The sequence below is a fragment of the Pinus tabuliformis genome, chromosome X (genome assembly GCF_031772625.1).
Source record: "Pinus tabuliformis cultivar Carrire ecotype Pingquan chromosome X, CPIR1, whole genome shotgun sequence".
Lineage (NCBI taxonomy): Eukaryota > Viridiplantae > Streptophyta > Pinopsida > Pinales > Pinaceae > Pinus > Pinus tabuliformis.
In genome coordinates this window covers 754,183,560-754,255,648 of record NC_142308.1, presented here as the reverse complement: position 1 = coordinate 754,255,648, position 72,089 = coordinate 754,183,560, and the positions used below count along the sequence as shown (strand labels likewise).

The 72,089-nt window shown below is 36.9% G+C and overlaps 1 protein-coding gene and 2 pseudogenes across 2 annotated transcripts; all 3 read left to right on the top strand.

Moving 5' to 3' along the window:
- Window positions 1-4,452: 4,452 nt before the first annotated feature.
- LOC149142071 (putative acyl-CoA dehydrogenase IBR3 pseudogene) lies at window positions 4,453-22,214 on the top strand (annotated as a pseudogene).
- Window positions 22,215-42,057: 19,843 nt separating this feature from the next.
- On the top strand, window positions 42,058-44,878 carry LOC149142070 (glutathione S-transferase L3-like; annotated as a pseudogene). Its single transcript, XR_016265091.1, has 9 exons — window positions 42,058-42,140; window positions 42,256-42,314; window positions 42,413-42,498; window positions 43,531-43,629; window positions 43,860-43,971; window positions 44,080-44,156; window positions 44,247-44,354; window positions 44,490-44,567; window positions 44,707-44,878. The product of XR_016265091.1 is annotated as a glutathione S-transferase L3-like (transcript).
- Window positions 44,879-45,038: 160 nt separating this feature from the next.
- Window positions 45,039-47,984, top strand: LOC149142069 (glutathione S-transferase L3-like). Its single transcript, XM_089451394.1, has 10 exons — window positions 45,039-45,090; window positions 45,229-45,391; window positions 45,507-45,567; window positions 45,666-45,749; window positions 46,790-46,888; window positions 47,119-47,230; window positions 47,339-47,415; window positions 47,506-47,611; window positions 47,748-47,827; window positions 47,967-47,984. The coding sequence occupies exons 1-10, from the start codon at window positions 45,039-45,041 to the stop codon at window positions 47,982-47,984; spliced, it is 852 nt and encodes a 283-aa protein (XP_089307520.1).
- The last annotated feature ends 24,105 nt before the right edge of the window (window positions 47,985-72,089 follow it).

Genomic DNA, 72,089 nt, shown 5'->3' with positions numbered 1-72,089 from the left:
GATTTGATATAAAATAGGTGTGCACCAAGGAGCATGAAGGAGGTTCATATTTGATAGATCTGAAAGCATTAGAGTGACTAATGAGCATGATTTCTTGATATTTTATGATTATGACTAATAATGATAGATTTGTGATGTTAATGATACTTTGACATGAACATGTGATAGTAAGGGTTGTGAAGTATGTTTTTTGGTTGCAGCGAAGGCATGATTCAGTGATTATAGAATATGTACACAGGTTTTCTTCAGAGATATCTTGTACATACAAGGATATACTTAAGGGGAGTCATGTATATATTATGAAAAAGTACATAATCTGTACGTTGGTGCCAATTGTTAAAATCATGTACATGGGCGGCTATTCTTTATAAGAGTAGTGTACATTAACTATGGTTTTGTAGTGTGAACTATTAATGATGTTTGATCATTTCTGTTATGTTTGCTGCTATCTGTCAATGATGTCTCTCTCATGATAATCTATGTTTGACAGTACTGGTTGGGTTGAACTGATGAAATGTTGATGATACTGTTGTATTGTGATCTATATTTGGTTTAGTAATCTATGATGGGTTCAACATGTGATTCAGTGATTGATTCAGTGTGACAGTGATTCAGATTTAGGTATCAGTGTTTTGAGATCTATACGTGGGTATTCTTCAGGAGAAGCACGTACATACGTAGGTATGATTAAGAACATTAGAATATACAATCTGATGCATGCTTGATCAGGGTTTTTAGTGGCAACAGTTCATTTTTGTGATGGGTAAAAATGTTTTCCTTGGTATATTGATGACTAGCTATGCATTTTTATGATTTGTTCTAATCTATTTGATCTAGCTGCATTGGTTACATTAGTAGATTTGATGATTCAGTATTTGAGTAGTTGATTTTAGAATTGTTGGGAGTTGGTCCAATTTGAAACGTTCTGAAAGTGATCCATAAAGACTTGAGGATAATAGTCCTCAGAAAGGGGCTTGTAGTTCCTTTCCAGTAGGAGCTGGAAAATGAGAGAAGGTTTTACCCTTCTACAAGTAGGAGCCTGTGTACTGGTTAAAGTTTGTGCCAAGATTGTAAGAAGATTATTTTTAATAAAAGAAGAAGACAAAGATGACAACAATGGTGGTTTTCTCCCACATTGGGTTTCCACATGAAAGTCTTAGTGTTCATATGGTGTGTGTGTGTGTGTGTTAATGTTCTATTTTCTTCTTAACTGCTCATAATTACTATTTAATTGATGAATAATGGAATAATAATGAACTGATGAATACTACACAGGTGATCAGATAATTTATCTCAATATATGCAGGTTTCTATGGCAATAATCGCATACATATGCTAGTTTCCTTTACAACAATCATGTATACAAGTCAGAATAAGTAATTAAATTGAAGTGTGTAAAATACTGATTCACGCCCCAGTATTTTTCCTAATAGTATCATCACCTACTATAGAAGAATAGAGTTATAATCAAAAGAGTGTGATAGAAAAAGTTTGGCTTATTGACAATTAACCTACTTCATCAGAAATAGATTCAAGTAGAAACTATGTATGGCATCCTCTCTTGCAGCAAGCATCCAATATACTATTTTTAAGGTTTGTTAGGAAGATCACTTGAAAGAAACTTTCAAGTGCATTGGAAATTTTGTGATAAGATAAGGAATGGGTTGATGAAGACTAAATGTATAACTAAATGAAGACTTTAGAGGGAGCTATAGAATCCTTGTCAGATCCGTTGGATGACCTTGTCTCAATATGCTCAATGTTCATTTTTTGGAAATATCACTCTCCCTATGTTCAGAAGGAACTATGGACACAATATTGTAAATATGTAGTTATTGGAGGTATCCACGCTCTCATTGATCAAAATAAGAGGATGTTGACTTTCAAGATGGAAGACTTACGATTAATGAGAAATTGAAGTTGTTGGTGTGGATATATATATATGTGTGGATATATATATATATATATATGTGTGTGGATATATATATATATGTGTGTGTGTGTGTGTGTGTGTGTGTGTGTGTGTGTGTGTGTGTGTGTATGTATAGTATGGAACCCTGGTGTTCTTGACAAACACCTATCATATGCCTCACCATAATCCCTCTAAATCTATCTATGGATGAATAGTAGCCTATTGTTGTCTAAGTTGGCAATGTGAATATTTAGGTATTGTATCTCCCAGAATTCCCCTTTTCTTAGTGAATGAATCAAAGACTGAAATATGGGTTCACCATTGAGGATAATTGTATAAAACAACAAGCATGATGTATTATGAAGCCATTCTATTGGAGCTCTTCAGTTGGCCATTTGTGCACATGCAAGAAACCACTATTGTATATTACATAGAACCTCATGTGCCACTATCATTCCAAGCACAATCACATCAAGTACCACTTTATTTGGATATGATACAACAAAGAAAAAATAAGTTCTATCATTTCTGGTTGATTACTGACATCCTTGCATAGCCACTTGTTATGGATAGAATTATCTTCCTTCAAAGAAAGGTTGGGAGTCATGGATAGACCCTACTAGGAGGGTACTAGTTGAACATAGAGATCTGAGAGCTCCTAGGGGCTTGGGGTACTTATTGATGCTATGAGTGACCATAGGGTGAGTGGTTCACCTTACCCTATCAATACGCTAGGTACAAGGTGAGTAGTTTGTTAGTGTGAAAAATCTTGGAATGTTGTTAAAATTGGAAACTAAGGAAAAAATTCATGTGGGTCATCTTATTCATGGTTGATAATATTTTTATTAGATTTCCTATCGTTGAGAGGTGTAGGATTGATATAAATATCATCTGATTCCAATAAGTATTCATGGAGATATGAATTTATTTTGATTATGGAATTATTATCAAGTCGACCTACAACTCATGTAGGCTCAGAAGCCCAACAGTCGCATCTATTCAAACACCAATGTTGTGTATAAATATAAGAGGAATTTTCCTCATTTTCATTCATTCTTCTCATCACATCTCTCTCTCTGTACTGCGCAGAAATGAGTCTCTTCTCTACTGCGCAGAAATGGGTCTCTCTCTCGCACATGTGAAGCCGGAAGCTGTTGAACCTGAAGCTGCAACTATAGATCCAAAGATTGATCTACGTGGCCTAGAAGATCCTCTTTGGAACTGTACTGTAGGTCCATCTAGATCTCCTCTGACATCCACAACGTTTTGTGGTGTAATGAAGTCAATCCGACAAACGGTTTGCAAGATATCGACTGCCCTAGTTTGAAGCCGGAAACTGCTGAAATTGAAGTTGCAACTGCAGAAGTAAAGATTGACCTCTGTGGCCTAGAAGATCTCCTCATATGAAATACGTTGTTGGTTCATCTGAACCTCCTCTGAAGGCCACAAATTTTGGTGGTGGAATGAAGTCAATCCAACGAACAGTTTGCAAGATATCGACTGCCCTAGTTTGAAGCTAGAAACTGCTAAAACTGAAGCTGCAACTACAGAAATAAAGATTGACCTGCTGTGGCCTAGAATATCTCCTCATCTGAAATATGATGTAGGTTCATCTGAACCTCCTCTGGAAGCCGCAACTTTTGGTGGTGGAATGAAGTCAATCCGACAGTCGGTTTGTGAGATATCATCTACCCTAGTTTGATAATGAAGTCGTTAATGCTGACACTGCTAATCTAGGGTTTGCTACTGCTGATATGAATCAGATTTATTGTACTATTTCTCTCTGCTGAATTATTGAAGATAAAATAATATTTGATCAAAGGGTTTCCCCACACACTGTGGGGTTTGTCCCTGGCTAGTCGCCACATCTTGTGTCTCTTGTCTTGGCTTGTTTTCTATCGATCGTTTAATGTTCTATCTGCACTTTACTTTATGTACATGTGATTGCTATTTTGTGGAATATAATAAGAAAAAGAAGTAAACTATCATAAGCATAGAACATACCATAACTTAACATGGTATCAGAGCTGAGGTGAAGACAAAGCCCGAGCAAGAGCAAGAGAAATCACCGAAGAGAAGATTGGCAAGGCTATCCTAAAAGAAATATGGGGTCCTCAACACTCTTTCCTACCGAAGACAAGATCGGTGAGAAAGTTGACTATCATGGATAGAAGATGTCTATCGATTTAAACCTAGAAGATCAAGGAGTGCTAGACTATGTAAGAGGCAATATTGTTGAGCCTCCATCCAATGCATCCTCTGCTACCTGGAACAAATGGAAAAACGAAGAAGTCAAAGCAAAGAAGATCATCTAGGACTCTATCGACAAGAAATTGGTGGCCTACATATTTGAACTGGACACCTCCAAGGAACTGGTGAGTTTATTTAAAGTTAATGAAGCAAATCAAGTTTTGTTTCTTAGAAATAAACTAAGGGAAATCAAGAAGGGTAAAGATGAGAGTATGCAAGCATACTTCTTAATAATCACTGGGATCAAGAATGATATCCTATCTATTGGGGAGACTATTACTGATAGCGAAATGGCGCTCACGACTCTTGGACGATTACCATCCGAATGGTACGTGTTCACGACTACTCTTTTGAACAATCATGTAATTCCTAGTTTCAACGAATTAATGGCTAGATGCATTGAAGAAGAAACAAGGGAAGAAGAGAAAGAAATTCCCATGCCTAAAGGTCCTCCTGCTGCCTTTTCTTCTCATGATAAGAAAATAAATAATTCTGGGACTAAATCAAAAGGAAAGGTTGGACATAAGGGTGGAAGAAAAGGACGATGTTACATCAGCAATAAATCAGGTCACTATGCAAGGGAGTGCCCTGATAGAAAGGACTCACACCAAGACGATGATCAAAATCCCTCTGATATCAAAGGAATGACAAATTCAACAGCAAAGGTAAGAGGAGAGCTGGGGATCGAGGAAGAGGACAACCATTCAAGAAGGCTAGAAAGTCTAGGATGTATTAAATGCACCTGACCTCAAAAAGAACCTAGTGTCCATCTCGGTAATGGAAGACAAAGGCTACAAGGTAACCTTTAGCAATGGCAAGGTATGTATATGGAAAAATAATGTTAAAGATGCCTTTACTCTTCGGTTTAGTGTTGATTCATTATATCATGTCGATGGAAGTCCGCTAGGTGTCATGTCTTGTGACACAACTCTTTTTGTATAAACTTTAGCATCGAAGTTTTGCCCACCTTCATTACAAAGCTCTACCCGATGTAAGATAGATGGTAACAGGGATGCCAGAATTCCAAGTAGAGAAAGAAGGTGTATGTCTGGGATGTGCCAAAGGAAAGCTCAAAAGGGGAACATTCCCCTCAAGCCAAAGCAAGAACTCTGATATATTACAATTGGTTCACTCAGGCATATCTGAGGCTAGCATTAAGAGGGAGACTACTACACCACGTACTTCTGAGCAAAATGGTGTGGCAGGAAGGAAGAACTGCACAATTGTGGAAGTTGTCCAAGCCATGCTACATCATCAAAGACTTCCGAAGTTTCTATGGGTTGAAACTACAAACACTACTGTATATGTACAAAATCGATGCCCTCATCAAGCATTGGGTTCCAAGACTCCTGAAGTAAAGTTCACCGGTAAGAAACCTGATGTTTCTCAATTTAGAATTTTTGGAAGCCTTGTATATTTTCATGTGCCGAAAAGGAAAAGAAATAAATTTGGTGCATCTGGAAAGAAGGGAATTTTTGTGGGCTATGGTGAAAATACTAAAGGCTATAGAATCTATGTAGCTGGTCAAAGGGAAGTCGTAATTAGTCATGATGTCACCTTTGACAAAGATATGGCTCTCAGCAAGGTGAACAATCTTCCGACTTTGAGGAGCTCTCAAGAAGCCAACACCATGGAACCGAAAGGAAAGGATGATGAATCAATGCTTGATGTAGAAGAACCCATGGATCTAATTGATCCTCCTCCACATCAACCTTCCTCTTCTAGGAAGAGGCCTTCATGGCTTAGGGGGCTACTTGATGATGCTGAAGGACATGCTGCACCCTAAGGAACCTTCCATGAAAGTAAGAAACCTAATAGGTATTAGGGATACCTGACCATCATGAGCACGATCATACAAAATGAGCCTCCATCATTCTCAGATATCGTTAAGCATCAAGTATGGAAGGATGATATGAACAAAGAATATGAGTCTATTATGGAGAATGACTTCCCAGACCCCAGGACAAGACAATTGTCACTTCTAAATTTCTTTACAAGATAAAGCATGCAGCAGATGAAAGTACGGAAAAGTATAAGGCTTGTTTTGTTACTCGTGGTTTCTCCCAGAAGGAAGGTATAGACTATGATGTGATATTTGCACCTATTGCCAGATATATGACCATCTGCTCGATCATAGCCCTTGCAGCTTCATAAGGATGGAACCCACATTAGATGGATGTCAAGACCACATTCTTGCACAGTTCAATCAAAGAAGAGGTCTATGTGGAGCAACCCGAAGGATTTGAGAATTATGATTGAAAATCTCATGTATGTAGGTTGAAGAAGGCTCTCTATGCACTGAAGCAAGCACCCCGAGCATGGTATGAGAGGATCGATAGCTACTTGATCAAGCTAGGATTCACTAGGAGTGAAGCCAATCCTAACCTTTACTTTAAGGTTGAGGATGAAAAGCCTCTCATACTAGTGCTGTATGTGGATGACCTCTTTCTAAGAGGTGCACACCCTCTCATTCAAAAATGTAAGAGGGAGTTGGCTTCTGAATTTGAAATGAAGAACCAAGGACTTGAAGTGTGGCAGAAGCCAAGGGAAATTTTCCTATCTCAAGGAAAATATGTGGTGAAGATTCTGAAAAGATTTGGTATGGTGGACTGCAAGCCTGTGACTACCTCGAGGATCTTAACTTTCAGAAGTTATATGGTAGTGATGTCGGACCAGATTTGGGAAATGTCTCTGAGTTTCAAAAACTCATAAGCGTTGATGTTCTTGGTGAACCTCCATCCAAAGATATGTTTTGCAGTTAGCATTGTGAGCTCATATTTGGTTGAGCCTCACTAGATTGGTGCCAAGAATCTTCTGATATGTCTTCAGGACACAATCTCTCATGGATTGAGATACACTGTTGGAAATATGAAACTGCATGATTATTTAAATGCTGATTAGGTAGGTAGTGTGGAGGATCACTAGAGCACTTTTTAGTGTTGTTTCTCTTTGGATTCTACTTCGATATAATGGACGGGCGGGAAGCAGAAGTCAGTTTCCATAAGCACCACTGAGACCGGATACATATCTACGAGTATGATCTCATATGAAGTTTCTTGGTTAGGAAAGCTCTTCAGTGAGTTGTTTGGACACATACCATTGTGATTCTCTGTAATAACCAGAGGCGGTATTCGGTTATTGAGGAATCCCGTATTCGTCGATTGCTCCAGCAGAGAGACATCATCTGGGATATGGTAAGTTAATGAGCAAGGAGACTCCATCGCATTAAGATGATGTACAGGTCAATACACCTTGTCAAACCTCGAGGAAAGATCTAATCTGTGATTTTCCCAAATGACTTGGAGTCGTCAAGAAACCCTTGTACAAGGATCCTGTATGTTGCATACATTAAGCTCTGGGAGCTTTGAGGGCTTGTTGTTCTTACTGGCGCAACATACGACCACAGGGTGACTCACCCTCCCCTAGTGGTGTGCAATGGAACAATATGACTCACTCTCTTTTGGGACAAGATGATTCGCTCTCTTGTGGAACAGGATGATTCGCTCTCCTGTGTAGCAGGATTGATGTGTTCTCCTGTGAGGCCTAGATTGATGTGTTCTCCATGGTGATTGTAGCAGGATTGATGTGTTCTCCTGTGAGGCCTGGATTGATGTGTTCTCCATGGTGGCCTGGATTGATGTGTTCTCCATGGCAATTGTAGTAGGATTGATGTGTTCTCCTGTGAGGGCAGGATTGATTAGTTCTCCTATCGAGGCATCCTACCCATGCAGTCTGGGACTCATGGGAAGTACCTCTCATCTGATCAATGAGCAGGGAAATGAAGTTAGGGACCATAGTAGTACTGATGGATGCATCCTTGTATCTACCATACTCCCTACGCTAGGATGACCTCCATTGATCTAGGATCAATGATACTAGTCTAGGACCAGTGGTAGGAGTTGTACCATACTAAGACACTGACTTCGGGTCGGTTGAGACTGGTTTGGGACTAGTAGCAGGAGTTGTACCATACTAAGACACTGACTTCGAGTCGGTTGAGACTGGTTTGGGACCAGTGCGACATACTTCGAGACTGACTTCGTGTCAATGCAGTACTGGTTTGGGACCAGTGAGAGTGGTACATAGTATGACGCTGACTTCGGGTCGGCTGAGACTAGTCTAGGACCAGTGGTACACTCTCTGAGACTGTGATACTGGTCTGGGACCAGTGGTAGGAGTTGTACCATACTATGACGCTGACTTCAGGTCGGTTGATACTGGTCTGGGTCCAGTGGTACATATTTCGAGACTGACTTGGTGTCAGTGCAGTACTGGTCTAGGACCAATGGGAGTGGTACATACTATGACGCTGACTTCAGGTCGGTTGAGACTGGTATGGGACTAGTGGTATACTCTCTCAGACTGTGATACTGGTTTGGGACTAGTGGTAGGAGTGGTACTTACTATGAAGCTAACTTCGGGTCGACTGAGACTACTCTGGTACCAGTGGTACGCACTCTGAGACTGACTTTGATTCAGTGGAGGATGATACTGGTCTAGGACCAGTGGAGTTATACTCACTATGATGCTAACTTCGGGTTGGTTGAGACTGGTCTGCGACTAGTGGTACATACTCTGAGATTGAATTTGAGTCAGTATGATACATCCTTGATCATTTCTTCTTCTTCATAATTCAGATAAAGCAGAACAGAACAATGCAAGAGCAGAGCAGAATAGATCAAAATAGTATCGATCAGTACAGGGCAGAAGAAGACAAAGCAGAATAGGTAGAATAGAGTAGAACAGGGCAAGGGTCAAGCTGTACAGGGCAGTGCATTTGATGGATGAATAGTAATGACCGATAGACAAATTGCAGATGAAGTTCTCCCTGGTTGAGAGGGAGTGTTAAAATTGGAACCAGGGAAAAACTTCATGTAGGTCATCTTATTCATGTCTAATAATATTTTTATTAGATTCCTCTCGTCGAGAGGTGTACGATTGATATAAATATCATCCGATTCCGATAAGTATTCATGGATATATGAATTTATTTTGATTATGGAATTATTATCAAGCTGACCTACAACTCATGTAGGATCAGAAGCCCAACAGTCACATCTATTCAAACACCAACATTGTGTATAAATATAAGAGGAATTTTCTTCATTTTCACTCACTCTTCTCATCACATCTCTCTCTCTCTACTACGCAGAAATGATTCCTTTCCCTACTACGCAAAAATGGGTGTCTCTCTCACACATGTGAAGCCGGAAGTTGTTGAACCTGAAGCTGCAACTGCAGATCCAAATATTGACCTGCGTGGCCTAGAATATCTCCTCTTTGGAACTGCGCTGTAGGTCCATCTAGATATCCTCTGAAAGCTACAACTTTTGGTGGTGGAATGAAGTCAATCTGACAAATGGTTTGCAAGATATCGACTGCCCTAGTTTGAAGCCAGAAATTGCTGAAACTGAAGCTGCAACTGTAGAAGTAAATATTTACCTATGTGTCCTAGAAGATCTCCTCATATGAACTAACCTGTAGGTTCATCTGAACCTCCTCTGAAAGCCACAACGTTTGGTCGTGGAATGAATTCAATCCAATGAACGGTTTGCAAGATATTGACTACCCTAGTTTGAAGCCAGAAACTGTTGAAACTGAAGCTGCAACTGCAGAAGTAAAGATTGACCTACGTGGCCTAGAATATCTCCTCATCTAAACTGTGATGTAGGTTCATCTGAACCTCCTGTGGAAGCCAAAACTTTTGGTGGTGGAATGAAGTCAATCCGATGGTCGGTTTGTGAGATATCGTCTGCCCTAGTTTGATAATGAAGCTGCTAACGCTGACGCTGCTAATCTAGGGTTTGCTACTGCTGATATGAATCAGTTTATTGTACTATTTCTCTCTGCTGAATTATTGAAGATAAAAGAAGATTTGATCAAAGGTTTCCCCACACATTGTGGGGTTTGTCCCTGGCTAGCCACCACATCTTGTGTCTCTTGTCTTGGCTTGTTTTCTGTCGATCGTTTAATGTTCTATATGCACTTTACTTTATGTACGTGATTGCTAATCTGTGGAATATAATAAGAAAAAGAAGTAAACTGTCATAAGCATAGAACATACCATAACTTAACAAATGTGTACCAGAAATACTTCACGTAAGTCACTAGGTGCAAGTGACCCTAACAACAATTTGATGGTTGTTGTCATCTTAGATCTGAAACACAAATAGAAAACCTACAGTAAAAGAAGATATAACCCAAAATAGAAAGAAACAATGTAAAGTATCCAGTATAATAACCCAATTGGAAAGACAATTTTAAATGAGTTAATATTTTATTGATAACACCTGGTGAAGGATATCTACAGATTGGTCTGTAAGTCCCCTTCCGTGGGATTGATCCTTTGATATACTTGATGGTTCAAAAAATTGATCTTCTCTCTCAATGTGAAAAACACAAACAAAAGTGAAGAACTCAAAATGGGAGCTCAAAAAATAATGATAATGTTGACAATGATAATGATCATGGTGAAGAATGAATGACAAACCCTCCTTTATATAGCAAAGTATGGAGCTAATCTCGAAAATGGAGAATAATACAATATTATTAACCAAATCCAGATCTAACTACTTGGAATACTTTATTATATGTATTGGAGAGTGAAAACGAATTTAAAATGATTAAATATCTTTATTTATAAATAATTAACAAATAAAATGATTTATTAACTATTTCACCAGAAACAAGAAAGGTGTGAAATCAAAACAATTACTAAATAGTGATTTAATAATTATTCTAATAACAGGAATAAGGAAATTCAAATAAATAATGCTTTATTTAAATATTCCTAAGGGATTTAGTCAAATGTGATAAGGAATAATTATTAAATAATGATTTAATAATCATTCCTAAAGAAAATTAAATAAATAGTGATTTATCTAATTATTCTCATGGGGTTTTTTTATTTAAATAAAAAAATAATCTAATAAAAGTGGTTTACTAAATTATTTTCCATAGTGAAAGTGATTTTACTATGGTAAAATTAAATCTACATGGTGTATTTTGATCCACCTAGTTAGAAATGGCTAGCTGATCAGTTTTTGGTGATAACATGGTTCACCTTCCCTTGTGATACCTCGTGATGATATATGATGCATAGGGTGAGTGGTTCACCTTCCCTTATGGTGGTTGTCATATGTGTAGGGTGAGTGATTCACCTTCCCCTAAAATTGATGAGATATGCATAGGATGAGTGGTTCACCTTCTGCTATGGCATATGAGCAAGATGAGTAGTTCACCTTCTCCTACGATACCCTAGTGAGAGATGCATATATGCATCTATTGGTTGTCACATGTAGACATGTCGGTGGGATGTGGTTCATCATTTCCCCACATGTAGGATTCTCATTCCCTACGATTGATGGTTGACATGTCAGTGGTTCATCATTTCCCCACATGTAGGATTCTCATTCCCTACGATTGATGGTTGACATGTCGGTGGTATGTGGTTCATCCTCTCCCCATGTGTAGGACCCTTCGTATGATTATTGGTTGGCATGCATGTAGGACATGGTTCATCCTTTCCCTACCCTTCATGGTTTACATGTGCATAGGATGTGGTTTATCCTTTCCCTACGACAATTGTTACATGTAACTATAGGATGTGGTTTTATCCTTTCCCTACGTGTAGTTGTTATTTATTTGTGTAGATTGGAAGGTACTCCAAGCCCTAGGGTTCAAGGTTTGGAGGGAAAAGCACCAAAAGGGTCACTTGTGGTCTTGGAACCCAAGCATAGGGTTTTTCCCCATTGGCATTTGGGTCAAAACCATGATGAATTTGATCTTGAAAAAATTTGAGGTGATCGAGTTTGGTGAGCTGATTCCAACGCTCCAAATATCACTGAAATCAGAGCTCTATGCAATTATGAATTTTTGAAGTTGAAAAATAATTATTTGGTATTCAAGTCATGTAGGCTTGAAGTACAATTGTCCAAAAGGCATGTCTCTTCCTAAATTTGTAGAGGCCCTCATTTGTGTATAAATAGAGGGTGAAGGAGGAGCATTTAATCATCAATTTCTATAACATAAAACCAAAAGAAAGAAGCTCAGATATCTCTCTTCGATGCAGTAAGGAGTAGGAGGCTGAAATCTATTTAGGGCACCTTTTTGGAGGAGTTCGAAGTGCAGATAGGTGGCCGAGGTCCGTTCCTAGAAGTCGTAGATGAGTAAGGGACAATTTGGGTGATTAAAGTCCCCTGGAGGAGGTTGCTGTACTAACTGCAGATCTATTTAAGGGCTATAAGGGGGTTGTTTTGGTAGGCTGTTGGATGGCTACATACAGTTGAGGTAGACCGCAGGCCTAGCCTCCCAAAGCAGGCATGCATTAAGTTGTTAAGGGCTACCACATGCCCAGAACAACATCTCACAAGAAAGGAAATACTCTTTTCCTAGGCCACATAAAATTCAATGCTGCTTGTGTGGGTAGATGAAGGGTTGCTGCAGCAAGAACAAGCCCTAACTAGTCACAACATGAAGCATACTTGGAGCATCAACGTTTGGTGTTTGTTGGGTCGAGGAAGTGACCAGTTTGGATCAAAGTTATTGTAACCTCTTGGTTTCGTGTGAAGGGCCTTCCATGGTGGTCAAGTGTCCATCTTAGGATGAAAACCAACAATGTAGTATTTGGCATCTTTGGACTATTGGAGAGAAGTGTGTGGGTGTCTAAAGTAGCTTTAGACTAGCAGTATTGAAGTGATAAAGATAACTAAATATTGGGTGAATTTTGTATCCTTATGAGTAGCTTTGATGAAAGAGGCTACTAGAAGGCATATTGGAGCTCGAGAATTGGCCAACGTAGAGAGAAGATTGATGAGCCTATGTACATGTAGCAAAAGTGACATGCAATAGTGTTAGGTGGGAGCCCTCTTGAAGTCTTGATGTGTTGTCCTTTGAAGGACTAAGGTGCTGCTAGTGAGAAGTACGAAAGTGAAGCAACAATAGGATAAGATATTACATTGAAGTTGCATCAAAGTTTGTCATTTTATCTTGTATACCATAGACTGTTGTATTATTCAGGTTTGGTTTAATATAAAGAAGATTAGGTTGTACACTATTGTACACTAGCTGTTAAAAACTGTGTATACTTGTGTACATGTGATTTATTGCTTTATATTTTCCATTGTGCAAAGTAGTTCTTGTTGAGATTCTTGATTTCGTAGCGTCAAAGATTTTAAGATTCTAACCTACACCCAAGATCATGGAAATTCAACATGGTATCAGAGGGTGTTCTAGCTACTTTGAAGTAACTAAATCAAAGTTATGCACAATGAAGTACAAGGTGAGAGGGAGTTGGTCACATTTTAAGTGAAAATCTCACTACAATGTTGAAGTTGCAGGCATGTCTCTGTTATGAGGACAGGTTGGAGGGGTTGTCCAACTATAGTCCTTAGAAGGTAAGGATCAAGTTGGCATTGCAGGTTAATAAGATCTGGGAGTTTACCGAGAAAGAGATCAAGAAGCGAACTGACCCTAAGGAGCTAGAAACATTTGAATATTTGGATGCGGGGCTCATATTGATCGTCCTGGATGGTGTGAAGGATTCCCTATTACCTCATTTGTCTAGGAAAAATAATTCACATGAGATGTGGATGGCTCTTCATAATTTGTTCCAGAATAAGAATGAGAACTGGGTACTGGTATTGGAGGATAAGTTGAAGTCCACCAAGATGATAAAGGGTGAAAGTGTGACCTCACATCTGATGATATTGTCTCAGGTCAAAGATGAGCTTGCTGCCATCGGTGTGACTATCTCATATGGAGATATGGTAAGGATTACCTTGAAAGGGTTCACCGAGGAATGGAAGTCGTTAATCAAAGGAGTTTTTGCCAAAGAGAAGTTGCCAAACTGGGATAGGTTGTGGGATGACTTCATTCAAGAAGAGTTGCAAGGCAAGGATCTTAGTCTAAAGAATAAGTCTTTCGATGATGATGTTGAACTTGCAACATGAATGAAGGGTAGCCAAAAGAAGGGCTTGAGTAAAGTTAAGTGTTTCAAATGTGGCAATATGGGTCATTACCTTTCAAGATGTTCAATGAAGAAGAATCAAGATGATGAGAAGAGGAAAGGAAATAAGGCTGCCTATGTTTCCACTTCAACTAAGATAGATGATCTCACTAGGAGATTGGAAAAGGAGGACTTTCCTATGATTTCTCATTTCTCACACAGTATTATCAATGAGGATGGATGGTACATGGATAGTGGTGTGACAAAGCATATGACAGGGTCACAGGAAGTTTTTGAGACTCTAGCTGAATGGGACTCAATGTTGCACATGGTTTTGTGTAAGAAGAGTTAGTTGGCGATTCGAGGATTAGGAGTTGTGCCATTTAGGATGGATACATGACATGTGATGTGGGTCCAAGATGTATTGTTTGTACCAGGACTCAAATATAGCATGATTTTTGTCTCAATGATCAAGAAAAAAAGGTTTGATTTCTTGTTCTAGGATGCGAAGGAAAGACTCATGCCCAGAGGCTCTAAGTCTGATGGGATTGTACTTGGAGTTAGAGAGCATGCTCTCTACAAGTTGATGAGAAATCCTATCGATAATGGAAAGAAGCAAGTGGAGTAGGTGTAAGTTCTAGAGAAGGAGTAGGTGTAGGTTTTAGAGGAGAAGGTACAAATTTTTAAGAAGAACATACACTTTCTAGAGAAGATCCAAGTTACAGAGACTTAGAGGGAGTCAAGTTCAAGAGAGAGCTTACAGGTTCAAAGGGAGACTTTAGCCTAGAAGAGCACATGGTTTGTGGGGAGCAAGGGTGCTCCTGCAAATGCCAAGAAGGAATCATGGAGAGATTGGAAAGAGATACATGAGAAGAAGAAGAAGTAGGATGCTTCCAATGACAATGACACTTCCAAGAAGGGCATAGTTCACCGTATTGGGATTATTGTGATTGTGAGTGCCAGGAGTTGGGAAAGTGTTGCGATTAGTGATGATGACAATGACTTACTTCCTAGTCCTAGAAGTACCTCCCTCGCTAAGAGGTAGTGTTGATTTGTGTAGCTTGGGAGGTACTCCAAGCCCTAGAGTTCAGGGTTTGGAGGGAAATTTAACAAAAGAGTTAGTTATGGGCTTGGAACCCAAGCATGCAGTTTTGCACCCATTGGGATTTGGGTCAAAACCATGATGAATTTGAGCTTGAGAAAATTTGAGGTGATAGATCTTAGTGAGCCAATTCCAATGCTCCAAAGATCACTCAAATCGAAGCTCTAGCAATGAAGTTATGAATTTTTTAAGTTGACAAATAATTATTTGGTATTCAAGTCATGTAGGCTTGAAGTAAAATTTTCCAAAAGACATGTCTCTTCTTGAATTCGTGGAGCCCCTCATTTTTTGTATCAATAGAGGGTGAAGGAGGACCATTTACTCATCCATTTGTGCAACATACAACCAAAAGAAAGGATCTCAGGTCCCTCTCTTAGAAACAACAAGGACAAGGAGGTTGAAATCTAATTAGGGAACCTTTTTGGAGGAGGTCGAAGTGAAAATAGGAGGATGAGGTATGTTCCTAGAAGCTGAAACTAAGTAAGGGATAGTTTGGGTGATTAAAGTCCCATGGAGGAGGGCTAAGCTTGTTGTAACAAGTGTGTATTTGTTTAAGGGCTAGAAGGGGGTTGTTTTGGTGTGTTATTGGAGGGTTGTAGATAGCTAAGGTAGGTTGTAGGCCTAGCCTCACAAAATAGGCTTGTGTTAAGTTGTTAAGGGCTGCTACACGCCCAAAACAACAACTCACAAGAAAGGAATTACTCTTTTCCTAGGCCTTTGTTGGCTCACTAAGATGTCTTTTTACAGGCAATCTCAATCGCTACATTAGTTGTTGATCAGATATTGATCCAAGACCTTAGTGATAGCTCAAATTTCAAATTGTTCAAAAGAGTGTCAAACCTAAGTGACTAGATAGATCTCTTCTTCCTGATTTTGGCACCATGAATGGTTCAAAAAACCAATACCGTATGCATGAGTTATTGCAATTTGAAAAATCCAGTAAACTGCAACTTTTGGACATTTGACCAAGATTAATTTGGTTTTTGAAAATATTAAAAAATATTAATATTCCATGGAATATTCCCTTTTGAGGTAAGCACTAAACCTTTCCATATTGAGCATGTGGGTACTATTCAGGAAGTGGTAAGTGGTATCTCTCGAGGATAAAAGGATGTAAGTGGTATTCTAAAATTTCGTACGATTACCCTTAGCAGCGGACATGTAGCATGAGAATACCACTTTTCTCGGGTGCTTTTGGGGTGATATTGGTCGTGCAAGAATCTTCACGATATTGTGTGACAACCATTCGATTGGATAGGTCACATTGATGGTGGAGATTGTCTAGGTTAGTTGGTGAGCAAACGACGCAATATCCGTTCGATCGACCAGGATAGATCGACAATGGAGATTCTGTTATTTGAAATGCTTCCGATGTGGTTGAAGCTTAACATGACTGCTAGTTCTACAAAGGATTATCCCTAACCATCGGGATTATATCGCCTCATATGTGTGCCCAAACAGTTATTGTAACAGCTTACCTCCAATGATCAGCTTGGCAGAGTGGCTAAACTTAGGCAGATATGCTAAGTTTAGCTAGAGTTAGGTGTAGTTCACGAACTTTGGTGGAGTATCTCTAGGGGATATTGATTAAATGGACTCCAAGAGCAATTTTCATATAAAGCCAGAGAAACAAAGAAAGAGAGAGGGAAAGGGAGAGAGTGAAACAAGAGGCTAGCTAGGCTAATTAGAGCGTGCTGAAGCTAATGGAATAGTCTAGAGAAGCTGAAGAAGTCATCTTCATGGAGATTTTCATCCAGGGAGATTTTGGAGCTCAGGGCCACCAAGAGTTGGAGGTAGTTGTAGGAGCTACCAGTACTCATTCTCAATGAACCAATAGTCATTGCTCACTGTAATGAGCCTTCTGAATCCATTTCAGATATTTGCAGAAGCATTTGAAGATTTCTAAAGGCTAAGATGCTACAGGGAAATTTAAGGAAGCCGAGTGCCAACCGTGGAGGAAGGCCTAGTTTGGGGATGCAGTTCTCATTTTGAGAAAATTACTAGTCTATTTTTGGTGTCTGATATGTGCTGGAGATAGTAGATGAGGTTTCAGAGATAGTTGGATAATTCTGAAGGAGTTAGTGCCATAAAGAAGCTAGGGGTAGCTCAGAGCACTGATTGAAGGAATCTAATATAAGGGAGCTTAGATCTGTTTGGAGAGTAATGATAGCCATGACAAGGATATAGATGGTTTTCTAAGCCAATTGGTTTAGTTCAATAACCTTTGGAGTTAGGTGTGGATCTTGTAAAAGAAACTTTGCCATAATCCCAAAGAGCTAAATCAAGATGACAAAAGCTCAAGGAGATATACCCCACAATATTCCGGTGAACTCCTAGATTAAATTTGCTGTTCTGTATGGTTGTTTATTTGCTGCATTATTTGGCTGTTATACGTGTTCAATGTAAACATAAGAAAATGAGCTTGAAGCACCTAAACAGTTAAAAGAAAACATACACATGTTTCAAGTATTTAATTCCACAAATGCCATATATAAGCTAGATCATTTGTTTGTTTAACTAAGTGGGAGGTTCTTGTAAGAACAACAAGTTATCAAACCCCCATTTCAGATCAGGTGGTATCAGAGCATGGTTGCTTGATTGACAGAGCATGGTTTCTTGATTGACAGAGCAATAGGTTGCTTGATTGACAAAGTAATAGGTTGCTTGTTTGACTTGAAAGGTGTTTAAACAGTACAAAGGATTTGACTGTTTGACTATTTGTAAACTAACTACTATTTGAGTTTGCAAAGGTGAAGGGAAAGCTACTGATAGCTAAGTCTAGGAAAGGACAAGAAGGAGGAAGGTTGAAGGCATTCTCCTTACCCAAAGGACCTCAAGGCAACCCTTGAAGCACAAGAGGGTTTGTTTTCAAAGGGCTTCTTGAATAATAGTTTGACTCTATAGCCATTAGTTCTTTGAAAGCTTTGTTAATTTTCTTGAAGTTCTTTTGTTCATTTCTATAATGACAACTTCTACAAGTGAGTTTTCAAAATCCTCCTCCTTCACAAGATTATTTGATGAAGGTTTGAAGTGAGACTTGTTCTTCATGATGGATATGGCGAAACAAATGTATGAAGATGAAAGGAATAGCACCAAACTTTGAGAGCAGTTGAATTCCATGAAGGAAGAGAAGCAGTGTCTTTTTGATAAATTACAGGAAATGGAGAGCCAACTTCATATTGCAAATATGACTGTAGAAAGGTTGCATGAGTTGGAGACACAACTCCTTGTTGCCAAATAAGCCTTACTCAAGCATCAATTTGAAGAAGAGGTAGACAATCCTAGTTTGTCTTCAATTTCCTCTAAGAATGTTTATGTTGGTTCTTTTGAAAAACATACAAGAGGTATAAGGTCGAAATTGATGTCAAAAATGGGATATGAAGGAAAAGGATTGGGTAAACATGCATAAGGAATAGTTGAGCCAATAATGGTTGAGGAAAGACATAAGTATTTGGGTCTTGGCTATGGACAATCTTATGGAGAAAGTTCCAAAGCAGCCATGAAGGCAATTAAAACAGTTCTTAGAAGGAGTTTCATTTGAGGTTCTCTACTTCAAGTTTGTAAATATTGTATTCGTGGGGAATGAAATTGTTTGAAACATAATTTGCAAGAAGAATTTGTTCATAAGAATTCACTCGAACAAGGGAGTTGTGAAATCTCTAAAATCATTGAAGAGATTGATGGTGTTCCGAAGGGAGCCACTTCTTCATTCAACTCACCTTCTCATGAAGGCAACAAAAGTGAACAAGGAAGGTATAAATCTGATTTCAATCACATTTCTTTTGATTATGTTAAGCATGGTAAATTTCCACATAAGCATAGGAAAAAAATTGCATATTCCTTTTTTGGTTTGGTTAACCATAGTGTTTCTAGATGTTGGAAGAAAATGGCCACATACAGGAAACTTTCGAAGAAAAGGAGGCAAGAAGCCAAAGGTCCATTGGACAAGGTAAACTATGTTGTAAAGAGGATAAGCATGTGTTGCACTTATTGCCATAAGCAAGGACATATTACTGAAAAGTGTTGGACTTTGAATCCAACAATGCTTCCATGAAATTTGAAGGTGGAAAAAGAGAATGGCAAGAATGGAAAGGAAGTTTCCATAATTGATGTCTTTCAGGATGATTCACATGTTGATGTCAAAGTACAGTTAAAGGAAGTGTCTTTGATGTGGATTGGTAAGAAATGGTTAGAGTTCTTATCCAATTGAGGTTACATGTCTTTTGATTTGATACATTTCTTTGCCAATGGAATGCAAGTTGCAGGGTTTTACCAAAAAAGGTGAATGAAAAGTTGAGTATGAGACTCCCTTTATTGCAGCAAAATTACATACATTTCAGCTTTATAAGTACATTTTCATATCATTGAGGATCTTGCACTAAGGATCTTGTACTTATGGTTGTGCTTGAGATAAAGTTGAAGAATGGAATACATGCATGAGAATGGTATGTATGAACAAAGGAATATTCATGATTTCATTGTATTTGAACATGTATGTGTAATTGACTTGATGGTCGATTGCTTTGTTTAAACATGCATGCAATGCCATATCGACTTGAAAAAGTTGATTTTGTCTCCAAGACCAAAAAATGGAGATAACGATGAAGTGTTTCATAAGAGGTGGAATTATTTCTACTTTGAAAAAGAATCGTCAAGTTCTTTTTGTACACGCTTGACTTGGAGAGTCAGTTGTTTGAAAAGGTATGTTTTTGTCAGCTTGTGATTTAGTCCAACATTTGTACACCCAAATGTAAAAGACATGATGATGATTCACATGATGTAAAGTTATGTTGTCAAGTTTTTTTTTTGCATTATGTTGTTTTTGACAAGATGTCAGAAGAAGATTTGCAGCAGCAAAAGTTGCCATAGAAACGGCTTGGTAAGAAGTGGTTTGGCTTCTTAACATAGTAAAACATACTTTCGTTGGTACATATGAAAATTTTAGTTAAGTATGCATATATTTATGGTGTAATCTCACGGTTGTTTGAGCCACCTTAGGTCGATGATCAAGGAAGCGATGTTCAGCTACCTTCTGTAAACTTCTCAACAGAAATTCTGAATGACAAGCAGAGGAGGACAAGCACATCCAAGAAGGGAAATGTCGACTACCTTCGAGTTTTGGTTCTGTTAGACTCCGTCTCATGTCAGAGATTGATTCTTCTTCAAAACCCTGTTTTGAAGAAGAAATCATTAATATGTTGCTTTTTTATGTAATTTGTTTTTTAGCTCTTCAACTGGCAGCGACTTCAAAAGCCCCTATCCCTGCACAAGCACAATTCAGAATATCATTAGCAATCAGAGGCAAAAAGCTATGTGGAGAAAATACCAATTGCAGCAGTATCAATTGCACAAGTTCATGGTGGTATTTTGAAAGATGGTACACGGATGGTCGTAAAGATGCAACACTTGCAAATAGGGACAATGATGCGTTATGGTCTTCGTAATCTTGCTTGGATAGTTTATGGAGACAATAAAAGGGAACCTTGAAAAGAATAATTCAGACATATTGTAAGCCCCTGCCTACAAAATAAGCAGTGGAACCCTCCTTCATCAGGAACGTGTCATTGGTGTTTTAGATTGGGAATTGTTAACATTGGGGGACCCAATGTCTGATGTTGCTTACAACTGCATGTGTTTTCTCATCAACAACGAGTTTCCAGTTCCTCAATATGGCTTTGATAATGGGATAATGCCAGAAGGAGTTCCTTCTCTGGAAGAGTATTTGGCGAATTATTGTGCTGCAGCTGGTGTCCAGTGGCCTGCTAAAGATTGGAAGTTTTATATTGCATTCTCTCTTTTTCGTTCAGCATCTATTTTTGCGGGGGTTTATCATAGGTGGTTGAAGGGAAATGCCTCAGGGGGGAACGTGCCAAGTCTGCTGGACGCTTAGCTATATATTTTATTGATACAGCTTGGAAGTTTATAAGTAGGGATTCAGTACTTCCAGACAGGCCACCATCTTCTGCTTTTGGAAATGTACCATTGGAAACAGATGTCTCTTTATCCCATATTCCAGCATACTCTCAAGATATGACCATCAAAGGAAATGGGTTTGTTCCTAGTGCAAGAGTACAGGAATTAAGAAAGAAGCTGATGAAAGAAAATTCGATATTCATATCAAGGATAGGCATGAGAGCTTGTTGCTTGGGGCTGGTCTTTCCAATCTTGAATATTCGTATCTTTGTGAAATCATGGGTCGCTCAGCTTGGGCTCCTCAAATTTTTCAACTCCTGGTAGAAAGAGCCTTGACTGTTTTTGGTTTCGATGATGCTCCTCATGGCCATGCAGAGATTGTCTTTGAGAATGTGTAGGTTCCTATCAAAAATGTCATTCTGGGAGAAGGCCGTGGTTTTGAGATTGCACAAGGACGGTTGGGTTCAGATCGATTACATCATTGTATGAGATTAGTTGGTGCTGCCGAACGTGGCATTGAAATGATGGTAAAAAGAGCACTCCAAAGAAAAGCCTTTGGCAAGTTGATCGCACATCATGGATCATTCTTATATGATCTTGCCAAGTGTCGTTTAAAAATAGAGAAAACAAGATTTTTGGTACTGGAAGCTGCAAATCAATTGGAATTGTTTGGCAATAAAGTTGCAGCTCCAAACATGGCTTCGAAAGTACTTGATACAGCAATCCAAGTTCATGGTGCCGCGGGTGTAAGCACAGACTTTGCACTTTCCTACCTCTGGGCTTCTGCTCGAACTTTGCGATTAGCGGATGGCCCTGATGAGGTCCATCTTGGGACTATAGCAAAGCTTGAATTGTCTAGAGCAAGGCTCTGAGATCAAGTTAGTATGTTTTATCTAAAAAAATCCATCGAAAGCATTCATCTCAACTAGATAACATTCTCAGAAAAAACAAAATTTGGGGAAGGATACTTACAGGAGGACATGAAGAATGTTAAATTCTATATTTTGGTATGTTCCAACTTGTAAGTTTATTTGAGAACTACCGTAGGGTGAAGCAGAGCATAAAGTTTCCATGATCCAAAGGGAACTATAATTTGTAAAAAAAAAACTATCTTTCGAAAGTCACCAGCTGTGTTTCTAGAAGACAGACATACAAACCAATGATCCGAATTCTGTTCCGTTTCCATTAATAAAGATTGGAAAAGGGTGAACGTGTCTCAACACAGAGATAACTTAGAACCAGCATTGACATGCGGAAATTTTGTGGCCGAAATAATATGATGACAGCTGGCTCATGAGCGCTATTCCCACGGTGCCAGAACAACAGAATAGGATTCGATTCCTATTTCCCCAGATTTTAATTAATGTTTCAAACTGGATTTGCGCCCTATGTGTCAGTCATTAGAGGATTTCAGGGAAATGTTGTTCTATGTTTAGCATAGAAGAAACGCCCATTTCTAATTTTTGTAATTGTAATTGTAACAGCGCAGAGGATTTTTGGGGTCAATTTGTTTTACCTGGGCAGCATGTATTTATTATATTAAAAAATTTATTTGTAAAGAGAGAGAGTGAGAGAGGGGAGTTTTTCTGAGCGCTGGGAGCTGCTGGAGAAGCAGAGAGATTTTTATTGTACAATTTTATGACAGAGAATTGAATGGAATTTCACATCTCTGTTTGCTGAGATTCATGTGGTATGTTGATTTAGCATAAGTTTTTTCCCTTTGTCTCATATGTAAACTGTTTTGTTTCATTCACCTCATGATCATATCTATTTGAGCAAATGAAGTGATTAGGTAGGAATTCATAGTATTATATGCTCCTCCTATAAGTTTGTTCAATTCAATGTTTTCTTCTGTTTAAGGAGGATTCGAAGTATTATTTGCCCTCCTTAGCTCCTCACCAGTCTTGCCATCCCATTTGAAACCAGATTTGGTGTTAAATTGCATGCCTACCTTGCCTCAGTTGATAACCTGTGTAGTCATTATATTTCTCTGTTTGAAGCTGTGATTTTGCCCATGCAGCCCAGAAAAGCCCCGTCATTCCATTAAAAAACCCCAAAAATCATTAAATCCAACCCCCTATCAATTTACTAGCCTAAAATCTTTATTATTAATTGGTCAGCCTAATCATATTGAAAGATCTATCGAATCTGACCCGAGAGAGCCTTCTCATACCTCGTAGGGCTAGCTACGAGGTGAAATGGTTTGATGTAGCCTTGAGAGTTTGTCTATCTCAGCCTAGGTGAATTCCAAGCGCTAACAGGTTCAAAGGCACTAGCCATGGAAGGCAAGTGTATGGAGGCTGAAAGAAGAGGGTTTTTTACTCTCATCTACTGTACAGATCAGTATATCAGTATTTTGGGGTCTCAAAGATTCCTAATGGGGAGGAGTGATCAGATATTGATCTAGGACCTTACTGATAGCTCAAATTTCAAAGTGATTGAAAGAGTGCCAATCCTAAACGAATAGATAGATATCATCTTCCTAATTCTGGCGCTATGAACGGTTCAAAAAACCGATACCATATGAAGGAGTTATCACAATTTGAAAAGCACAGTAAACTGCAATTTTTGGACATTTGACCAAGATGAATTTGGTTTTTGAAAATATAGAAAAAGATTAATATTCCCTAGAATATTCCCTTTTGGGGTAAGTGCTAATCCTTTTTGTATTGAGCATGTGGATAGTATTCAACAAGTGGTAAGTGGTATCTCGTGTGGACAAAAAGTTGTAAGTGGTATTCTAAAATTTCACATGATTACCGTTAGCAGCCGACACATAGCATGAGAAAGCCACTTTTCTTGCACACTCTCGGTGTGATATCGATTATGCAAGAATCTATGCAAGATTACATGATAGCCATTCGATTGGATAGGTCACATCGATGGTGGAGATCGTCTGAGTTAGCTAGTGAGAAGACGACGCGAAATCTGTTGGATCGAGCGGGATAGATCGATGGTGGAGATTCCACTATTTGAAATGCTTCCGATGCGGTTGAAGGTTAATATGACCACCAGTTCTATGGAGGATTATCCCTAACTACCGGGATTATACTACCTCACATGCATGCCTAAACAGTTATTGTAACGGCTCACCTCCGACGGTTAGCTTGGCGGAGTGAATAAACTTAGGCGGATATGCTAAGTTTAGCTAGAGTTAGGTGTAGTTCACCAAATTTGTTGGAGTATCTCTAGGGGATATTGACTAAATGCACTCTAGGAGCAGTTTTCATCTAGAGCCAGATAAAGAAATAAAGAGAAAGAGTGAAAGAAGAGGCTAGCTAGGCTAATTGGAGCCTGATGAAGCCAATGGAATAGTCTAGAGAAGCTGAAGAAGTCATCTTCATCGAGATTTTCATCTAGGGAGATTTTGGAGCTCAGGGCCACTAGGAGTTGGAGGCAGTTGTAGGAGCTACCATTACTCGTTCTCAGTGAACCAAAAGTCATTTCTAAATTTAGTGAACCTTTTGAATCCATTGTAGGAATTTGCATAAGAATTTGAATACTTCTAAAGGCCGAGATGCCACAGGGGAGTTTAAGGCAGCCCAGTGCCAACTATGGAGGAAGGGCTAGTTTGGGGATGAAATGCTCATTTTAAGCAAATGATCAATCTATTTTCAGTGTATGATATGTGCTAGAGACAGTAGATGAGGTTTTAGTGACATTTTGAGAATTTTGAAGGAGTTAGTGCCATCAAGAAGCTCAGGGTAGCTCAGAGCACTAATTGAAGGAATCTAGTCTAAGGAAGCTTAGATCTATTTGCAGAGTGATGAAAGCCATGACAGGGATATAGATGGTTTTCTAAGCCCATTAGTTTAGTTCAGTAACCTTCAGAGTTAAGTGTGGAACTTGTAAAAGAAACTTTTCCATAATCCCAAAGAGCCAAATCAAGATGACAAAAGCTCAAGGAGATGTAGCCCATGATATTCAGGTGAACTCCTAGATTAATTTTGTTGTTATGTGTGGTTGTTTATTTGCTGCATTATATGGATGTTATATGTGTTTAATATCAGCATAAAAAAATGGACTTAAAGCACTTAAATAGTTAAAAGAAAACATAGAGTTGTTTGTAGTATTTAATTCCACAAATGTCATATATAAGCTAGATCATTTATTTGTTTAACTGAGTGGGAGGTTCTTGTAAGCACAACAAGTTATCAAACCCCCATTTCAGATCAGTTGTCAACCTGTGGTAAGTATTTTTATATCAAGGGTCTAAAAATAGTATATGCGATGAATCTAGAGGTTATCTAATGATGAGTTGCAATCACTAATCGCTAATTCTTCAATTCAATTAATGCAATTATGGAAAGAACTATCTATGGAAGAAATACTCTTGACACACTCTGCAATTCTATGCAACTTGTTCTAAAATCAATTGAAACTGAATGCAAATAAGAATCACACTGAGAATTGTTCAAATGGACTTAAGGCTAACTTACTCAATCAAGGAAAGAAACTATAACTATTGAACAAGACTGTTAATCTATAGCAACCCAAGTTAATCTTGTAATTCTCAATTAAACAACAACAATAATTGAACAACAGTCGATAATTGAACAACAATAAAAAATTGAATGGTAATCAATAATTGAACATCAAACAACCATTAAACTACAAATAACAATAAAGTATTTATAAATAGTAAATTATCTATATGGAAATCTGTAGAAATTATCAGTCTTATCTCCAATATCTATGATAACATTAATTTGAAATGAACAACAATCTGCTATTAACACTAATTCACTCATTCCAATCAAAGCACTACTTAAGTATGTCACACAGCTTCACTCTGAATCTAATTAAACAACAATATGAATCAATATCACAAATCTTTATGATAAATGAAATAACCAATGAATGAACATTAAAATCAATAGAACATACTGAATACAAAAACTATAACACAAGGGAGCAGTATAACTTCTCGTGACCAGGCCCAAAGACACCAGAAGCCTTTGCTTAATAAGAACTCAGAATATGAAGATGTATCAAACACAACCTTCTTTCATTAATGCAAGTAATAGCTTACAAAGTCACTGAGATAAAAATGTATATGTTTTCAAAAAGAATAATTACCAATTATCAAAGTCTAAACTCTCTCTAATTGCCTTTCGGCCCTATATATAACATAAAAGAGTAACTTAGATAAAAGATAATCCTCAGGATCAGGGGATCTTGAGGATTTTACAATACATAATCTGATCTTGTGATAAAATAGCATTGTTCGAGTTGTTCTCCTTCTTCCTTGTCTGCCCAAGACGTTGTATCTTTTCCCTTTTATGGCCTTGTGTTGTTCTACCAATTGAACGACTTTTGCCCAGTTGCATCTCTTCACACAAAGATAACAAGAAAATAGTTTCTTGTACTAGATTTTCCTATTCTGTCACCAAATGCTTTCACCCAACTTTAGCTGATATTTTCCTCATTTTAATCTATAAACAAAGATAATTGTATAAGTATGAATGGTAAATAAATCATTTTACGAAGAGAAATCATACCTTTTTCCTGTCCCAACATACTCCCCAACTTACCTTTTTGCATGTCCACATGCAAGTGAGTAGTTTAGATGAAATTGAGTTAGGGAATAACTAGGATATACTTCCTCCTCATACTTGCTAAAACCACTTTTTTGCTGAAGGACAACAAAATCCTGGGTTACCTCTTGATCCTTCAAGTTATAGTCGCTGTAGTATTGATTAGGAGGATGCCATATGATTGGGGGTCTGTAACAACATCTTATCCAATCAGGCCTCATTGTCAAAATCATATTACTATATTTGTAGAAACGAGAAGAGGTGTCTTGGAAGTTTCGATATCCAAATGGCTATCGGTTCCTCATAGTGTTACTAGAGACTTCCCACCTCTGTCTTGATGCAGACAAGGCTTCTTCCTTAATGTCTTGGAAATATTCCTTTCCGGCCTGAATAATATCAGTATGGAGTGGCCCCAATTTTCCTACAACACCGGCTCGTTGCATAAACTATTTATGCCTAACAGATAGGAGTAATGATTGTGTAGGCTCCCCTTTGACCCATAGGTCAATGCCATACTCACGTTTTCTAAAATTGTTGTGAGCCTTGGCCCACTTGAGTTGGTTGGTGGAAAATGAGAGGAATGCTTGAAATTGGATGTCTCCTATAAAAGGTCCAGGGTGGCTATCCATGTCATCTTCTAAAAAGAAATTATGAATATAGAGTTCACAGAGGAGGCACTACACCTTTTCATTCTGCCCTCTGAAGCACTTGATAAAGTGGGGAGTGGTTTTGATCTCTACTGGTTTGCCAGCCTTAGCAGACTTGACTTTTAGCAAGAGGTATCTTTCCATCAGAAATAAGACATAATTTGTGGTAGGGGCTTTGTAGGATAGGGTGTCTGAATAAAGAGAGCAGACGATCGCCATTTTCTCTCTAGATTTTTGCAATTTACCCTTTAATCTTTCAACTTTCTTTTGCTCAACCCTATACTAAGAAAACGTCTCATCTTCAGTCATGGTAAGTGCTTCAAACTTATTCCTTAACCCTTGATGTTCATGCAGAGGGATGATATTTTCCTTATGCTGAGCTAGTTCCTATTGAACCGTCAGTAGCTCATATTGTAATTTTCTAATGTTGGCCTCTCTTACCAAGGGGGTGTAAAGGGGTGTCTCATCTATTTGGGCCTCTCCATCGTGGGTCTCTGTGGGGTCTGTCTGCATAGCAAATTCAACTACTTCTTTAATTATATAATCAACTCAAACATCTTCTTCAACATTTGTTTGGACAACAATAGCCATAGTGGGGTGGTTCGTTTGAGTTCCCTACAAAAAGATACAGGGGTCCCCAGTTTGCATGGCAGTGTCTTCTATCATACCTGGCTCAGTCTGGGTTCCTTTTGGATAGACCACAAGAAACTCTGTTTGAGTCTCAACATCATTCCCAGAACATTGTTCTGTTTTTGTTCATGCAGTTTCCATTTCCACTTTCAATTTCTCTGTTCTGGTTGCGTCATTTAACCAATGTTTCAGTTGCCTGATTACTTGCCACTGTTTTATGTACTTTTTGAGCATATTTCTAAGCCTATCTTTGTAGGACTTATTTACTCTAGGGCCTCCATATGATGGTGGGTTAGCTGTGTTATCCCCTGTTTCCTGTACAGGCTATGCTATGTCAGCATCACGAATGTTTCCAATTGGAACTGTGTCTTCTGGTGGAATTTCTCCTTCTAGCTCATTGTTATTATGTATTTCTTTTTCAGGATATCCCAATGCAATGGTATCTCCTGAACAATTATCCTTCTCTAGGTCTTCTCGTAGGTAGGCCTCATGCTTAGGGGACTTCTAAAAGGGAGTATCACCTGGTTGATTAGCATCTCCCAGGTTCTCATCTTCAGGGTTTCCTTCTGCTGGTGGGTCCATTGGACCGGTGCCTACTGTCTAAGTTTCTTCTCTGTTGGCTTCTACTTCATGTACCTTGGATTCAAGGGGTGTTTTCATAGAAGGAATTCACTCCCTATATTCCTCCATGGCATCAGTAAATGGCTGGGTTTTCTCATGACCAGGGATGTTAGCAAGGACTGACCGATCAAGGGTACAATTATGTTTTTCAATGCTCCCTGGTTGTTCTCTACCTTTGGCAAACATTTCCATGTTTTCCAATACCCTGGCACTTCCTCCTCATAGTCTTGCAAAGGGGGGTCTTACGGACTAGGAGGAGGTCTACGGGATGGTCCAACTTTCTTTGCTTGGATTGGGATGTGCCACTGGGCTTTCAATCGCACAGAACGCCTACTCTTTGCTGGTTCTAAGGGTGTATAGGAATTCTTTCTCTTTAGTGTTCTTTTCGGGCTTGGAGTTCTTGACCCTTGCTGCTCTGTTTCCGCATTTTCTAGGGGTGGATCCAAGGTAGGATTTATGATACTGTCCTATGTGAATTGCTGTTGGGCCAATCTATTTGTGATAATTGATTTAATTAACCCATGATGACTAACTACACTATGTGGGTCTTTAGTTGTCGTTACCCGTCGGGTGACATCATGTAACAGGGAATTCAGATAAAATGGTAAATTAACTGAAATTCTTTGTTTTAAAATGGCTATAAGTTTCAGTTTTTGGGGCTTTACCACATCGTGTCGACCACTGTAGGTAATGTATCTTTCAACGATGACCGGCAGTTCTTGCCACGGTTGTTGTAACATTGAAGGATGAATCCATTTACTTGCTCGTATCATCCGCTCGTCTGGGTCCTGGAATACTTCAATTGTGTTGTATAAAAGGACGTGTTTATATATCCATCTATCCCCCTCTGTTGGAAGCCCAGCGACTTCGGCTAGGACTTCTTCAGAAACCATCATGCTTATACCTTTTACCAATGTGCTACCATTCTGTACATTCTGCAGAAATTCCAGCATTAACTCGTCATGAAATCCCTGCAATCTATTTAAATACTACAACCAGCTAGCGTGTTCGAGGATTTCACAAGCTTGATCTGATACCATCAACACTAGAGGTTCAATTCGGATATCTCTTTTGACCATGGCTACTGCACCTGAGGCTGGTTCACCTGTATGCAATTGTGTTTTACCTCTGTAATTCAGAAAAACAATAATGTATGTTACATCAATTAACAGGGAAATGACATTTTTTGGACAATTATTATCATTTTTAGTTAAGTCATTCATCCTGTCAACCATACTTAATGCATGATCGTAAGTTCGTATGCCCACCATAATGGTTTTCGTTCTTCGTCCAATCATAAATTCCTACTAATTATTGCACATTCATACTCATCATGCGGTTCATACTCCGGAGGTAATTCGAATGACTGTCACACAGTTATCCATAACTGTGATACGTGTCGTGCATACGGAGGCCATCCCCCCTCTAACGAGAAAAGGACATTCACATCTGTTCAACACACAAAAAGCAAGCAAATACATTGATGCGAAATAAATGTTGACATCCAATCTAAAAAACAAAGCATGCAAATCGATAAAGCAATTAAGAAATATTCATCGTCGGACGTGAATCGGCTAAATCAAAAAGCAACAATTTTTAATTCATGACATCAAAGATCTTCATCGTGAGCGGTATTAATCACATTATCATAATCAACGGTATGTGTTTAATGGCTATCATTTAATGATTGGACATATGGGATATAATGAATATAGATTAAAGTCACCATGCTATTCATCTTGTAAAAGTGCTACTCAAATGGAAATTCTCTTTAGAAACAAATCCATAGGTGATAAGAGCTAAATGACATATGGCAATATAAGGTGATACTCGAATACCACAAGCAGAGCTACTGTTGCCAACAAGCGTTCATAGCCTCGACAGGGTTGCCTTTTAACCCCCCCAAATGTGCTAGAGTCCTTCTTACAATTAATTCTTCTTTTCTTTCTCATAAAGAGACCACTATGCTGGCATGGTGACCGGATAACCATAGTGCCACTTACCAGGGTGTAACAAAGTGATCAGGTTAGATCATGATGAGACCCCCTGTTCTTCTGACATATTTAACTATCAAGAACGTCATTTCCTTGGTTTGGTAGCCAAATTGGAATGTCGCTTGTTACATCCTTATGATAATGGTGGGATGGCTCATAATGAGACCCCCTATCCTCTTTAGACAATGTTTTAAGCATTTTCCTATTTTATTTTTCATGTGCAATTCTTATTGTAGAAAAAACAGGGAGCCTCATTTGCTCCTTAAGAGTCAGGGATGGTGTAAGAAGTAAAAATATGCCAATGAAAGTGTTATACTCTTATCCCCTTATCATTATATCAACAAGTTTTATCCATTTGGGAGTATAAATATAACCCATCATGGATTAAGAAAAATGAATCATTTCATGACATGTCCAAAAGAAAGGATGTTTAGGAAGTCATTCTAAAGATACATCATATTAGCTTATGGATAAAGATAACTATTAGAAGGCTTTAGAAGTCATAATGATATTATTATTACCGTTTTTCGTTAGAGGAGGAACAAATCAATTCAAATGGTGTGTATTTGCAATACAAAAGAAGAAGAGAAAATGGCATAATGATTAAAAAAGAGGAAAAGTCACAATTTATCTTCTTAAAAGGTGTTGTTCAATCGATTGAATAGAAATCATTCAATCATTTGAATGATGAAATCAAAATAAAAAATAAAGAGTGTTGTGAAATCGATTGAATGACAATCATCCAATCATTTTCACAATGAAATCAGGAAAAACAAAAGTGTTGTTCACTCAAGTGAATGACGGTTGTGCAATTTTTTGGATAGCAAAAATCAATCAAAAACAAGAAGTGTTGTTCAATCAATTGAATGGTAGTCGTTCAATTGTTTGAACTACAAAATCAAGAAAAACAAAATGTGATGTTCAATCAAGTGAACGACAGTCGTTCAATTGTTTGAACAGTGAAAACAAAATAAAAACTAATTGTGTTGTTCAATCAATTGAACGACAGTCATTGAATTGTTTGAACAATGAAAACAAAATAAAAACGAAAGTGTTTTTCAATCAATTGAACGGAAGTCGTTCAATTGTTTGAACAGTGAAAAAAAAATGTGTTGCTCAATTAATTGAATGGCACTCATTCAATTGTTTAGATGACGAAAACAAAAAGAAAAATAATGTGTTGTTAAATCAATTGAATGGCAATCATTCAATTGTTTGAACAATGAAAACAAAAAGAATAAAATGTGTTGTTCAATCAATTGAATGGTACACATTCAATTTTCTGAACAAAAAAACAAAAAGAGGAAAATAAACTTCGAAACTTTGTGAAATTTCCTAAAAAAAAGTCAGATTTACATGGTAATGCCTAAAAAATGGTATGTATATTATTTACAATGTCTCAAGCAATTTCAATTTTTTGAAGGAAAATTTGTTGGGTCTTCATTCCCTACAGCTAAAATTTGCATGGAGGGGTCCTTGCATACCTACTCACAGAAAGACTCCTTGGTAAGCGGTTGATGATAGAGGTGCATTTGATGCCCATTTACCATAAAAGAATGGTTGGATCCATCGATGGTAGTCAAGGTAAGAGTACCATTACTATGCACTCCTTGAATTTCATAAGGGCCAAGCCATCTTGTTTGCAACTTGCCTAGGAAGTCTTGGAATCTGGAATCATACAGAACTGCCCAATCCCCTTTTTGAAAAGTTTTCTTCTTAATAAGGCTTTCATCCCATTTTTCCCTTTGCTACTGAGTTATTGCAATTCATTACAAAGAAAGAAATCAAGCCTCATCTAGTTCATTAATCTGTTGAAGATTCTTGGTTTGGGCTCCTGTTAAATCTAGGCCCACTTCCTAGACCGTTCTTATAGTCTTTATTTCAAATTCGATTGGAAAAATTGGTTCTTTACCTAACACAAGTTGGTATGGAGAGTATCTAGTAGTATTCCTCCAAGTCGTATGATAGGCCCACAAGGCCTCTGGAAGTCTAGCAACCGAATCTTCCTGTTGTGTTGAGACTATCTTGGTTATAATCGCTTCTATAAACTTATTGGTGCTTTCATCTTTGCCGTTCGCCTGCAGGTGATATGGAGAAGTGATCCTGTGCATAATATGATGGTTTCTGAGAGTGGAAATAATATTGTGCCATGTGAATTTCTTTCCCCCATATATGATCACTTCTCGTGGTAATCCATAATGCACAAATAGCCAAAAAAGGAAGTTAATCACCACTTCCTCTGTGGCTCTTGGTAAATCTATTGTTTCCACCCATTTTTCACATAATCTGTGGCTACCAGTATGTAGGCCTTTTGATTGGATGGTGGATGGAATGGACCCAAAAAGTCCAATGACCAACACTCGAAGGGCTCTATGACTAATTGAGGCTGCAGAGGAATTTCATCAGATTGGCCATGTTGGGCCATCCTTTGGCAACTATTGTAGGCATGGGCATATTTTTTAGCATCCTTAAAAATAGTGGGCCAATAATAACCCTTTTATAATACATTATGTCCTATCCTTCGATCTGTGAAGTGTCCCCCACAGGGTTTTCCATGGAAATCCTTCAGAATTTCATGGATCTCATCCTTACAGATAAATCTACCTATACACATATCGACCGCTGTATGAAAAAGATATCTGCCTATCCAAGAGAACTGGGCACTGTGCTGAACAATCAATTTTATTTCTCTTATCATCAAATGTTTAGGTAGCTTCCCCACTACGAGAGAATTTGCCACATTTGTGTACCATGGCGTCATGACTACCACGACAAACAGGTGTTCATCCCGAAATTGGTCGTCTACCCCCAGTGGATCATTCACCTTCAAGATTCGAGATGGAAAATCAACAACTAGGTTTTCCTTCCCTGGACAATCTTTAATGGTAATGTCGAACTCCTGCAAAAGTAATAGCCACCATGTTACTTGACCATTTGTGATCAGTGTATTAGCTAAATACCGAATGGCAGAATGACCAGTGTACAAAAAGACTTGGTAGCTAGTTATATAGTGTCTAAATTTGTTTATTGCATAAATAACAACTAAGAATTATTTTTCTGTCACTGTATAATTAAGTTTTGTAGAAGTGAGATTTTTGCTAATATAATACATAGCATAAGGTTTCTTTTCCTCCTCCTAGCTGAGGACAACACCTATAGATACATCTGATGCATTTTTGGAGATGTGGAAAGGTAGCTCCCATTTTGGTCCATGTAATATCAGTGTTGTTGAGACTAGTTTCTTTAAACATGAAAAATTTGTGTCACACTTGTCAAACTAACTGAAATCAACATTTCTAGTTAGAGCATATAAGGGTGCAACAATCTGTGAATTTTTAATAATAAACCTATGATAATAACCTGCATATCCCAGGAAGCTAAATACCTCTGTTTGAGTGTAGGGGGTAGGCAATAAAAGAATTACCTGTGTCTTTACTTGATCTACATGTATTCTTACTACGGAGATATAATGTCCTAGGATCATGCCCTTAATCATCATCATGTGACACTTGACATTGCTTAAACATAACCTAGTAGCAATGCATAATTCTAAGACCTGTTCTAAAGTTTGCAATGCTTGATCAAAGTCATCCCCATATGGAGTAAAGTAATCCATATATACCTCAAGTCCTTCATTTATTAGGTCAGCAAAGATGCTGAGTACAACTCTCTCAAACATGGCTAAGGCATTACACAAGCCAAATGGAAATACCTTGTATGAGAATGTTCCGCAGGGACAGGTGAAGGTTGTTTTATCCTGGTCTTCAGGGGCAATCTAAATTTGATCGTAGCCATTGAAACCATCTAAAAATGAGAAGAACTACTTCCCTACCAACGTATTGAGGACTTTATCAACGAATGGGAGGGGGAAGTGACCTTTTTGTGTTTCCTTGTTCAACTCCTGATAGTCTACACAAATACACCACTTCCCATTTTTCTTAGGGATGACCACCAATGGAGAGACCCATTTACTCTCCGAGATAGGGTAAATAAAATTTACATCTAGTATCTTCTACAATTCCTCTTTCAATATATCCTTGAGGTGTGGGTTCAACCTCCGTTGAGGCTACCAGATGGGTTGAGCATCCTTCTTTGTAAAGATGTGGTGTGTACATAGCTATGGGTGTATCCCTTTCATATCAGGATAATCCCAAGAAAAAGCCCCTTTATTTTTCTGTAAGACCTAGATAAGCTTTTGCTATTCTTCACTATCCAGATTGTCATTGATATTTAGAAACTTTCCTGGCTCGATCTCAACGGGTTTTCTGTTATGAACAATATTTGTTTGTATCGTTCAGGGGATCTTCCATGGCTTCGTTCTCAAGGATTTCTTTCAACATTTGACATTGTACACTACTCACATTAGTTGGCTGATTTATAAAATTATTGATAACATCATCTTTAGTCTGATATTTAAATTCCAGTGCCTCTGCTACTGTGAGTGGTTAACAGATGCTCTCTTCCAAGTATGCCGGTGGCTGCTTACATATTTTTACAATGGGAAAACATGGACTGGTAGGAGGATATAACACCAAATTTTTTATAGCATCCCCCTTTGTTATAGTCATGCTGCCTTCTTGGCAGCCAATATATGCATCAGATGTTGCTAGCCAAGGTCGGCCCAGAATCAAAGGATGCCCATCCAACCTACTCCTTGGGTTTATAACCAAGAAATCTACTAGATACTCCCATGAGTCAAAATAAAATTTGATGTCTTGTAAAGTCCCTTCTGGTCTTACCACCGATCAGTCAGCAAGTTCTAATAAAGTGGTGATTGGTTCCAACGCTGTAATACCAAGTTCTCGACAAGTTTCTATTGTTAGTATGTTAATGGCGGCTCCTAGATCAACTAGTGTATTTGGAAAATAGTGGCCATATATTTGAACTATTACTATGGGGTTTCCAAGATCTCATAATTTATTGGAGTTTCCTCTCCCAAGAGTAAATCGGATAAGGTTCCTACAACATGGATAGTGGGTGAGGTTTTTATCTTCCTCACAGGCTTCCTTACACACAATTCTTTGATTGTTTTGGCATAAATGGGAATGTCTTGAATGGCCTGGAGGAGAGGGATCTTAATACACAAATTTTTTAGTTCCGCTACAAGATCGAAATCAGGGTAGGCAATCAGTTTAGGTATCGTTAGAATTTCGGGGAACGAAGGAGAAGTGACTATAAGTTTTTCAGGGTCATCATGTTGATCTTTCCTTTCCCCTTGCCTTGGTTCAATATTATTTACAGGTGATGGAATATGTATAGGTGGAGTTACATTTTCAAATGAAGGTTGGTCCCTATTTTCCTCAGGGGTGATGACACGTCTCGACCTCGATCTGAGCTCATTACATTCTTTCTACTCAATCTCATACTCTAGGTTTTCAATAATTGGTACCAACTGGACTGGTCCGTTATTAGGATTCAGGTTCGATTGAGCTAGTAACTGCGGCCACATAAGAGGTTGAGAATTCTACTGTAATGTATAAGGACCAGTTTAGATATTGAGAGGTGGAGGAAGGCCATTGGGATTGATAGGGATTTCCTTGCCAAACATGAATAAAAGGAGAATTCGGCTAGCCATTTCCTGGAAAGGTTTGTGTTGGTCAGGATGTCATAGGGAATGGTGGGCTTTGCAAATTTGGGTAGGGAGATTGGCCTTGCCAGGCTGCCCCAAGGTTTTGTTGTTGATTAAATTGTGAGGAAGGAAAGAATTTGGGTTTGTCTTGTGACATACCTGTAGGTTTAGCTTAACATTGTCAATGCTAGTTCATTAGATATATAGATTCTGTTTCTACCTCTACTTCTTTGAATATTGCTTTCAGCCCAGGTAATGATGGACATTATTCAGTGTCATGATCTTTAGTACAGATGGCGCACGTCTGAACCATGTCTAATGGGTATTCTCGTTAGATGTGCTTCTTTCGACAACATGGGCAAAAGATGGCCAAATTTTGTTATGCTAAAGCCTCTTTCCGTTTTTCCTGTAGGACGTCTAGTTGTGTTGTAAGAGTTCCCAGGATGTTCATCTTAAAATCATCCAAGATATTGCCAATCTCCATCCGTGTTACGCCTCCACTAATTGGTTTGCTTCCTCTCCTCATTGGATCTCAGATTCTTGATCTTGTGCATGTGCTTCCCTGCAAACACCTGATACACATACGAATAATTTCATCATAATCTGCCTAAGAAATATCTCCTTTTCCCATTAAGTTTATAGTTTCTACCCAATCCTCTTTCATTCCTTTAATTAAGATAGCTCTTCAGTCTTATTTTGGTAGGGCAGTGTGTGGGGATCTCTGCAAATTATAATTAAATTGTTATACATATTCTTCTAGTGTTTCATTATCTTTTGCAGTCATCTTAAAAATCTCATCTTTCAATTCCCTAGTTTTACAAAAGTCCTGGTATCTTTTAAGGAAGGAGGTTTTCATTTTTTCCCAAGAATTGATAGTCCACCCACCTAGATCCATACACCATCTTAGAGCTGCGCCTTTCAGAGTGGAAGGGAATAGTTTTAGGTTTTGGGGGTCAATCGTATAGTCATACCTTCTACAGAGGACATCAAAATCAAACAGGAAAGCATTAGGATCCTCTGTGATAATCCCATGGAAAGTTGGGATGCTCTGCAGAGGAATAGCCTTCATGGGAGCATTGGCCACCTAGTCGACTATGGGATACTCTAATGTCAAGGTTTAACCTTGGGGTGGTTGATCTGCCATTTGGTCAAGGATGTGCCAATAATCTTCAGGGACTTCAAGGGGTGCTTCTAGAGTAAGCAGAGAGTTAGCAACCCGATCTAGCTTTGCTAGCACTACCTAGGTCTGGGATCTCAGGAGATATTTGCTCAAACAACTATGGTTCTGCTTTAGCAGCCCCACTAGTTTCTCCCTTTCCTTTTCTTAAGTTACAAGGTTTTCCCTCTTGTAGAGGATTAGAGTGTAAACTTATTATAGCTTTAAGACTTTGTTCTGATCCTCATACTTGGCTTTTAATCTTAGCGTAAGCTGTAGATGTTGAGCTTGTTGCTTGAGGGAATATGATAGAACTTTTTTTAGGTATAGCCTAGAATCCTACTGGTGCTTAAGACTCTGCTATTCTTATGATTTCATCTATAAATTTCGTTCTCCCAAGGTTCACCGATCCTTTGGGTTTTGTGGGTTTTGGTGGAGGATTCTGCTCTTTTTCTATTTTTTATTTCTAGTCATTCATAAAAACAAATTCCTATTAACCTCTAAGGTTTTGCTATAAAGCAGGAAGGTGAGCAAGCACTTTACTTGCTAGTTATGTAGGTTCTTACCTTCCATTTTTAAAACACAATTCTTTCATAGGAAAAATAAAAACAATCACTTGAAACACTTTCCCCAACAACGGTGCCAAAATTTTGGCTCACTAATATATCCTTTTACAAGAAATCTCAATCCCTGCATTAGATGTCAACCTGAGTTAAGTATTTTTATCTCAAGAGTGTCAGCATAGTATATGCAATGAATATAGAGGTTATCTAATGATGAATCATTGCAATCACTAATGGCTAATTCTTCAATTCAATTCACACAATTCTAGAAAGAACTATCTATGGAAGAAATACTCTTGACACACTCTGTAATTCTATGAAACTTGTTCTGAAATCAATTGAAACTGAATGAAAATAAGAATCACACTTAGAATTGTTCAAATGGACTTAAGACTAACTTACTCAATCAAGGAAAGAAACTATAACTATTGAAAGTCACTGTTAATCTATAGCAACCCAATTTAATCTTGCAATTCTCAATTAAAAAGCAACAGTAATTGAACAGTAATCGGTAATTGAACAACAATTAGCAATTGAATGACAATCGATAATTGAACAAAAAACAACAATTGAATGACAAATAGCTATAAAGGATTTCTAAATAACAATCAATTCGAAATGAATAGCAATTTCCTATTAACACTAATTCACTCATTCCAATCAAATCACTACTTAAGTATGTCACATGGCTTCACTCTGAATCTAATTGAACAACAGTATGAATCAAGATCACAAATATTTATGATAAATGAAATAACCAATGACTAAACATTTAAATAAATAGCACAGACTAAATACAAAAACTATAACATAGGGGAGCAGTAGGACTTCTCGTGACCGCGCCCAAAGTCGCTAGAAGCCTCCGCTTAATAAGAACTCAGAATATGAAGATGTATCAAACGCAACCTTCTTTCATTAATGCAAGTAACAACTTATAAAGTCACTGAGATAATAGTGTATATGTTTTCAAAAAGAATTATTACAAATTATCAAAGTCTGAATTGTCTCTAATTGCCTTTTGGACCTATATATAACATAAAAGAGTAACCTAATCATGTGATAAAATAGCATTGTTTGAGCTGATCTCCCTCTTCCTTGTCTGCCCAAGATGCTGTAGATTTTACCTTTTATGGTCTCGTGTTGTTCTGCCAACTGAATGACTTTTGCCCAGTCGCATCTCTGCATACAAAGATAGCAAAAAAATCAGTATTTTGTACTATATTTGCCTATTCTGTCACCAAATTCTTTCACCCAACTTTAGCCGACATTTTCCTCATTTTAATCTATAAACAAAGATAATCGTATAAGGATGAATGGTAAATAAAGCATTTTATGAAGAGGAATCATACCTTTTTCCTGTCCCAACAGCCATAACAAATTCAAGTTTTCCTGTGTTGGTAGATGAATGGTTGTTGCAGCAAGAACAATCCCTAACTAATCACAATAGAAAGCAGGCTTGGAGAAACAACATTTTGTGTTTGTTGGGTCATGGAAGTGACGAATTTGGATCATATTTATTGCATCCTATTAGTTCCATGTGGAGGAACTTCCATTGCGGTGAAGTGTCCATCTCAGGAGAAAACCTAATAGTGTAGTATTGGGCATATTTGGACTGTTGTAGGGTAATGTGTGGATGCCCAAAGTAGCTCTAGACTAGCAATCTTGAAGTGAAGAAGATAGCTAAAGATTGGTTGAAGTTTGCAGCCTTATGATTAGCTCTTTGATGGAAGAAAGAGGCTACTAGAAGGTATATTGGAGCTCAAGAATTGGCCAACCTAGAGACAAGATTGAAAAACCCATGTACATGCAGCAGAAGTGACATGCACAGTGTTAGGTGGAAACCCTCTTGGAGTCTCGATTTGTTTTCCTTTGAAGGAGTAGGGGGAAGCTAGTGAGTAGTACGAAAGTGAAGGACTGACAAGCCAAGATATGAAATTGAAGCTCCAACAAATTTTGTCATTGTATCTTTTATACCATAGACTATTGTATTATTCAAATTTGGTTTAATATAATGAAGATTAGGTTGTACATTATTGTACAATATTTGTTAAAAATTGTGTATACTTGTGAACATGTGATTTACTGCTTTACATTTTCCATTGTGTGAAGTAGTTCTTGTTGAGATTCTCTGCTTGGTAGCATTAGATATTTTAAGATTCTAACCTAGACCCAAGATCATGGAAATTCAACAGTTGTCAGTAGAATGTGATTTATTTTTTCCTTGCTATTACCCCAAGATACATCCTACCCATGTAGTCCAGGACTCATGGGAAGTACCTCTCATCCGGCCAATGAACTGGGAAAAGTGGATAGGGACCAAAACAATACCGATGGATGCATCATGTACTTTCATACTCCCTATGTCTAGAATGCATGGTGTTAAACAACTTGACTTGGGATCAACTCTGATTGGGGTTCTACCCATAGAATGAATTTTGTCAATGGACAGTGGTAACATCTTAAGACTCACTCTAGATCAATTCTTCTTCATTATCTTTATCAGTGTTCAACATAGTAGAGAATATATGAAGAGATGGTACATGATGACCAGGGAAAATTTTAGGGATGGAAGTTTATCTTACATCTTAGAAACCTTGGCGAATCTTAGTAGTCCCTAGTATTCAAACATTAAAATGTTTGGTGATATTTTTGTACAAATATTTACGCCGTAAGGTGTTCCCTCTGAAATGAACTACCCTCCATGCTACCCTGTCTCGACGTGGGCCATTAAATGGATTGTTAGATGATTAAATAATCTCCAGCCATTAGATCATCAGTGAAGAAACACTGCAATAGAGTCGTTCGCTTTGAGGTCTCAAGCGACACGGTGAAATTTTATGGGTATATCAAAGTGGGTGGCGGTATTCAGACCATTCTTGGTTTGGATTCTCAGATTTTTGGAGCCCAATCCCCAGTTCGCAGATTTTTGCATTTGCTTCCTATTTTCTAATCCTGGTTCTCACATTTTCGTATCTCTATCTTCTTGTTTGATTTGGGTCAGCAACGGTTTTTGGTGTGGGAAGAAAACTTCTGAAGATGAAAATCAAGGCGTATATTCCTGATTTCAAGCTTGCATTTGAGGGTTTCTGTATACATGCTGGGGCGGGGGCAGTCTTGGATAAGTTGGAGAAGAATATACCCTATCGCAATGGTCTACTTTGTATCTATCTCAATATCGAGGACCAGGCCCTGAACTGGATCTGTTAGGGGCATTTCTAGCAAAATTTTCGAAAAGGGTTTCATCTGGCTTCGAACTCCAGACCTCCAAGATGATGCACATAATGTTTTACTGCAAAAGCTGCTGTTCGATGGCTGGAAGACTCAATCATGGCTTGGTTACTTGCTTACCCTTCTTTCTGTATTTCTTTTTTCTGTATTTCATGAGTATATTGTGAATCTGCGGTCTCGTTTCAAGGGGATCTTCCGAGTGGTAAAGTTGCCTCGGACCTCAATGCTCCTTTGATTGGAAGAAACCTTAGAGCACTTGGATTTAGGGTCAGGGAATCTGTCGTTTTTGGTCTGAATGCAGGGCTGGGATACTTGCTCATGTTAGCAGTGATGTCTTTCAATGGGGTTTTTTTTATAGCTGTGATCCTGGGGTTTGTTGTTGGGTATTTCTTCTTGCCATGGGGAAGGCAAAGAAGAAAACATTGAAAGTCCATGTGGGTTCTTGTGAACTTCATGATCATTTTATATTGTTGTTTTTTTCTTTATGCTTTCAGTTGCGGGAGATATGACCCTACTGTTCAAGGGCTGGAAGACTCAATCATGGCTTGGTTACTCGCTTATCCTTGTTGTTGTTTATTTTTTTTGTTTTTTTCTTTTGTATTTCATGAGTATATTGTCAATATACGGTCTCATTTCAAGGGGATTTCGAGTGGTAAAGCTCCCTCGGACCTTAATGCTTCTCTGACTGGAAGAAAATTGGCATCGTTGATGGAATATTATGGGTTGTGGAGATTATCAGTGGAAACATCGTAACTTTGTCAATATTCCATGGTAATAGGAAGCATAGAGATCTAAAGGAAACAATCATGTATGTAGTAAGGTCTCTCAGAATACTACAAGGGGTGGTTTGAAAACGGCTACGATGATGACCAAAACACTGCAACCAGGTTAAGATGGTAGCACTGTAAGTCACTACATTGTCTGATTATATATTTAATTTATTATATTAAAACTTGTACCTGATTTACCAAAATATTTTCCATGGCATCATGTTTCTCGACTGCAGCTATGCAATTCCACCCACTCTCATGTCCAAATCAGAGCCTCCTCCATTGTTTGATGGAACGACCAGGTGGGTAGCTAAATTTTTATCATTACTGTATCTAAATCATCACTTTCTGTTGGAATGTGTATACTATCATACTCTGTTTAGCGATTAAATACTGAAATTGATCTGGGGTTTGCAGATTGTATATCAGTGTGACATGCCCATATGCCCAGTGAGTTTGGAGTACCGGGAACATCAAGGTTTTTATCATGTTTATCCCCTATTTTGTGTGGGTATATCTTCTATTGATATAAGATACCATTATGCAATGACTGAAACGATTGAAAATAAAATGCAAGGTCTTAGTGAGATTCAAATAGTTACGATTGATTTGCAAGACAGACCAGCATGGTACAAGGAGAAAGTTTATCCTCCGAACAAGGTTGGCTCTTGTTCCTATGTTTATCTAATTTTATTTTTCTTTTAGTTACTCAGGGGTAGTTGGATCCGCTATTTGGGTCATGTTTTGATTGCTATGTAATTAGGGCACGTAGTGTAACAACTTTGTTACTAGTTTATCCTCCGAACAAGGTTGGCTCTTATTTCTATGTTTATCTAATTTTATTTTTCTTTTAGTTACTCAAGGGCAGTTGGATCTGCTATTTGGGTCATGGTTTAATTACTATGTAATTAGGGCCTCTAGTTTAAAATTTTGTTATTAGTTCTCATCTTGAACCAAGTAGATGCAAAAGAGAAATTATATGGGTTGGTCCTCGTTTCACCTTAGCTCAGGTAAAAGGGAACACGCTTGCACATTAACAAGTAGTCTAGAAACCTTTTGCTAATTGATAGAGTATATTGTTTGGCTCAGTAGGTTTGATCTATGACCAAGTAAATTGGGGTGGGGATCATAGGGTTATTGCATGAGCTGGATAAGGTTATTACCTTGCCAAATTTGGGGTCTATCTTGCCACAAACCCAAATCTTTTAATATATGTGCATTGTGTTGGCCACAAATTAGTATGTTGACAGATGCAACTTGAATCAATAAGTGATTTATGAGAGAACATATTGTTGCTTAAGGTTCAGATGGAACTCCAAGCTTAAGATCCACACACTTCTCACTGTGTCCTGATAGGTTTGAAGCTTAGAGTTCAAATGCTATTCCAAGTTTATGAACCATCCCCTCACTGTTGCTTGAGAGGTTGCAATGAGTTTTTGATCATCACAGTTTTAGCTTTTTACAATTTTGGCATGGAATAAGAAAGACCAACACATATTTGGGATTTCTTTTAACATTCCTAGTCAGCTAGGAAGACCTATTTCTTGTGTGTTTTTGTGTGATCATCACTAATCTTTCAAGCAAGGAACGTGCAGAAATAGAAGTTCCAAATGTCAAATGTTAAAAAAGGGCCAAATGTATGCAAGATATAGAGCGGAACTTGCAAATAACTCACTATTTTCAATTTTTCAGGTTCCTTCTCTTGAGCACAATGGCAAGGTCACATGAGAGATTCTGGATTTACTTGACTATCTCGAGAACAACTTTGAAGGACCTAAACTTTTTCCCACGGTATGTGTTACCCTACATGAATATTGTTAATTTAGGTCACTAGCTAAATCAAAGTGTCTCAATGGTCAGGGACTTCGTATTTGTCAATTTTAGTTTATAATGTTGAAGCCGTTAGAGACTTTTTCAGGGAAGCAGGGTAGGGTTGGAATGTGAGCTGTAATACCTTTAGGAGTTATTGTCTAGCTTTACTGCCAGAGTCTATGCTCTATAACTTTCTTGCCATTAAACAGGATCCTGCGAAGAAAGAGGCTGCAAATGAGTTACTGAAGTATACAGATACTTTTACAAAAAATGCATTCATCGCTTTGACCAAGCCGGATTCTGAGACTGCACAAGAAGTTGGTAAGAACAATTTTTCAGAAGCCATCTCATACATTTGAATAAGATGTCTTATATTCAATGGATTATGAAGAGTGTGGATTAATATAAATGCACTTCCCATCATGACAGGGCCTGCTCTTGATTATTTGGAAAATGCTCTCGGAAAGTTTTCTGACGGGCCTTTCCTTTTGGGTCAATTCAGTGTGGTACGCCATCTTTATATGTTGTTTTCCATTTGACCTTATATTATATTATGATCCCAATTGACAATTTAGAGATGTATACCATCACTGCAGGTTGACATTGCATATGGTCCTTTCGTTGAAAGATTTCATGTTGTGTTTCCTGCATTAAAGAATTATGATACCACAACTCGTAGGCCGAAACTATCGAAATGGATTCAGGCAAGTTAAAATTATCTTTTATTTGCATTACTCCCTATTTCCAGCGGGGTGCAAAAATGATTGGTTTTCGATTTTTATAATACATTTTGTGGTTATCTGATAAAAATGCTTAATAGTATTCTGCCTTGAATACAGGAATTATATAAGGTTGAAGGATATGCGAAAACAGTATCCGATCCCGAGTTAATTGTTGAAACATACAAAAGGATACTGGTAGCTTGATTCTAATGATACATACTGTGCATAAAGTTGATTCACAATGCATCTTTTATACATTTTTTCTTATATTGCATTGCCCAGGTGTGAAATGATATAAAAGATCTTAAACTCATTTATCTTTGTTGTTATGCAGGCTAATTATGCAAAATAACTGTGATGGCGGGATGTAGAAATGATCGAAGGCTGCCTACATATAGTACAATAAAATCTATTGGATAGGAGAAATTATGTTTATATTTGTAAAAGAGAACTTGTAATAATTTTTGTAGTTGCAAAAGTTTTAATGATACATACCACTGTCCATACGCTGGAATGTATGGAATTAATAGTATTAATAAAATTAATATGTTAAATATATCAATGTCAATCTACGGTCTCGTTTCAAGGGGATTTCGAGTGGTAAAGCTGCCTCGGACCTTAATGCTTCTCTGATTGGAAGAAAATTGGCATCATTGATGGACTATTATGGGTTGCGGAGATTATCAGTGGAAACATCTAACTTTGTCAATATTCCATGGTAATAGGAAGCATAGACATCTAAAAGAAACAATCATGTATGCAGTAAGGTCTCTCAGAACACTGTAGCGGGTGGTTTGAAAATGGCTATGATGACTACCAGAACACTGCAACCAGGTTAAGATGGCAGCACTATAAGTCACTACATTTCTTGATTATATATTTAATTTATTATATCCAAACTTGTACCCGATTTACCAAAATACTTTCTGTGGCATCGTGTTGCTCGATTGCAGCTATGCAATTCCACCTGCTCTCACATCCAAATTGGAGCCTCCTCCATTGTTTGATGGAACGACCAGGTGCGTAGCTAAATATTTATCGTTACTATATCTAAATCATCACTTTCTGTTGGAATGTGTATACTATCATACTCTGTTTAGCGATTAAATACTGAAATTGATCTGGGGTTTGCAGATTGTATATCAGTGTGACATTCCCATATGCTCAGCGAGTTTGGAGTGCCAGGAACATCAAGGTTTTTATCATGCTGATCCCCTATTTTGTGTGGGTAGTTCTTCTATTGATATAAGATACCATTATGCAATGACTGAAACGATTGAAAATAAAATGCAGGGTCTTAGTGAGATTCAGATAGTTACGATTGATTTGCAAGACAGACCAGCATGGTACAAGGAGAAAGTTTATCCTCCAAACAAGGTTGGCTCTTGCTTCTATGTTTATCTAATTTATTTTTTTTTTCGTTACTCAAGGGTAGTTGGCAGTTGGATCCGCTATTTCGGTCATGGTTTGATTGCTATGTAATTAGGGCCAGTAGTGTAAAAACTTTGTTATTAGTTTATCCTCCAAACAAGGTTGGCTCTTGTTTCCATGTTTATCTAATTTTATTTTTCTTTTAGTCACTCAAGGGCAGTTGGATCCGCTATTTGGGTCATGCTTTAATTGCTATGTAATTAGGGCCTGTAGTGTACAAACTTTGTTATTAGTTTCTTATCTTGATCCAAGTAGATGCAAAAGAGAAACTAGATGGGTTGGTCCTCATTTTACCTTAGCTTAGGTAAAAGGGAACATGCTTGCACATTAACAAGCAGTATAGCAACCTTTTATTAATTGATAGAGTATTCTTTTTGGCTCAGTAGATTTGATCTATGACCAAGTAAATTGGGGTGGGGATCATAGGGTTATTGCATGAGCTGGATAAGATTATTACCTTGCCAAATTTGGTGTCTATCTTGCCACAAACCCAAATATTTTAATATATGTGCATTGTGCTGGCTACAAATTAGTATGTTGTCAAATGCAACTTGAATTGATAAGTGATTTATGAGATAACATACTTTTGCTTAGGGTTCAGATGCAACTCCAAGCTTAAGATCCACACAGTTCTCACTGTGTCCTGATAGGTTTGAAGCTTAGAGTTCAAATGCTACTCCAAGTTTATGAGCCATCCTCTCATTGTTGCTTGAGAGGCTGCAATGAGTTTTTGATCATCACGGTTTTAGCCTTTTACAATTTGGGCATGGAATAAGAAAGACCAACACAGATTTTGGATTCCTTTTAACATTCCTAGTCAGCTAGGAAGACCTATTTCTTGTGTGTTTTTGTGTGATCATCACTAATCTTTCAAGCAAGGAACGTGCAGAAATAGAAGTTCCAAATGTCAAATGTTACAAAAGGGCCAAATGTCGGCAAGATATAGAGCGACACTTGTAAATAACTCACTATATTGAATTTTTCAGGTTCCTTCTCTTGAGCACAATGGCAAGGTCACAGGAGAGAGTCTGGATTTACTTGAGTATCTCGAGAACAATTTTGAAGGACCTAAACTTTTTCCCACGGTATGTGTTACCCTACCTGAATATTGTTAATTTAGGTCATTAGCTAAATCAAAGTGTCTCAATGGTCAGGCACTTCGTATTTGTCAATTTTAGTTTATAATGTTGAAGCCGTTAAAGACTTTTTTAGGGAAGCAGGGTAGGGTTGGAATGTGAGCTGTAATACCTTTAGGAGTTATTGTCTAGCTTCACTGCCAAAGTCTATGCTCTATAACTTTCTTTCCATTAAACAGGATCCTGCGAAGAAAGAGGCTGCAAATGAGTTACTGAAGTATACAGATACAGTTACAAAAAATGCATTCATTGCTTTGACCAAGACGGATTCTGAGACTGCACAAGAAGTTGGTAAGAACAATTTTTCAGAAGCCATCTCATACATTTGAATAAGATGTCTTATATTCAATGTATTATTAAGAGTATGGATTAATATAAATGCACTTCCCATAATGACAGGGCCTGCTCTTGATTATTTGGAAAATGCTCTCGGAAAGTTTTCTGATTGGCCTTTCCTTTTTGGTGAATTCAGTGTGGTACGCCATATTTATATGTTGTTTGCCATTTGACCTTATATTATATTATCATCCCAATTGACAATTTAGAGATGTATACCATCACTATAGGTTGATATTGCGTATGGTACTTTCGTTGAAAGATTTCATGTTGTGTTTCCTGCATTAAAGAATTATGATACCACAGCTGGTAGGCCGAAACTATCGAAATGGATTCATGCAAGTTAAAATTCTCTTTTATTTTCATTACTCCCTATTTCCAGTGAGGTGCAAAAATGATTGGTTTTCGATTTTTATAAATAGATTTTTTTCTTATGTGATAAAAATTCTTAATAGTATTCTGCCTTGAATACAAGAATTACATAAGATTGAAGGATATGCGAAAATAGTATCCAATCCCAAGTTAATTGTTGAAACGTACAAAAGGATACTTGTAGCTTGATTCTAATGATACATACTATGCATAAAGTTGATTCACAATGCATCTTTTATACATTTTTTCTTTTATTGCATTGCCCAGGTGTGAAATGATATAAAAGATCTTAAACTCATTTATCTTTGTTGTTATGCAGGCTAATTATGCAAAATAACTGTGATGGTGGGATGTAGAAATGGTCGAAGGCTGCCTATATATAGTACAATAATATCTATTGGATAGGAGAAATCATGTTTATATTTGTAAAAGAGAACTTGTAATAATTTTTGTAGTTGCAAAAGTTTTAATGATACATACCGTTGTCCAGACGCTGGCATGTATGGAGTTAATAGTTATTAATAAAATTAATGTCTTAAATATATCAATGTGTTTATTTTATATATATATATATATATATATCAATAGAATGTGTTTATTTATGCTGTAAGGCATTCCCTTTTGAAAACCATTTCCCAAATTGCTATTGTGTCTCTATCTGTGGCTTTAGATCTGAATTTAGACGATTAAAGTTTTTTGTGCCCTTAGATTAATAATTCGTTAAATTGTTATGGGACACAATTATAACAAAAATGCATACCTTCGTGGAGCAGCAGTCTTACTGGTTCCATTTCGCTCTACTGCTTCTTCCACCCTGACCTCTTTTCGATAAAAAACACCTACATTTTGATCAGAAACAACTACTGTTGGAGCTTTAACTGCTTGTGTTGGATCGACTGCTTTTGGAATTACTGGTTGTGCCTTTGCTTCTATATACCATGCTATTGCTTCGTTGATATATGACTCTACTACTGTGCCTATCTCTGCTACTGGTTCAATGGGTGAAACTGCTGAATCAACAACTGAATCACGAGAACGAACTGCTGCAGTTGGTACTGGAATTGCGGATGAACTTGGCTACTCTGTGAAAATGGACAACTGGGTTATCAGCAAATTTATTTCATATTACCTAAAGTCTCCCTTGCCCATGCTTACCTACAGCTCCATATACCCTAAGAGAAAATGTGGGAGGGATGAGAAGATTATGCACCGTTATGCCTAGAAAGTGCAAAGGGAAGATCTTGAAACTGTTGTGGGTTTGCTTCATTCTTTTGGAGAGAGTAGCAGTCACATGCAAGATGGGTTGCTCTGTGAGAATGGACAACTGGGTTATCAACAAATTTATTTCATATTTACCTAAAGTCTCACTTTCCGAATGCTTGGCTATAGCTCCATATCCCCCAAGAGAAAATGTCGGAGGGACGAGCAGATTATGCGCGACTATGCCCAGAAAGTGCAAAGGGAAGATCTCGAAACTGCTGTGGGTTTGTTCATTATTTTGGAGAGAGCAGCAGTCACATGCATGATCTTTTTTGGGAACCTAAGAGTGGCCACTGTGTTAAAAGCCTCTAAATTATGCAGGAAAAAACTAGACAATATGATTGGATCACAGTTGGACAATGCTACATTGGATAACATATTGATTCCTGCACCTTGGGGATGGGTTGCCTCTATGATGTGGATCTTGTTCTCAGATATGTGTAGATTTTCTTCATGGATCAAGTGATGGTTTTTGTGCCTGAATTGCGCATGGGCACCGCCGAGCCCACTTTTGGCATTTTCTACTAGTGTCGGCTAAAGAGGGTGGGTAGCCTCATGAACAAGTATATTACAGAGGTGGCCCCCGATGTCAATCTCAAGCCCTACAAATTCAAATTGCTTCTTGAGTCATTGACAGATAATGCCATTGATTCCTATGATGTGCTTTATAGAGCCTTGAATATGTATCTTGAGGTAAGCCCTAGATGGATTCTTTAAAATAGACTCTTTAATATTGCCTCCATAGATACAATTTGTTTTTCTTTTTTAAATTGTTTTGAGCCAGGCTGAGCCATTACAATTAAGTTCTTTGATGTGCCCTGAATTCTTACCAACAACAATGGATCGTAATAGGAATCCCAAAGCATACGAATATGTTAATCAAAATTGTATGAATAAGCATAAATGAGTTTTTCTGTTTGACCTAAATAAACACTATCAATGGGTTTTTCCATTTGATCTGAATACACATTATCAATGGGCTAACTATAAGAAAGTCCTAATTACAGAAAAAGTTATTTGATTTCTCAACTTAAATGGGTTCTTTAGTCTAACTCAAATGAATACCAGATTCATGTTCTTTCATTTTATGGCGAAGATTCCTAATTGTTAGGTTTTATAGAAAAAAATAGACACCTATTGTCCACACCTTTATACTCTGAAATTTCATTTCCAACGAGAAGATAGTTTCCCTTTCCGAATTCAATCACATGAAAAGATGTCAATCAGTTTTCCAAACTAATTGTTCCTCAAAATGCTAGCAGCGCCCCAAGCTGGCGAACATTAGCCATATTCGGAAACACCTATTGACTGTTGCTAGAATTAAAAATTTAGAGCATTTTATTCTCTTGAATGCTTCTTATACCATATGAAGGGAATCAACATGCCCCATAATTTATTGGTTTGGTTATCTTAAATAAAAGAAATATTGATAGCATAAATCCGAGGGAATATTGATGGTATAAAGCTAACTTTCTACCTGTTAAAAAAATTGTATAGTATAAACATACAATTTCCAACTAGAAAAAATAAAACATGCCTTAGATGACAACAACAATAATATGATGTGTCATGAGAATTCCATTGGCAACAACAACATCAGTGAAAGAAGATAGAAAATCCAAAGGATTTCAGTTTAATGGATCCAACTCATCCTCTCAAGAGAAGGCTAAAATATTAGAAGTTCTTCAATATATCAGAGATAATTATCATGATGGGAAGTGTGAAGTGGCTACAATTGAGGATGGCGAATTTGTAGCTGACCCCGAGACAGGGGATTTTTGGAGTTGTTTTGGCATGCTAATCATTCTTATTATGCAGAAATCCTGCAATCATGTTTCTTCTCTTTACAGGCTCTCTTAGGCTCCCACTAAGATCAGATTTCATCCCCAGCTATCACTACCCAATCATATAATTTATGCTTAATTCAGGGTTTCTTCCATGACCAGATGATATCTCACCTTCAAGCACAGCGAGAAACAGATCAAAGTTGAATATAAAAGGAACATTGTTTGTCTTTGGAAGAAATTGATACATTTCTAATTGTTACATATTCTCTGGTTACAAGTTCAAATTTGGCTGAAGCTTGGGTCGATTCAGGAAGCATACATATGTGTGAATTGAAGCCCCTTAGAACCATATTCTTCAATATCTAAATTGGGTTGAACCTCAATTCCTTTTTCTATTGTAATTAACAATAAATGTGGATCCTATAACACCTTTGTCATTCTACTAATATTAGTTGTGTGAATGTTATTATATTGTTCATGTGATGGTTGAATTGAATTTCTGAGTATGAGATATGCTAGTCTTATTAAATATAACAATTTTGCCTCATTTCTGGCCGATTTCCCATTATGATTGCTAGTGCATCAAATTATGAAAATAATACTAAAAGGAGCTCCATAAGATTTGTGAGATCTTTAGAGCCACAACATTTGTGGGATCATTCAAATCTTTTTCCATACCCATACTCAAATGTAGTCTTTTCAACAAAGTGAGTTTAGACATCTTAGTTGGAAAATGATGTTAAGACTTTGCAGTCTGAAAGATCGAAGAATTTAAGCCTAGAAAGACCACATATAGCTAGAGGCAATTCCTTGATTTTAGTAGAATTCAATGTGAGAAATTCAAGCAATGTGAGTTGAGTGACCGATGTTGGCAGTGACTCTATTTGGGTATGGGAGAGATCAAGAACCCTCAAAGCAATGAGCTTGATTAGAAATTTCTCTGGAATAGGATAAATTAATGGATTTTCAGATAAGATTAAACTCACCAGCTTGGGGCACATGAAATCTTCTAGCAGTTTTTCAATTTGATAGCTGAACAATGATATTCTTTCACAAAGATAGTGTAGCATGTTGATCATCCTCATTATGGAGAAATCTTGCAATCATGTTTCTTCACTTTACAGGCTCTCTTAGGCTCACACTAGAATCAGATTTCATCCCCAACTATCACTACCCAGTCATATAATTTATTCTTCATTCAGGGTTTCTTCCATGACCAAATGATATCTCACCTTCAAGCACATTGAGAAACAGAGAAAAGTTGAATATAAAAGGAACATTGATTGTCTTTGGAAGAAATTGATACAATTCTAATTGTTACATATTCTCTGGTTACAAGTTGAAATTTGGTTGAAGCTTGGGTCGATTCATGAATCATACGTATGGGTGAATTGAAGCCCCTTAGAACCATATTATTCAAGATCTAAATTGGGTCGAAACTCAATTCCTTTTGCTATTGTAATTAACAGTAAATTGTGGATCGTATAACACCTCTGTCATTCTACTAATATTAATTGTGTGAATTTTATTATATTTGTCATTCTACTAATATTAATTGTGTGAATGTTATTATATTTTACATGTGATGGTTGAATCGAATTTCTGAGTATGAGTTATTCTAGTCTTATTAAATCTAACAATTTTGCCTCATTTTTGGCTAATTTCCCATTATGATTGCTAGTGCATCAAATTATGAAAATAAGACTAAATGGAACTCTATAAGATTTGTGAGATCTTCAGAGCCATAACATATGTGGGATCATTAAAAGCTTTTTCCATACTAATACTCAATTGTAGTCTTTTCAATGAAGCGAGTTTATACATCTCACTTGGCAATGATGTTAAGACTTTGCAAACTGAAAGATCGAAGAATTTAAGCCTAGAAAGACTGAATATAGTTGGAGGCAATTCCTTAATGTTAGTAGAACTCAACATGAGAAATTCAAGCAATGTGAGTTGAGTGACCGATGTTGGCAGTGACTCTATTTGGGTATGGGAGAGATCAAGAACCCTCAAAGCATTGAGCTTGATTAGAAAGTTTTCTGGAATAGGATAAATTAATGGATTTTCAGATAATATTAAACTCACCAGCTTGGGGCACATGAAACCTTCTCTTCTCGCAGTTTTTCAATTTGATCGCTGAACAGTGATATTGTTTTGCAAAGACAATGTAGCATGTTGATCATTCTCATTATACAAAAATCCTGCAATCATGTTTTTTCTCTTTACAGGCTAAGACTCTTAGGCTCCCACTAGGATCAGATTTCATCCCCATCGATCACTACCCAGTCATATAATTTATGCTTAATTCATGGTCTCTTCCATGACCAAATGATATCTCACCTTCAAGCACATTGAGAAACAGACCAAAGTTGAATATAAAAGGAACATTGTTTGTCTTTGGAAGAAATTGATACACTTCTAATTGGTACATATTCTCTAGTTACAAGTTGAAATTTCGTTGAAGCTTGGGTCGATTCATGAAGCATACATATGTGTTAATTGAAGCCCCTTAGAACCATATTCTTCAAGATCTAAATTGGGTCGAAACTCAATTCCTTTTTCTATTGTAATTAACAATGAATTATGGATCCTATAACACCTCTGTCATTCTACTACTATTAGTTGTCTGAATGTTATTATATTTTTCATGTGATGGTTGAATTGAATTTCTAAGTATGAGTTATGTTAGTCTTATTAAATCTAACAATTTTCCTTGGTGAATCGAGTGTTTATGTTCTCAAGAGGATCGAATCACAGAGTCTGTGGTCTGAGTGTGAGCATGAGTTTAAAAAAATTATGAGATTCCTACACAACTTCGGTCCATTTATTTATCGTTGTGAAGCAAAACGTATGAGAAAAAGAGTGTTTTTAAGTTTGTTTCAATCCAGGAGTCTTTCAATTCAGAGGTTCAAGTTGTGTTATTTTTTTAAAACCAAGATTTTGGATTGAAAGGTTACATCAAGACCACAAATTGTATATGGTCCTATCCCCACTACAAGATCTTGATGATTTTCATTGAATCAATATGGATCTCAACCTATCTAGCTTCAAAGCATATTTGTATCCACACATTAATACGGTACTTAGTTCACATCTGGACTCTGGATAAATTTCAACCTCAACGTATCTAGATTCGAACAGATATATATACAATATTAAAAGCTAGATCTAACACTTGATTCAAGATGACAACAACAAAAAACAAAATCCATTGTTGTGTATATATGGGTCAGACAAGCCCTTAAATTATTCAGAGCTTGTAGAAAAATGAAAATTAAATAGAATCCGTATCCCTAATTTTTCAAACAAAATTGAGGTTTCCATTTTTGGAATGAGTACATATTTGTTGTTAGTTGTATAACAAAATTTACAATATTTATAATTAGATAATGGATCAATAAATTATGTTTCGTACCTGTAGCATATAAAAACCAAAGGATAAACAAATAGTGGCATCAGACTTATGTGTACTCGATTTTGTGGATTGGAGCTGAATGAGTGATCATCCAATAGAAGACTCTGCAAATTATTCATCTTCTACATCTCATCGGGGAGATTGTACTTAAGATTATTCCTATTTATGTGATGCAAATATAAATGCCCCATTTCTGGCCAATTTCCCATTATGGTTGCTAGTGCATCAAATTCAACGGAGCTCTATAAGATTTGTGAGATCCTTCAAAGCCATAACATTTGTGGGATCATTCAAATATTTTTCCATACCCATACTCAAATGTAGTCTTTTCAACGAAGTGAGTTTAGACATCTCACTTGGAAATTATGTTAATACTTTGCAGTCTGAAAGATACTAGAATTGAAGCCTAGAAACACTACATATAGCTAGAGGCAATTTCTTGATGTTAGAAGAACTCAATGTGAGAAATTCAAGCAATGTGAGTTGAGTGACCGATGTTGCCCATGACTCTATTTGGGTATGGGAGAGATCAAGAAAGCTTGATTAGAATGTTCTCAAGAATAGGATAAATTAATGGATTTTTAGATAAGATTAAACTCACCAGCTTGGGGCACATGAAATTTTCTGGTAGTTTTTCATTTTGATAGTTGAACAGTAATATTCTTTCGCGAAGATAGTGTAGCATATTGATCATTCTCATTATGCAAAAATCTTGCAATCATGTTTCTTCTCTTTACAGGCTCCTGCTGGGATCAGATTTCACCCCCAGCTATCACTACCTAGTCATATAATTTATGCTTAATTCATGGCTTCTTCCATGACCAAATGATATCTCACCTTCAAGCACATTGAGAAATAGAGCAAAGTTGAATATAAAAGGCACATTATATTTCTTTGGAAGAAATTGATACAATTCTAATTGGTATCGATACCTTGATTCTGAGCTTGTTTGTGACTGCATGGTTTTATGCTACTTGTATGTGCCTGGAATTTAAGATCTTTGATTGCATGGATGATGATGGGAGTAAGTTATTCTTGGCTTGCTTTCTAAATATATTCTTTTGTTGGAATTCATAATATGTACTCCATTATTATGAATCCATTAGTTTTATTTGTTATTATTTATGACTTGTGATCATTAGTGACATTGTTTTCTGTAATAGATGTAGATCTTAATGTTATGCAAAGATTGAGAATGCTAAATATAAATATAATGATGTTGATGATGAAAAATAATACACACTAGAACGATCCCATAAAATAAAGCTATTAGCTCACCGTAGTAATCTGACAGGGTATAGCAGTCCTCGTGGTAAGAAAAAACAAACAAAGACCGAGGGTTGTGAAAAGAAATGCTCAAATACAGGTTGGCCACAAAATGAGTAGATCATGTCATATAAATACTAGTTCTGGCCTTGATAGACCTCCAATATCTTTAAATTGCAAGGGATGTCGAGAAAATGTAAGCAAACTAGGGTGTAAAAGCTAAATTGAAAATGAATTTGTGGATTATAAATTTATGGATAATCCACTGTTGAAAGAGCATTCCTTGCTTTTTAGGTATTATGTAACTGATATTTTTTCTCTATTTTGAAAAATACTATTGATTCACAATGTTAAATACTATTGATCCACAATATGTTTTTTTAAATCTTAATGGGGGAAAAACTTATGTACCAACTAGCTATGTTGGACGGAGCTTGTAGTAGGGAAATATGCATTGCATATTTGGACCTATTTGTAATATAGCGAAATGTTTTTAAACATGCTTTTGTGTATTTGTACAATAGAAACCAAATTTCCCAGGTGATGCATGTGTTAAATTGAAGTTAAAATCAGCAGAAGGCAGCTTCAGAAAGGATATCAATGAATAGAAAATGCTTTGTATTTTGTTGGAATGTATTTTTATTTTAAAATTTGTTTCTGCAATAGTGGTAAATTATGAAGTGGATGTTAGATCATGAACTTGGTAATTAATGGAATAATGATGCTTTTTCAGCCCAGAAGTAGCGTATAGTTCAAGTAATGAAATTGCAAGACTTGCCTTGTTAGCCCTGAACTATTTCATGGTAGGCCAATGTCACAACATCATCGTCAGTGGATGAATAACGAGATATAGTGACACTATATTGAAAGGTAAAGTAGTCAAGAGGCAACTCCATGAGGTGTGAAACGCTATGGTGAGGAGGAAGTAAAGTACTAGTGTGAAAACCTCTTATGAGTGTGCTTGCTTGATTTGCATTATAGGTAACTTGATATTCTGACTATAAATTGTTTCTCCCAACATCACATCTAGAGTTGACCAGGATGATCCGTGGGAAGCTTATCTAAGGATTATTGGATGAAAGGATAAATTCAAAACTCTATCGATTTCATATAAATTATCATGATGTTGTTTCCAACATTTAATGATAATTTGCAATATCAAGTGCCATTCCTCTTGATTTCCTTACGACGTTTCCTTTGCAACATGTGGTGCAAATGCTAGTTTATTTTCCAATGATTTTATACTATAGATTTGAGGCTTTTGCGATCTACATTTTGTATGGTATTTTCCAGAGCCATCACATTCATGTTTTCTTGGAATCTACGTTTTGAACCAACCACTGTGGTTCATTATCAGGATCAGATGAGTGAATAAGTCAGATACTCAAGGGATCAATAAATAGAGGAGAGGGTTGAGTGAACATAGCCAAAAAGTTTACTAATGATATGATTCAGATTATTAATTAGTTAATGGTTTTTAGTATCTTTATTTCTTATAATATTATTTTGACAATTATATTTTAGATTTCTTTTGATTTTTAATTTATTTTGATAGTTATATATTTCTAGTTTTTATTTTGTATTTTATTTATTTATTTATTGATAATTGAAACATAATAATAATTAATCTAAAGCATAACTAATTAATTATTTATTTCTGGTTAATTTCAAAGAATTTTCTTTGATTGAGAACTTAATATTAATTAATGCTTATAGATTAACTAAATTTATTATGCATTCTTAATTGATTTTTCATTAATTTTAAATTGAATCAAATTATTAATATTAGTTACGTTAGTATGAAAGTATATAATTTTCTTATATATAATTATTAAGTATTATGTTAATGATGTTCCTAAGTCTTTATGTTTGTAAATTATTTTATCTTAGTTATTAATTGTTAATTAATAATTTGTGGAGTTTTAGTTTAAATATGAATATAAAGTTGAAATAAAAATAATTCATTTTTTGGCTATTGTTTTCAATCAAATTATTAATCTTAATTATTTTAGAATTTATGAAAAACATATAATATTCTTATTAATAATTATTAAATATTATGTTAATGTTGTTCCTAAGTCTTTATGTTTGTAAACAATTATATCTATGTTAATTATTAATTTATGGAGTTTTAGTTGAAAGATGAATTTAAAGATTAAATTAGTTCCTTCTTGATTATTGTTCTCAATAAACTATTTTAAATTATTATCATTCATTATTATTTTTGTATACTATAAGGTAGACTAGGGAAGCCAAATCAGGAGAATAGGGTAGCTAGGAGAAGGTGGAATCTGTAGTTAGAGTTGGAATCCAATTATCACTAATTTTCCAACCCTCATCGCGGTTAAGGTTGTTTGGGTGTTTTCCTATTTTGATAGCTTCTCTAAATTTCCTATGGTGATAATGATCAATTTTTGCCACAACAGAAGAGTTTTCTATACCTATGTGATGATTGGTTTTACTAGAGTGTTCAACGAGGGCTGAGGTTTTGGATCAGTTATGTTTAATGTTAGCAACATGCTCTTGAATCCTAGTTGATAGAGATCAACCAGTCTCACCAATGTAGGCTTTGCCATAAGAACAAGGAACCAAATAAACGCATTTGTGGTATTTGGGATCAATAGGATCTTTTACTGATTTCAGACATCTGTTAATGGTATTCATGGGTTTGAGGGTAGTTTTTGTATTTTTTTTCTTTAAAATGTAAGAAATATTATCAATGGTGCCCAGTATGTAGGGAAGGTGAAACTTACCAACACAATCATCCAATGGTTGTTTGTTTCTAGGATTCTCCGCCTTCTTGAAAGCTTTGATTCCTTGGTGTTTTCTATATCCATTCTTTTCAAAAACATCTAAGAGTTGGTTTTTCTCTTGATTAAAATGATCATGATCTGAAATGTGCACCGCTCTAGTTGGTAGAGTGTTGAGAACCCCTAGTTTCTGAGTAGGATGATGGTGAGAGTTGGCATGAAGGTTATGTTCTGTATGGGTCTTCTTACAATAGAGTTGGTGAGATATGGAGCCATCTTAGTTTCTCTTGATTAATATATCTAGAGAGGGAAGAGTGCCATTTTCTTCCACTTCAATTGTAAACTTTATGGAATTAGATTGAATGTTGAGATGCTATAGGAACAATTAATAACTAACAAAGATATAATAATTTACAAACATAAAGACTTAGGAACATCATTAACATAATACTTAATAGTTATATATAAGAAAATTATATACTTTCATAGTAACATAATAAATATTAATAATTTGATTCAATTCAAAATTAATGAAAAATCAGTTAAGAATGCATAATAAATTTAGTTAATTTATAAGCATTAATTAATATTAAGTTCTCAATCAAAGAATATTCTTTGAAATTAACAAAAGAAAAATAATAATTAATTAGTTATGATCAAGCATTATTATGTTTCAATTATCAATTTAAATTAAAAAAAAAATACAAAATAAAAACTAGAAATATATAACTATCAAAATAAATTAAAAGTCAAAAGAAATCTAAAATATAATTGTTAGAATAATATTATAAGAAATCTAAATATCGAAAACCATTAAGTAATTAATAATCTGAATTATATCATTAGTAAACTTGTTAGCTCTGTTCACTCAACCCTGTCCTCTATTTACTGATCCCTTGAGGTTCTGACTTATTCACTCATCTGATCCAGATGATGAACCACAGTGGTTGGTTCGAAATGTTGATTCCAAGAAAACATGAATGCGATGGCTCTGGAAAATACCATATGAGATTTTATATTAGTTTATATAGATTTTTGGTGACTTTTAACATGAAATAATTTTGCATTGTAAAATTTTGGTGAATCAGTTTTAGGAAAAAATGTAATTTGGGGAATCTTTTATTTTGGAAAAGGCATGGAAAATTAGCTCACCTGCGAATATTAGCCCCTAAAATTTTCATGATAATGATGGATGGATTAGAAGGAGATATTCTCCCTAGTTGAAAGGGAGTGTCAAAATTGGCAACTAGGGCCAAATTCCCCTTTGGGAAGATTCGTTGAAGAAGATAATTATGGAACTGAATTCCTCTTTTCGTGAGGACCGAAATTGACCTAAAGATCATCAAATTTGGACAAGGAAAATATCTTTTTTAAATTAAACCCTCACACGTGTAAATTGAAAAGGTCGTTTTGAGGTAAATTAATTAAATGGAACCCCTCTCCAAATCCTATAAAAGTAAGTGTCCTCCAACCTAATTTTACACATGTGCTTCTCTCTAAATTGGGCGTAGAAGGAAGGTGTCTCCTGCAAAGGACAAAGGGATTGGTTGAATTTTGCGCATGGTTTTTTGAAGATTTGAGTCCCAGTAGGTAGAAGGCCAAGCCTCCTAGAGGAAATTCTGAGCTTATTTATGAAATGTTCTAGGCATGTTTATACTCCATTATAGGTACGAGTTATCCTTGTAGTTGACCATAGGCATAAGGGCATAGGATTAGGTAGATGTACTTATTATGTTTTGAAAAGCACCTCTTAGGTAGGCTACACCTTCATAAGTCATCCTCAGGTAAGTTGCAGGCATTATGTTTTTGTATAGGGAACCGCGAGGGTAAATTCCTGTCCAGGTAGACCACTGACCTATTTTGGTGAAGGAAGATTGGCATCATGATGTGTTTGGGGGCTAGATTAAGTCATGTGATGTAGTGGATGGAGGAATGACTGTCTTGGAGGAGAGATGCAACTATATAAGGCTATTTCGTTGAATATGTAAGGGCAAAAGTAGTGTGCCACATGCCCTAATTAGGAGAAGCTAGCAGCTACAATATTCTAGAACCTATGATTTAATGTATTCATGTAGCATTGAATGTTATGCTTGTCATGATTAATCATATTATAACATCTACTTGATAGAATGGAATTTTCCCTAACCAGTCCAATTTTCTTCTAGAACATGTCACCAACCTAGGAAGGTATATATTATCAACTTTAGAATTGCATCGTGGGTTGTGATAGTGATTTGCAAGTCAATATTGACCTTGTATTATTGTACTCTCTCTCTCTCTCTACTGAAAATGTGACATTAATAATAAGAAGAATTGATCAAGGGTTTTCCCCATCTTCAAGTTTTTCCCTTGCTTGAGGCATATTCTTGTGTTCTCTTGTCTTTGCCTGTCTTCAACCCTTTTCATTTATGTTATTTCTTTAGTTACTGTCAAAATGATTTATGTGATTTTTGATGGAAATATAATGGATTGAAAAATGGGCTAAATGGATCTTTGAGGTAACTATCCTATGTAAATAACATGTTCCTAAAATTAACAAAAACTTAACCACTAGTAGGATATCGTGTTGTGTTATAACTGGGCCACTAGGAGGAAGAGGTATTCCATTATTTCGAAAGGATTTTGTTCCATAGTTGAGAAAATATATCCAAGAGACATAGGAGGTAGAACACATAGAGAACATTTGTGCACTGTAGCATCCCACGAGCCACATACATTACTTCTTTGTACCTGCAGCCATATTTCTAGACAAAGAATGAGAGCGAAGCAGCCTCACCTTCTAGCTGGGTTTTCTCCAAAAAGTGTTTCCCAAATCATATCTTGTGTTTTATGTATGTGTATGTGAGATTATTTTGTCATTATCTAATTTTTTTCATAATTTATATTCGCATGAATGCACTAACTACAGTTAAATTTACAGATCTAGAGTTTTAATAAAACTGTAATAGTGTAGAAATTCATAATTTTAATATATTATTATTAGATCTCTTGTGACAAAATATCAAGTAGAACATCCATGAAAATTTATGGATCATTTAGTATCATGGTAGGTTTATTTGGATTTTTTGTGTATTTTGTAGGGGATCTAGGTCAACTCGGTCAAAAATCGGGAAACCCTAATCATTTCTGATAAATTTTAAAATGACCCTCGTGATCCTACAGAGATGAGGTTTCAACGATTGGAACAACAATTCATGGATATAAACTGGAATTTAAACCTCCTAATGGTGGCCCTAAGAAATAAGCTTAGGATATTTGGAGAAGATGGGGTTTCGAATGTAGAGGAAAAATCAGAATGGGGATCATAATATCAAAGAGAGAACCTGAAAAGGATAAACCCAATTCGAGTGTTGTGAATCAACCCATGTTTAAAATGGAAGCAAAAGTCAATATGAAGTCGTACCACAAATATATTGACACTTTGAAGTTGAACACTGGTTGCAACAACTAGAAGTTTATTTCAACATCTATTAGATTGAGGAAGGATAAAGGATCTCATTCACATGGATGAACTTAAATTTCCATGCACTGACTTGGTGGGAAAGCCATGTAGAAACCCTAAGGCTTGATGGAGAGCTTCCAGTGACTAAGTGGGATTATTTCAAAACCCTCATTAGGTCATAGTTTTATCCCATTAGCTACGTGGAGGACCAGCAGATCCGATGGCATTAATTTAGGAAAATTTCTTGCCAAAGTGTGCAGGAGAAAACCACACAATCTAGGAGGATGGTTATAATGTTGGGTATCTCTCCAAAGAACCCATATGTATTCCTAAAGTATATGGGGGATCTACACCACCATCTACATGAGCAAGCGATGTTATTCAAGCACAAATCGATGGACTAGCATTGTGTATAGGCACAAAACCTGGAGAACATAGGCTTGAACAAAGAGAAATAAAGTGGATCGAAGCAGAAGGAGCAAGAAGATGATTCTAAGGAGGGGAAGAAGAAAAAATGGGGGAAAATATAAAAATACAGCAAGCGCAACACACCAGTGTAAATATCCTAGAAACCAATGAAATCACTGCAACATTGATGTCCATATAGAGGAGAAGTACTGGAAGTTGCATATAGAGCTAAAACTGAAGAATAAGAAGAAATATAATAAGAAGAAGAGTCTCATGGCCACGAATCCAAGAAACCAAGTGGAAAGCCTCTTAGACGTGGATTAAAAGATCATTTTTACATTAGTGCAGAAGGAGGTGAATCAATGTAGCCTTCAACAATAGGAAGAGAAAAAAATGACCAAACTCTTCCATATAAAGATACAGGTCAAGAATACAAATATTGTTGATCCATTTTACTTAGGATTGCAAGAAAATCTCATTACGTAAACTATTGTCAAGAAGTTGGGGCGGGAAATTCATCATCATCCAAACCCATATCTACTAGGATGGGTAAATAAGGATGCAGAGCTCAAGGTAGAAAAAAACTTAAAATTAGATTTTCTATAGCGTTTATTTTATTGATGAAGTAGATCTAGATGTGGTTCCCCTTGATGTATGTGGAGTTGTGTTTGAGAGTCTATATATGTACATGTATGATGAAATATTCATGAGGAGAGCCAACCAATATTGGCTCTTCAAGGATGGAAAATCATTCATGATTAACATGCACAAAGGAAAGTAAAAAATTCCATTTGTAAGTGCTAACCAGGCCAATAAATTGATCAGTTCCAGTAAGAAGTATGCTTTATTGTTTTTAAGAGAAATTAAGTCTGTAGAGGAGTCAATAAGAGGAAAAGAATCCATAACGGGGTGTACTAAGAAACAAAAATAACAATTGGAGGAGTTGTTATAGGAACACATGGATGTGTTCCAAGAGCCAAAAGGGTTATGACCTAAAATCGGAGTGGAGCACAAGATCTAGCTATTGCCAGACTCCCCATCGTAAAATATTGGGCTATACAAGCACTATTATAAAGCCAAGTGATGTGAATAAAAAAATGTAGAATCTACTGGAAGAGGGTGCCATTTGACCGAGTACATCACCATGTGGGTCAACCATCATCATTGTGGAAAACAAGGATGGGACATGGAAGATATGTATAGATTATAGGGAGTTGAATAAAACCATGCTCAAGAACAGATACCCCTTGCCTAGGATAGATGATATTTTGGATTAGATGCAACAAGCAAAGTACTTCATCGAGTTGGACTTGAAGTCTAGATTTCACCAAGCTCAAGTCAAAGAAGAAGATACTTGGAAGACCGCCTTCAAAACTAGGAAAGGTTTGTATGTGTGGTTAGTCATGCCATTCGGTCTATGTAATGCAGTAACTACATTTATTAGATTAATGAATGATGTACTGCATGCTTATATAGATTCATTTGTTATTGTATATTTGGATGATATACTAGTTATAGTGGTACCTAGGAGGAAGGTGCTAAAAACATTGAATAAGCACCAACTGCTAGCAAATCTCAAGAAGTGCAAGTTTGCGCAACATTCTTTGGTGTATTTGGGGTATGTGATAGATGGAGGAGAAATGAAGATATATCCTTCCAATATGGTTGCCATCATGAAATGGTCAGTGCGTACTAATGTTTCTGAGGTCATGAATTTCATTTGGGTATGACAATACCTAAGGAAATTCATAGCTTCATTTTCAACAGTAGTAGCACCGCTCCATGCCATAATAGCAAGTGGCAAGAGTTTCCTATGGGGAAAGGGTTAGAAAAAGGCCTTTGAGGAGCTAAATAAGAAGCTAAGTCAAGCATCAATTTTGACATTACCAAACTTTCAATGACCCTTTGAAGTGGAGACAAACATGAGTGGGTATTGTATGTGAGTTTTTCTTGATGCAGGGAGTAAGGCCCGTATGCTACCATTCTGAAGTATTTCATGGCGTATTCCTTAACTACCCTACCTAAGACAAGGATCTCTATCCCACGCTGAAAGTTGTGAAGAAGTGGAAGAACTATAATATGGGAAATGAGATAATAATCCACATATATCACCAATCATTACAATACTTGCAAGCCCATCTTAAGCTACAATAAACTAGGAATTACAAGTGGATGGGGTTTTTACAGTAGTTTCATTTGGTGATCAAATATAAGAAGGGAAGAACAAACAAGTTGGTAAACTTGCTTTCAAGGCCACCCTCATCAAATATCATTGCTTTGGGTACTCTTATGCACATGGAACCATTAACCCATGATGCATGTAGAGTGGCATATTTAGAGGATGAGGACTTCAAGGAGGTGTATCATTAGTTGCAAAGTTAGACTCATGTGCATGATGGTGACACCATCATTGACTACCATCTCTAGGATGGGTTACTCTATAGGTTGGATAATCTATGTGTTCCTAAAGGCGAGTGATTGTAGATGATCAGAGAGGCTCACATCTCCAAGGTTGCAGGGAACTTATGTGTAGGGAATATCATCACTAACCTGCAGAGATATGTCTATTGGCTGAAGATGCAAGAGTAGGTAGATAAGTTCATAGAAGTATGCATGATTTGTTGTACTAGAAAGCCTAGCTATAGGAAACAGGGTCTATATCATCCCTTACCTCTACCTACTCATCATTTCCATGTATTTTGTGGGTGGTTTACCAACAACGAGGAAGCAACATGACTGCCTATTATGAAACCAGCTCAAGAAAAGATAGAAAAGATAGATCAACGCCTTAGAATTCAGCCTCTTCGAGGGGGAAACCTCCTTTACATTACATAAATGAACAATTCTTGTATGATTCAAATGACAAAACCTCCTTTCTATATATAGGAGTCTAAGGAGTCACAATATAATCCAGTTGACTTAACAATAATAATATAATGCCAAAAAAATAACAATAGAGGGATTCTATGGGGCACAGTAATAACAATATGGGGGCAATAGGGGCACAAAAATATTAACAAGGGGTATAACTACAATAGTAATGGGGTAATCACTAGTATTATAGGGACCCAACATGCCCCTCTCCTTCAAAAAAGTGTTGTCCTCAACGCTTGAGTAGTTCTGGATACTTCTGCATAAAATTCTCATCCTCCCATGTGGAATCTTCAGCGGATAAGTTCTTCCACTTATAAGATACTCTGAAATTGAACGATTTCGTAGCTGTCAAGTTCTTGTTTCTGTGACTGCTTCCGGTTCCAATATAATTTTTCCTTCCTCGTCAAGTTCTGGCAATATTGTTTGAACTGGGAACTTGTCGCCTATAACCTTCTTTAAACATGAAACATGAAAAACTGGGTGCAATCGAGAAGTTGTAGGAAGCTCCAATTTGTATGCCATAGTACCAATCTTTTGCAACACCTTGTATGGACCATAATACTTTGGTGATAATTTATTATCCTTCTTAGCTTGCTTGAGGGACATTTGATTATATGGTTGTAGCCATAGGAATACCCAATCACCTACATCAAAACTTCTTTCACTGCGATGTTGATCTGCCTATTGTTTCATTCTATTCTGTGCCAACATGAGGTTATCCTTTAAGAGTTGGAGGACTTGTTGTTGATGTTCGATGTGATGTTCCACTGCCTGAACCTTAGAATTTTCTCTTAAATATGATGTGATGGATGGTGGTTGATACCCATAAAGTGCCATAAATGTGGTCATTTTTGTTGCTGTATGGAAGGAAGTGTTATACCACCATTTAGCCAGAGGCAACCATTTGACCCATTGTGTCTGTTTATCAGATACAAAGCAATGAAGATATCCTTCCAAACATTTGTTTACTATCTCAGTTTGCCCATCATATTGAGGATGATAAGATGAGCTATGAGCTAACTTAGTAACAAGACAAGAAAATATTTCTGTCCAAAAGTTTCCAGTGAAAATGGGATCTCTGTCACTTACAATAATCTTTGGATTTCCATGTAGCTTTTGAATTGTTTCCATAAATGTAGTAGAAACTATATTGGCTTTAAATGGATGTGATAATGCACAAAAGTGTGCATACTTGGTAAGTCTGTCAACTACCACCATGATGACACTCTTTCCCTCAGACTTGGGTAAACCTGTGATAAAATCCATTGAAACCTCCTCCCAACATTGGCTTGGAATGGATAAAGGTTGTAATAGACCTGGTGTCTTAATTGTTTCAACTTTATTTTGTTGGCAAACCAAACATTCGGCCACAAACTTTTGAATATCTGATTTAAGGCCATCCCAAAAAAATTCCTTCTTAACCCTGTGGTACGTTTTTAAAAATCCTGAGTGTGTGCAATTCCATAAGAATCTTTTGTTTTAGCTGGGAATTCTTACAGAGGTATAAGCGATCTTTATACCATAACGAATCATTTTTCCAGCTAAATGTACCAGACGTACTGGAATCTTATTGTAACTTTCGAATAAGTGCCCACACTTCTTTGTCCTTCTTCCATTCCTCCCTTTCTTCGTTTATCCAATCTGGTTGGATAATAGAAATGGCACACAACAATGCTTCCACATTCTCATCCTTTCTTGAGAGTGAATCTGCCACCACATTTTGCTTCCCTTTTTTGTAGATGATTTCAAAGTCATAACCCAACATCTTTGTGACCCACTTTTTTTTCTCTTCAGAGGATAATCTTTGTTGCAAAAAGTATTTAAGGCTATCATGATCTGTTTTTACCTTGAAGTGTCTACCCATTAAGTAGGGTTGTCATTTCTTAAGTGCATGTAGTATTGCTAACATTTCCTTCTCATAAATAGCTTTGCTTAAAAACTTTCCCTTGATTGGACGACTTTCAAAAGCAATGGGTCTTTCATCTTGCATTAGAACAACACCAATTCTATTTCCTGAAGCATCACATTCCACAATAAATGTTTTTGTGAAGTCTAGTGTAGCTAAGACCAGTGCTTGGCACATTGCCTCTTTAAGATGTTCAAAGGCCTTTGTTGCTTCCAGACTCCATGAAAATGCGTCTTTCTTCAATAATGTTGTTAGAGGTGCTGCTATTCTCCCATAATTCTTAACAAACTTGCGATAATACCCTATCAACCCGAGAAATCCTCACAGATGCTTTATGGATGTAGGGATTTTCCATTCCTTAATGGATTTAATTTTGCTAGGGTCTACCTTAACTCCTTCAAGAGATACAATATGACCCAAATATTCCACCTCCTGGACTCCAAAGAAACATTTGGATCTTTTTGCATATAATTGTTTCTCCTTCAATAGTTGTAGCACCTTGTCAACATGTTCAACATGATCCTTCCAAGACTTGTTGTAGATTAGTATATCATCAAAAAATACTAACACAAATTTTCTAAGGAATGGTTTGAAAATTGAATTCATCAAACCTTGAAATGTTGAAGGTGCATTGGTAAGGACAAAAGGCATGACCAAAAATTCATAATGACCCTCATGAGTTCTAAATGCTATTTTTGGAATGTATTCAGTCTTCATTATGATTTGATGATATCCTGAATGAAGATCCAACTCGGTGAAGTAAATTGATCCATGCAATTCATCCAGTAATTCATCAATGACAGGAATGGGGAACTTATCTTTAATTGTGAGCTTGTTGAGCTCCCTATAATCCGGACACATGTGCCATGATCCATCCTTCTTGTGCACCAATACTACTGGAGCAGAGAAAGAACTTTGACTCGGTTGAATTATACCAGCCTCTAGCATTTCTGCAACCATACGTTCAATTTCACTCTTTTGGACATAGGGATATCTGTACGGCTTGATGTTTGGAGGAACACTTCCTAGAATTAGATGAATAGCATGATCATGATCACGCATAGGTGGGAGACCTTTGGGAGTCTCAAATACCTTGGAATGATTGTCCAGGACTTTTTGGAGATCTGGAGAAATAGATGATTCCATTATGGAAACATCTAGCGAGCATAATTGTGCAATTACACCTCTTTTCTCTTTTTTTAGAGGCTTTGTCATACTATTAGAGCTGATTATATTTCCTGGTTTCCTTGCAATACCCCTTAATTCAACTTCCTTTCCTTCCGTAGAAAATTTGATGAAAAGTTCTTGAAAATTAAAAGCTATTGTACCCAGGGATTGTAGCCATTGGACTCCTAGTACAACATCAGCACCTCCCATTGGAATGGAAAGCATTGGGCTAGTCAATACATATTCTCCCATGGATAGCTTGATATTATGGGATTTTCCAGAGAAATTTATTGTTCCTCCATTTGTAATCATCACTTGACACTCTGGTGTTGGATATAGCAAGAAATTCAATTCTTTTGCTGCCCTACAATGAATAAAATTGTGGGTGCTTCCTGAATCAATCAACACTATTACCTTTCTCTTCTTGATTTGTCCTTCTATCTTGATGGTTTGAGGAGTGGTAATTCCCACCAATGCATTACAAGATATGGTCGGATTTATTTTTTCTTCATCTAGGCTTTTTTCCTGGAGTATATCCTCTTCTTTTGATCTTTCTTGCTCCTTTTCTTCTTCCTCTTCACAATCTATGTAGAATAATTTCTTCTCAGCACACTTATGACCTTTAGTGTATTTGCTATCACAACTGTAACAAAGCCCTTTTGCTCTTTTTTCTTCCAATTGTTGTGGTGTCAACCTTATAGGTTGTGGAAGACTAGGGGCAACAACACTTCCGTCTTTATAGTTGTGAGTGGTATGCTTCCTGGTTGCCATAATTTTGCTTTCCATTTTTCTTGCTAACCTGAATGCCTTCTCTAATGAATCAGGTTTCCAAAGGTGAACATCATGTTGGATATTATCCTTTAAAGACCCTACGAACACATCAATCCTATGCTCCTCTAGAATATCTTTTACCCTTATGTTCAATTTTTGGAACTCCTCAATGTGCTCCATTATTGAACCCTTTTGATTGAGACTTATCAATTGGCTAAAAAAAGTGTTGCTTTTTGTATCCTCATAATGTGCTATCCATTCTTCCTTAAAAATTGCCCAAGTGATAAATGGTTTACGAGAGCAAAGCCAATGATACCATACAAACTGATTTGGTTCCAAATATAAAGTTGTCATATGTATCTTTTATGTGTTTTGCACATTATTGAGATCGAAGAATTGCTCCATCTGTAATATCCATGTGGCAGGATCCTTGCCATCAAACTTCCTCATATCGATTTTTGGAATATGGTGAGTCTTCGATCCAACATTAGCATCTATGGAATCATGATTAACATTTCTTTTGTTCTCATCATGAGTTTCCTTTAGTACCCTTTCACCCTTAGGGAACATTTCTTGTAGCAACTTATTCATATTTATCTTCAATTCGTCCATGTTTGTCTTCAAATCTATCTTCAAATCATCCATCTTAGCTTCCACGTCAATCATCTTAGATTCTACGCCTTTCTTTAAACAATCCATCTTAGCTTCTAAACCTTTCTTTAAACCATCCATCTTAGCTTCTACATCTTTCTTTAAACCATCCATCTTAGATTCTGTTCCTTTTTGTGCAAGGGACAGTTGTTGCACTTGGTCTTGTAATTTTGATATATCATGTTGCATCTCTTCCTCTTCTTCATGAGTCATGCTAGAGCTTTCAGGTTTCTTACTAGGTGTTTGCATTTTCTTTCCTCGGGGCATCAATTACCGATAATAATGCTCTACTATGCCCTTTGAATTCCTTCAAACTAAATTTTCAAACCAAGCTTAAGCAATAATTGAAGAAAATCTACACACCTTTTTTCACTTTGTAGGAGCTCGATATTGCCTCTGATGTATCTTTGTACTTTCCAATCATCTAGTTCTAGATTTTTGAGCTGTAGTAGCCCTCTGTGTCCTCTTTCCACTGCCACAATTCTAACCCAAATTGGATTCTACAAGGAAGAGTTATGTGAAATCTCCCACAGTGGCTTGCTTATAGACTAGTTCAGTAGAGCAAACTTGTACGACGTGCCACGAGTCACTGTTTTGACCTTTGGATCTGAAACATGCATACAAGAAACTACAGTCCGTCCGCTTTCTATACCTTCATACGAAATTTCAATCTGATCCCCAGAGAGAAAGTTATGACAATTTTCCCCAAGTCACTTGTTTTGAATGTAATTTAGGAGTCTGCAAAAAGACAAACTTCCTTAGATCATATCTCCGCAAATATTGCACGAAAAGCTCTGAAATTCAGACCCCAGGTTCAGGGCGATTTTTTCTCAAATGGGTTTTTTTGCGACTTCTGAAAATGCCACGATGACATGTTTGGAGCAGTGAAACCATATAATCCAAAGCTTTGAAACCAAATGTTATGAAACCAGCTCAAGAAAAGATAGAAAAGATAGATCAACGCCTTAGAATTCAGCCTCTTCGAGGGGGCAACCTCCTTTACATTACATAGATGAACAATTCTTGGATGATTCAAATGACAAAACCTCCTTTCTATATATAGGAGTCTAAGGAGTCACAATATAATCCAGCCGACCTAACAATAATAATATAAAGCCACAAAAATAACAATAGAGGGATTCTATGGGGAACAGTAATAAAAATATGGGGGCAATAGGGGCACAACAATATTAATAAGGGGTATAACTACAATAGTAATGGGGTAATCACTAGTATTATAGGGACCCAACACTGCCTGTTTGTAGTAGTTGACAAGTTCAACAAGATGTGTGTTTCGATACCCTGTAAAAGGACCATCAGTGGATAAGAAGTAGAAAACTTGTTCTTTGGACAAGTTTGGGTGCATTTTGGGATACCAAGGAGCATCATTTCATATAGGGATACAATATTTCTTAGTGGATTTGGGACTACATTTTATGATAATATGGCTACAAATTTGAAGAGATCTATAGCATTCCATCCACAGACAAATGGGCAAACAAAAGTAATCAAAAGGAATTTAGTGCAGCTTCTGAAGGGATACAACTAGAAACATCTGAAGGCTTGGGATGAAAATATAGTATATATACAACATTATTACAACATAGAAGTCCACACTCCTATGCGAAAGTCCCAATTTGAGACTTTCTTTGGATATTTTCCACCTTCACCTTTGGATATTGCATATGGGCATCAAGGAGGAGTGACAGGAGATCTTATAGGAGATGCTTTGAGGGCTAAAAAATTTATAGAGAAGTTCTGGTAAATATATCTACAAGTACAAGACACACTGCAAAAGTTGCAAGAGAAGTATAATGCTAAGCATGCTCAACAAAGAACATAGAAATTGTTCAAGGTGTGAGATAGGGTATGGCTACAGTTGAACAAAGAGAGGTTGTAGGGACATGGTAACAAAATCAAGGATTTGAGGTATGGTCCCTTTGAGATACTAGAAAAGGTGGGTGATAATTGCTATTAACTCAGTTTACCACCATATTTGTGCATTTACTCAGTTGTGAATGTAGATAATTTGGAACTCTGTGAGCCTTCCATGTTATATCAGGAAGAGGAACATGTCCTATATTCTATGGAGGATTTGGAACCAGATGCTCGAGTAGAGTTGACAGAAGATATGGTTTTGTACAAGAGGTTAAAAACTACAAGATAGGGGAAACATGACCTTCGATAGATTAGGTTGAAGGGACAAATTCTAGGCAAAGCTAAATGGTACACTAGAGAGAGGGTAGAGGAAAACTTTCCTCACCTCATTCAGTAAAATGTTTTGGGGATCAAAAGCCTTGCAAAATGGGAAGGTGTGATATGGACTAGATCATTATATTGTTTTGCATCCATCTTATTCCATTTGTAGTGGAAAAAGTGGAGGAATCAGCTCATGGGACCATTTTCACTAGTGGGACCCAGTTTGCCGAAATAGGGTCTCAAATCTTCTGCGAGAATTTTAAGGCATCAAATGATGTTTTTTGAGGATAAAAATTTGTTGCTTTAGCACTTCATCTTTTCATGTTATTCTATACACATGTATCTTTCCAATGGTGCAAGAATCACATCAATCGGAGTCTGTATATGATGTTTGTGCCACTCAGAAGTTAACCTTCCTATTTTCACACTTATAGTTCAGGAGGATGCCACATCAACCCCCATTATTCATGGAAAAGGAACTAGCTAGTAGCCACATGTTTTTTATGTAGAAGAGTTTATATTGTAACTCTAGTTAAGAGTTGA

Coding starts and splice junctions, on each gene's coding strand:
- LOC149142069 (XM_089451394.1), top strand. CDS start 45,039: ATGGGTTGCGGAGATTATCAGTGGAAACATCTAACTTTGTCAATATTC. Junction 47,416..47,505: donor TTTTTGGTGAATTCAGTGTG/GTACGCCATATT, acceptor CCATCACTATAG/GTTGATATTGCGTATGGTAC. Junction 47,612..47,747: donor GAAACTATCGAAATGGATTC/ATGCAAGTTAAA, acceptor TGCCTTGAATAC/AAGAATTACATAAGATTGAA.